Below are 71,806 nucleotides of genomic sequence, written 5' to 3'. Positions count from 1 at the left end.
CACGTCTGGACGATAGCCTTCAATAGAAAGATCTTGAAAAATCTCTCTTGCATTTTTTAATCTTCCACTTTTGCACAGACCATCTATAAGTATGTTGTACATACATATATCTGGGTGAATGCCTTGATCTTTAATCATGTTGAACAAAACAAGTGCTTTGTCAACATGATGGTTTTTGCATAAAGCATCAAGAAAGGAATTGTATGTGATTATATCAGCAAGTTGACCTTTATCATGCATCTCAACAAGAAGCTTGGAAGCACAAGATATTCTCCCTGATTTGCATAAGCCATCAATAAGAATACTAAAAGTTATAGTATTTGGAACCAAGTGGTTGCAACGCATTTCTTCAAAGAGACTCAAGGCGTCATCAACCATTTTATTTTTGCAAAAACCATTAATCAAGATATTATAACTTTGAACATCAAGTGACACTCCTCTTTGGGCCATTGTGTTGAATACAAATTTTGCCTTATTTACCTCATTAACCAAACAATAGCCATCTATTAAGCTATTATAAGTAACCACATCTGGTTTCACACAATCTTTTGTCATTACAGCCAACACACTCTTAGCATCTTTGATATTTCCTTCCTTGCAAAACCCATCAATCAAAGTACTATAGGTACAAACATTTGGATTAGTGTTTTCCCGCATCATATGATTTAGTATATAAATGGCTTCCTTAAGTTGACCAGCAAGGCACAATCCATAAATCAGAGTAGTGTAAGTGATAACATTGGGAGAAATTCCCTTAGCAAGCATTTCAGAGAATAAATGGAAAGCATCACTTACAAGTGTATCCTTGCACAAGCTATCAATAATTGCGCTGTACATGATGACATTAGGAACAATCCCATGCCGTGGGATCTTTCTCAACACTTGAATAGCAGCTGATGTTTGTCCGGTCTTACAGAGCCCATTGATCAACGTCCCATAAGTGACTTCATTAAACTGAAATCCTTGAGCCAGCATTGTGTCATGAAAGTGTAGTGCTTTTTCAACCTTACCACTGAGACAGAGACCTTTAATGAGTGTATTCAATGTTATGATATCAGGTTGATAATCCATCCTGAAAATCTTGGCCAACACAGAGAGAGCGAGAGTGATCCGACCCATGCCGCAGCAACAATTGATTAGGATATTCAAAGTAAATAAATTGGGAGCGATTCCCCTGGCTTGCAATTGCTGAAAAAGGGAAATGGCGGTGGGGAAATGGTTGGTCTTGGCAAGAGATCCCAAAATCTTGGTGAATTGGATGATGGATGGAGGGCGACGCATACAGAGCATGCGAGTGAAGGAATCAACAGCATCGTCAACTTCACGAAGGGATGGAGGCTCAGAATGAAAGTGAAGGCTTGTCCATGAACAGGAACAGGAAGGAGGGAGAGTAGAGAGTGGAACAAAATTAGGGATTTGACGAACAGAATACCTAAACCTTGTTGCATACAACATTGTTGATTCCTTCTGAATTCTGAATTCTGAATTCTGAATAACAGCCGCCTCCCAACTCGGAAATTTCCTATTGCGTTACATGTCTAGATTTTTATTACTTTTTATAAACTTTTTCTTTTTACATAATTAATTTTTATAAGGTAAAAATTTAGCTGCTTTCTCTGAAATAAATAACATAATAATTGAGAGTTGTTAAATAATTTAATTGATTAAATTTTTTTTAATAATTTTTAATTATTAATTTTATAAACTTGCTCACACATAAATAAACAACCACTTGAGAAATCAATACCCAATTACATATTTAACACAGACGAAATCAATATCCGATTACATATTTGACATAGACGAGTGCTATAGTGTAGAACGAGTATTCTTTGTATATATGTAGATGTCATTTTTCAAGATACAAGAGTGGTATAATGTTATGTATGAAACGTGACGGGAGACAATCACAAGAATTATGGGACCCAATACAATTTAGAATAGCAGTATTATAGATAATGATATCGCTTTGCTTTAGTGCTAAGAAATATTATCAAAAGAGATATTATCAGTAGATAGTTAGTAAAATAATTAAAGAGGGATTATAGTTTGGTAATTTTTGGAAGAGGATTAACTAATGTTTTTTTAAAATGTTATTATGTTTTGGGCCTAGACTTTATTAAAATAAACAGAAATAGTGGCTTAGTCTATAAAAAAATTAAGAAAAATCATCTAACAAAAATAGAAATTAGGGATAGTCTCTCTAACAATATCAGAATCATTATCATTTTATTCAAATTTTACGTTAGATTCAATTCAATTCTGAGCAATATATTTAGATTTTCTATTTAAAAAACCAAAATTTCAAATTTAATAATTTTGCATTCTGCCATAAATAATAATGATAAATTGTATTACTCAAATAGTAGTAGTTTATTTCCCTATTTTACACCTTTCTTAATTTCACATAATCTAAAATATATTTGAACAAATCCATAATATCTCCCAAAAAATTATTATTTATGTCTATCATTAAATATGACTAATACAATGTTTATCCCAATTAACTAATCCAATTAAATTTAATCATATCGACTAAAAAAACGTTTACACCATAAACTATTTACATATCATTAACAAATACACAATCAAATAAAAAGCAAAATCCTAACAATACAATCTCAATTTTCAACTACAAAAACATATCTCATCAAGCCAGCCTTACTTTTCTTCTATTAGAAAAATTATTATCGGACACTACAAATATTGTCAAATGCCTTCAACTGGTGATTTTGCAAGTTCATGACAACAAAGAAAACCCTTACTTAAACAACTACGAGTACAATTTTGTCATTGAATTTTTCGAAAATTCTTACAACGTATTACATGAATGTGGGGTTATTTCATCTTTATTTTAAAAACCAGCCACATATGTTACTAACAATTTCAATTCATTAGAACTAATGTCGTCACGACTTCTTCATCCTCCGTGACATCTTATTACCAACATTAGGAACTAATGCGAAAAGAAATTTACGAACAATGTTACAATCTAACATTTCTACATCTAATTATAACTCAACTTAAAAGTAAAAAAAAAATGTCAACTATATATTTTTATTGTCTCAACTGTATAAGTACCACTTGCGAATATATTTCACATTATTTTTGTTTCTCTTTTATGCATAATTTTCTTTGTCTAAAAAATTGTTAACCACTTGTCCTTAACGTATTTGTATTTTTCATCATCTTACTTGTTTAGTTGTTTTCACTTTTTTAGGGGTGTTCACACGGATAAGGATAATTCGATTGTTTCTAAATTCAATGGGTAATCGATCCAACACCCCTCAAAACAAGTAAGACGATGAGAAATGCAAATACATTAAGGGCAAACGATTGATCAAATAATGAAAAAGTGAAGTGAATAGAAACCTTTCTCTTCTTTTCTCTCTCCAAAATATTTTTCTAGGTTTTTTTTTCTTTTCTTTTTACTTCGTTGGCAGTATCGAGCCGACCAAAATATATTCTATTATTTATGACACAAGTGTTAAAAATAATTGTACTTTCATTTTTTCATAATTTTGTAAATCCAAAATTTATTAGCTAATTCTCAAACAGCACTTGTCAAATTTAGTTGGTTAGACTGATTTATACTTTTTAAATCTAATTTAATTTAAAAAAGTTTAACTCTTAACACTCGAACTAAAATACATCGTGTTGTCGTATTTCATTCCTTTTAAAAATGTGTCTTACTTAGTATACCGAGTTAAAAACAGAGAAAGAAAAAAAAAAGCTATTTAGTGAAGTTTGTTTGTCATTCATATATGCATTTTAATAACATTTATAACTATTTAAATCTCAATGGCCAACTAAGCGATCATGGACGAAATTAAGTAGATACAAATTCTTACAAGAATCCAAAAATGCAAAATGTAGAGGTTGAATATTTAACTGGAACACAAGCAGGGACGGACCCAAGCATAGCAATGAGGGGGCACTTGCCCCCACGGTGTTATTAATTTTTGTTTTAAAAATATAGTTATATATAATATGCCCTCACTTTAAATTTTAAATGACTCCACTACAAATAAAATAAATTAAATTAGCTAAAATTTTAAATTTATTTTTTTATTTTTCTATCATTTTGATTATTATTTAATCTAATCAAATTTAATTATTATACCGTTACTCCTTTATTCTCTTAAACTCTTTTTTTATTTTTATATTTTCAACCTTCTTTTTCTATTCCTTATTTAGTGGTCATCTTCTTTTTATCAAAAAATAAATTTTAAATTCTCCAATTTTTTTATATAACTCTCCATGACTCTATGTATCTTTCAGTTTTATTATTTCTCTTTTTTATATTTTTAATTATAATTTTTAATTCAAACAATTATAGTTTAGGTATTAATTTAATATTTTATTTTTTTCGTGACTTTATATTTTATTTTATTCTCGATCTATTCATCCTTATTACTTTTTTTTTATCTTTTATTCTATTATATGTACCTATGTTGCATATAAAATTTTAAAATAAACTGATTAATTTACCAATTTAAATTTTTTTATTTTTAAAAATAATGATAAAAATATTTTAATTACAATATATAACTAAACAGATGTATAAAATTTTTCATCTAACATTATATTAAAATTAAATTAAAAAATATATAACAAATTTAATTATTTTAAAAAGAAATAAAAAAATTATAAATTATATTTCCATTATTTTATATAAACATACTTTTATATAAAGATTTAATTTTTCTAGTATTTATATATAATTCTAATTTCAAATTATAAATACTAATGTATCATTAAGCGTTAATATGCCAGTTAATTGACTTAATTCAGTCTTTTTTTATTAACTGTGTATAAAAAAATTAGTTAGAATAATAAGTTATCTATAGTTTAATAAAAATATTTTAATTTTAAGTTTTAGAAATAAAAAAATATTTTTTTATAAATTATATATAATGAATAGTATTTTAAGAATAAAAGTATTCCCTAACTCTTTTTAATTTTTATATCTCCGTATAATTAATAATATTTAACAAAACTTATTTAATATATATATATTTTTGCCCCCACTCCTAAAATTTTCTGGGTCCGTCACTGAACACAAGAATTAACATGGAAGCAGAATATAATGCAAACAAATATATATTAGTAAAATTTAAGTACTATATATGGCTAACAAGAAATCTTGAAGTGTTCAGATAAGACCACCAAAGAAAAGAAGACTACAAAAAAATAGTTACTCCAACAAACAAGGGCACATTATTAACTAGATCATTAGCAAGTCCCAGTCCAATAATTAACTCGTTTAATTACAGTTAACACATTCTTTCAATAATCTAGTTTAGGTGTAGAAACTATAAGTGGAGGCATCAGCAGCAATGTTCCTCAAGCCCCCTATGGTTGATGCCATCATAATGCACACTCCAACGTATATTGAAACCTGAAAATACAATTGTGGGTCAACTCTGATCATAATTCATAAGCATTTATATTTTGATGTATTTTCAAAAGTGAACTTGCTACTGTAAATCGATAATTACCCAATTGATGAACCAATTCATGCTAAATCTCTTCGGCTTCTTGATTATTAGCCACATTATACTAGGAAGCTGAAACAATAGATAGAGGAGATTATTCATGTTATAGACTCTGAATGATACTTATCAGTCGTGTTTGGATTCCCTCTTTTCAGATAGAAATATATAAATTGAAGATATATAGACAAAAAAAGAATATTTTATGACCCTACTTTTAAAACAAGAATGTCTAGTCATTAAACAAATTAACACAAAATTTAAAGGCGTTTTTTTTAATATGTTGTTTGAATTTTTTTTATCATTGTTTCATAAATTTTAAAAATTATTTTTTTTATGTTGAATTTTAGAGATTACAAAAATATGCATAGGCAGGACAGGTACCTACAAAAAAAGGTTAGAGTGCAAGATTTATTATGTGCAGTTTTTTTTTTTTTTTATAAATCTAAGTAGAGTGAAATAAAATTATAGAAAAGTATAGGTAAACAATGAAAATACTAAACAATGTGAACAATAAATATATCAGATGTTCATTTCATTAGATGTACGGATAGTTATTCTAATATTAAGATTTAGTTAAATAATTTAGAAGTGTAGTGTATTTTTATTTAATTAGTAGTTGTTCATATTATTCAACAAAGTCATTGGTTATTTAGCATAACCCTAAAATTAAATAGAGTAAAAATCTGCCTCAACCTAAGGATTGATGAAACATAGCCTTTCAAACAACATCAAAGATTAGTGATTTGATACAAATTCTAAAGCTTGCTAGGAAAAGTAGGCCTTACAAAATATGAAGTTGGAGCAAAACCAAATCCACCAAAAAACCCGAGAAGATCACCAAAGAAAGGGAAGGTAACACCAACGAACAATGTAGCAGCTGTGAAATTTTAAACTTAATTATGATGGCATGAAGATTTTTCATGGGAGGAAAAAACCTTCTATGTCTTACACTGTTTTTTACAACTATGATATAATAAAATACAATCATACTAGATATATATTAAAATTAGTCATTAAAACCAGCTATTAGTATAAAATACACATTAAAATACAAAAATACATATTAAAAAATTTAAACAACACATGTATTTGTATACTAATACATAATAGCTGAGTTTGGTATACAAACAGCATTTTTAAATAAAATAAAAAATAAAATTATAAAACTTGTTAGCTACTAAATATAAAATGATTTATCATATGATATTTAAAATTTCTATAAATTGGAAGACATAACTTTGATCCTTATTACTATCATACTACTAAATAAAAGTTAAATTCTAGCATAAAGATGATAGCTAGACTAGTGTATTGTTGACACTTCAAATACAAAAGATACTCTTGACTAAGGAGTGCAGTATGTAAATGTGAAATCTTTCTATAATAGTTGAAAATGTAGAAAAAGATAGTTCAATTATAGGGAGGATAGCGAATATCTTACCTACATAAGTAGTTCTAGCAACAAGTCTGAGTGCTAGTCCAGGAGGGAAATTAAATTTTTTTGTCATCATCCTCTCAATCAAGTCGAAAATAGGCATAGCATAAATCTGTAATCCATAATTTTCCCCATTAATCAGGTCAGAAACAGTAATAACATATATAGGTGGTAGCATATCTTTGTGTTTGTTGAACCTCCATGACTGATGAGTGGAGAGAAAGATAAAGACTTAAACAGAGATGCTCCCTCCAATCCAAAATTTTACTTGATCAAAATAATTGTTATCACTAAAAACTCTACTAAATGAAGGAAAGAGAATAAGCAAAAAGAGAGAGTTATAGAAAGAGAATTAACAAAAATAATTATATATACTCATCTAAATTTATCCAACATTCTTAAGATGTTTTTATTTATTTTTTAAATTATCTTTATATGTATGATGTACGTATTAAAATTAGAGAATTATTTGGAATCGAAGGAAAAAGGAAATATATTTTGAAAATAATAATACTACATAGCCAACAAATATATATTATCATTTTGAGTTAGCACCTGATAATGAGTAATAATTTACACTCATATTTACAGAAATTTACGCATATAAAAATATAATTTATACATATGAATTAATACAATTTGTATTTATATTTATGAGAATTTACACATAAATTTCTAAAATTTATTTATCGAAGATAATTTGATATTTGTGTTGGCCAAATATTGACCAAAATTACTAAAAAGTATTGTTCCAAGAATTTTTAATGCTAGAGAATAAAGTAAAAAAGTAATTAAGCTAACTATTGTACTAAATTGGTTTCGAAATTTCAATTATTGAATCAAGTTGGTCTCCAAATTAATATATTCATTAACTAAAGAGATTTTATTTTATTCTAACATTTGGGAACATGCATACCTGGTAGCTACCAACAACATGAATGAATACCATCAAGTTAGCAGAGGCAATAAGCCAAGCAGGTCTTTCAAGAGCCATAAGAACATTATCTTGAACATCTCTCCCAAAAGCCCAATATCCAATAAGTGCAACAGGGAAATAGCAAATGGCATTGATGAAATAAGCACCAATAGCACCTTTCCACATTGGAATCTTTGAGGGCTTCTCAGGAGTTGATGGAATTGTGGCCTGAATCTCAAGGGCCACTGCATGGCCTGCAAATGCAAATGAGATTTCACCTAATGCGTTGAACACCCTGAACATTAGGTCCATTCTGCTCGTTTTCTTGTATTCATAGCTAACGTTTTCAATCCGTCCTCTGCCCAAGCATGCCACCCAAGAGATTGTTGAATAACTGAAAATCAATGCAACCAAAACCACCATCATCATGTGATATAATATAATATATAATATATAATATATTTTAATTTCAATTGCAATGTATCATGTGATATGTTAAATTTTGTCAGATTAGTAATTAGTAACAATATATAATAGAGATAGAACAAGTAGAGGAGAAAGAGATGAAAAAGGAAAGAGGGAGTAATTTTGGAAGAAAAATTTTTAACTCAATTGCAATAAAAAAGTACTGTGTGATATATTTTAGTTATAAAATTAGTAATATATAATGGATAAACTTTTGGTTAAATTGTATTAAATTCTTCCTTTTTTATATTTATTATCTTATTTTTGTTATTTAAAAAAATAATGTATGAATAATACTTTTAAAGTAAAACATCCTAAAAAAAGGAGAAAAAATTGGTATTTTCATGAAAAATGTTTAATATATATATATATATATATTTAAATTTGAAATGTATATCTTATCCAATTCGATTCAAAATTAGCGGGTCTACTCTAAAGGTAAAAATTATATATATTTACTTTAATCGAATTCGGCTTTTTTATTGTGGATCTATCGAAATTCTGACCAAATACAATTTTTGAACACCTTAATTCAAGAATAAATAAACAAAAATGCAGAAAGAAGAAAAAATACCCAAAAGTTAGAAAATTGTCCAATACGGCATTCCAAAAATTATTTTGACAAGGCAAAATGGTTGTTCTAATTATAGATGCAGTGATGGTGGTTCAGACAAAGACAACCTAAAAATAATTTCTTGAGCTATTGCATCAAGATTACAAAATACATGTGGCTGCAATTTTAGTTAGACCAACAGAAAATTAGATCAGAGAATGACAATTTTGACTTATCAAAATAATTTTTAGAGTGTATTGAATTATTTTAACATCTTTTGGGATCTCCTCTTTGTCATCTTTATAATCTTTCATGCATAATTTTGTTTATGTTTAACACTATACTTCAAATTTGTCTTTTATTTTTCTTACTTTAGCTATTCATCAGGATTTGAGCATTTAATAACTAATACTTCCGAATTCTCCAAAATAACGAAGAGGTTATAAAATTTCAGCTTTAATTGCTTGTCTTTGTTTTACTGTATTATTTGCAATTCTTCATCTCAAAATTTGGGGAAGAAAATACGTATCTAGTTAGTAAATGAATGGTAATCAAATACAAATAGAAATTCTCCAAAATAAATAAATAAATAGATCGAACAGGCATAAAAATCTGTGTTCTTGAAATGTTGGTTTGTTCTCATAGTTGTAAAGGGTGCTCGCGGATCGTATCTATTTTTTCTCTCCTTTTCAATTTAGAAAGAAACAAAAGGACACCTAGTTGTACCTATTAAGAAAAGAATGGATGATTTTTCATGCCAATCAAAGTTGTATAATTTAATAATTTTCAACTAAAATCAGATTAACTTTCAGCTAACTAGTTTTGGTTACGGCCAATACATGCATGTGTGAACTTCATTCTTTACTAGAACGGCAAGCAGTGAGATTAGAAGGAAAACAAGATAATGATTATATGATTATTGTGAAATATTTTATTTTAATTAACTGGTAATTAAACACATGTTCAAGCATAGAATCTTTCCCAAAAGCAGGATATTGTGTGCCGACAACTTTGTTTAAAAAGCCACAGAGGCTTCTGCTTTTCGACAAACAAAACTGCAATTATTTTATTTATTTCGTATATATTCAGATCTTTCTGCGTAAAGTAAACCTATATATGAAATTCAGCAACTTTGGGACAGGACTTTTCGCTTTCCTCACAGGTTTTTGGGAAGCATTCCAAAATATATCTTTTCGGGACTCTTCCATTCTTTATTTGGTGATTGTTAAGGTGCCTATAAATATTTGTCTAATTTTTTAAAAAGGTTAAAAATTGATATTTTATTTTAAAAATATAAAAATAAATAATTATTAAATATTTAAAATTTAGTATAATAAATAAATTAGGTAAAAGTTAGGCATTATTCTATAGGTACTATAAAATTCACCTCTTTATTTTGGATTTGGATCTTCTAAAGTTTGAATTTTATTTTAGAGAGTAAAGTGTGATCTCTTACCATTAATTTTATAGGTGGGACTAAAAGTAAATATAAAAAAAACTATTCAATAGTAAAAAATTACACTTTACTCTCTAAAATGAAATTCAAACTTTAGAAGATCCAAATCTCTTTATTTTATGGATAGTTAAGTTTTAGACTACTAGACTAAATAGCTCGCCAAACACTCAGAGATGACAAATATATACTACTCCCTTCATCTCATATTTTTTTTTCCAAAAGTTTTATTTGAAATTTTTAATATCAACAAAATATTAATTAGCATTTTCAAAGAGGAAAAATGAATCATGTGGGCCGTTTTATCAATTTTTCAATAGGGTGAACTGTAAAAGTATACTTGAAAGATTTCAGTATAGATAAAAGTAATTTAAAAAAAACGAAATGATAAAATTTCCAAAATATAATATTATCTTGATATATATATGTATAAAGAGGATTTTAGGGATTAAATTTTAATGTATCTTTTACATATATAATTAGAAAAGTGAGACCTCATCTGAAAAATTTGGAAATTTTATACCAAGTAATTTTTTGGGATTTTTGTTTTATGAATGACCAAAAATTTTTAAAAAGGATCTATAGATAAATCATTTTTTGGATTTTTTCATACAATTTTTAAAGAATTATCTTAATATTTTTACAAAAATTCAAATCAAATGCACAATTAGTTTTTCAAATAGAAAAATTATTTTTGCTCATAAAAAATAATTTTGTTATTTTTGTTAAATTAATACTATATATTTTGACATTTTTGTTATTTAATTTTCCTTTTTTGCTATTGTTTTCGTCAAAATTAAATCTTTTGGGTGTTTCTCTTTGTAATTAATAACATTTTTATATTAATATACTTTCTTAAATAAAATAATAAATTATTATCAATTTAATTTTTATTTATTATTGTTTTATATTTAGTACTCAGTAAAATTAGTTGGAAAAAGTTGATTTGTAAAATAGAGTAAATCGTCAATTTTGTGATTTATAAGAAAGAGCACAACAAGCCAAACAGATAAAAAAAAATAGGTAAGAAGGTCCAAAGTATAGTTCCTAAAACAAATTTCTCCAATTTTCTTTCTATATAATAAGTGCATAGTTATATATTGTCATATTGAGAATAACAAGTATAAATTAAATAAACATTTAATAAAAAAAAATTTGTGTCATTGAAAAATAGTTTTATACAAATATTACTAAATAAAATTTATTTGCTATTTTATTTTAGTTAACACGCGTTTTTCTTAGACAAATCAAATAATAGTTTTCTGACCGGTGTGATACACGGAGTTAAATTAATTTGAATGGAAAAAGTCACTTAAAAATATAAAAAATATTATCTATACTAATGAATAAATTTATATCATACAGTTACTGTTTATTTTTTAAATAATAAACATAAAATAATGTAGTGAATAAACCATTTTTCAAATCTAGTTATCCTATACATTTATCTAATACATATTTTTAGATATAAAGTAAATGGATTAACAGATGAATTGAAAGACAAAAAAGATATTGCATTAACTAATAACTATTGAAGAGCAACTCTTTCTTAATTACTGAATTAATGAAAAATATAATATTTTTAACTTGAATATCTAAATGATTCTATTTGTTAATTTAATTCAAAAAAATTTCAAGAATTTCTTTGTAACGGATACAACTTATTATTATTATTATTATTATTATTATTATTATTATTATTATTATTATTATTATTATTATTATTGAGTTAACCAATTAATTCACATTTATTTATAAAAATTTATAATAAATAATAATTAATAAAAAATTAATCAATAATTAATAATTATACCTTGTTATATATGGAAATGGTAGTTGCTCATAGTCAATACCAAAAAATGGTTACTCAAGTAAGAATTGATTTCTTACTTGGCAGACTACTAAGATTTAGCTAATTTTTGTTTTAAAAATATATGTTAAAATTAAAGATACAAAATTTGTTATTAAAAATAAAAAATTAAAATTTTAATATATTTATTTTATATTTATTAAAATAATAAATATTTAAAAAATTTTATTACTAATAATCTTATTACATACTTTTAGAATATATATTAACCAAACACTTTTAAAAAATATATATATTTTTTAATTTTTTTTGTCTACCATTTGTGATTTGTTTTTTTAAATTCTCTGTCATTTAGTTACATTTAATTTTTCTTTAACGTTTTCATCTGTGTTAAAATTATTCTTGAATATTAATTTATACAAAATATTATGAACAAAATTAAAAACTTTTAAGAATAATTTTGGCACAAATTAAAAATATCAATGATAAAATTGAATAATTCAAAAAGTTAGAAAAAAATTGAATAAAATTAAACTTATAAATATTTAAAAAGAAAATCGTAAATGTGACGGACAAAAAATATATTTTTATTTTTATTTTTTTTTAATTTTTTAAACAAGTAGCAATGGAGAAGAAAAGAATGTTTTTAATATTGAAGAAAAGTTTACCTTAGTGACATGACAGCTGCAGCCAAGGAAACAGCAGCAACAGAATTGAAATTAGGAAGCTGAGAGAGAAAGAAATGGATGGCACCAAAGATGAGAATCCAATATGACTGCTTGAGCTGTGTGCAATTGGTGCATGCAATCTCCATGAACTTCTTCAGGCACTTCCCTCCAGTCACCATGTAAACAATATCACACCCAACTTGAACTATCAGTTGCTGTGGCAGCACAATCCATGGTCCTAGTTTTGGTCCGAAAGCATGTCTCCCAAGATCGATATATCGGTCGAACCGGGTCCCCGGAACACACTCATGCAGTTGGATTAGTTGCCACATTGAGTTTAAAGTCAGGAGCCATGATAACAACAACATTAAAGTCCCTGGAACCCTGCACAGACAAGAATTAGAAAAACCAAAGGAAGCTAAGTTTTCATTTTTAGATGAGCTTAGTGACGGATCCAAAAAATTTCTAATATAGAATAATGGGCATACGTATAATAAGAAAATTTACATTATTTTTGTCTTATTTTGGGCCAGTTATAAAGGAGAGTTTGGAACAACAGTTCAATTATCTCGGGATAATCTCAAGATTAAGGTTTCAAATCATAAAAATAATTATTAAAGAAAAAGTCTAGGGGCTAGTAATTTTATTACATTTTGGCCAGCATGTAACCAACAGAAAAAGGTGAACCATTGGATGAAATCTCACACCAATCTCACATCATCAAATTATCATTGATGGCTAGTTGATGGCTACCAATCACAAATGTTGTCGACCCCTAGCATTGCTCATTATTAAATTTTATATATATATATTGGATACAATTCTTTATTAATGTGGAATGTTTATGCATTAGAATGTTTTTAGGACAATTATAATAATTAAAGAATGCAAAATTCCATAATATTATAAGTTATGACTTTTCCCTAGTATAAATAGCTAGTGTAATGATTAAAGGAAGTAAACTGTGAAGAATAGCTTCTAGCAGTTTAGTTTTGAGGTATTTTAGTACTGTAAGTCTGTAACCAATTTTGCTTTTTCAATTGTGTAATTCCGTAGTAATCTAGTTCTTACAAGTTAATATTCTAGGATTTAATATCTGAGTTACAACACAAAAGATATAAAGTCCTAATATTAAGGAATACGGATGAAACTTTTCGTGAAAAAGTTGGTAAATTGACACGAAAAGTCTAATCACCTTTGAGTAAAAACACAAAAAAAAAAAAAAGTTTACCATCCTAAATATGCCATGGCATAGGGCAGACTAAGAACACCAGCACCTATCATGGCTGTCACAGTGTGGAAGGTTGAGTACCACCATTTGGCCCTTCTTTGGGGGCCATTCTCCACCCATTTTTGCTCAGATTGAACTTCCTGCAAAGCGTAGAAAAGAGTAAGAAATTGTGGAGAAGCATTTAAGGTGATTGAAGAAGTTGTTGTTACCTTAGAAGGGGAAGAAGCAGAGATCATTTTGTTGTCCCCTTTACAAAGCAGAGCAAAGCGAGAGAAAGAGGAGTGTTGTTATAGTTAGTGAGAAGTTTGCATCATGATTTATTTATTTATATGTGGCGGTTTGATTTATGCCTTACGTTTCTTCGTGTAATAATAATGTACATATGTATGTGTACCCTACATTTAGTGCATATTGTTGACTTGTTTTTTTATGCTCAATAGGAGCTTGACTAATAATATGGAATCTCAGTTGAATGAACTAGTCATGGTGCCACATCAAATCCCTCTAGATCTATGTGGCAATATTTGGTAAACCCACTAATGCATGCACAAAACACTATCTCTTCTCAAAATTTGTTTAATTAATTAATAAAGTCTAATATTTACAAATAAATGTAAAGCTATTTCGATTATATATATTATTTATAACATTTGATTCCAGGTGGTGATAGGTAGTTATTTCATTTTTTTACATGAATTTATATATATGTGATTGATTTTTAATGCTTATGTAATATAATTGTTTTTATTTTTATTTTAAGTGTATTCTTTAATTTTTGGATGTTATCAAAATGAAAAATATTATTTTTATTTTTTTATAAAATTTTCAAAATAAAAATAAACTAATTTATGTTATTTATTCCATCTTCAGTATCTTCTAATATTTTATTTTGCATCTAGTCCAAAATCCTGACCACCTACATTGTAGGAGACTTAGCTTGTAGAAAAATTTTCTTGCTTTATGTGTTTCTTTTTTTTAAAAGATAACATAGAGAATCATTTGTTTGGAGAGGAATATCACTTTAATTAGTATTTCATCATTTAATTTTATTGTGCTGTTGGGGGAACCATACAAGCTTCTTAATTACTTTATAAGTGGGGTAAGTGAAGGGGCTGCTAAGAGAGTTTACTTAACTACATGCATAATAAAAGTAACCAAATTAAATACTCTCATATACTCTTTTCTTTTTTTAATTTATATTATATATTAAGAGAAGTAGTAATAAAAAATGTTAGCAGTGTAAAATAAACTCTTACAATTTAGTGTCAAAATTATAAATAATTTTTTTTATAATCCATTATTAGGTGTAAATATTAGCTACAAGAATATATCAAATGAGTGATAAACAGATAATTAGAAAAAGAAAAACATTTTAAAAGACTTTAAATCAGTTAACTAAAAGATATTTAAGAATAAATATAAGGTTAAATTAAACATAATTTATTATGATAAAGCATAATAACGTCGTGATAATGTCATTTGATAAATATAAGGACCACATAGTAAGTAAGATTAAAAAATAAGATTGGAAAAAGCAATGGTGAGTAAAAGTTTTTAATAGCTATTATATCTAAATTCCCTTGTTAGTTAGTGCTTAGCAGTAGAGTAGTAGGGATAATAATGTGATGGGGATAATGGGATTGGTTTTTGTTTAATTTGTGGAATTGGGCATTGATGTGAAACGTTTTGTTGGCGAGGGCAAGGGATCTACCCTCTAATCATTACCCTTATTGACTATGGCTGGCTGGGAGTTCATGTTGTAGTTGGTGGAGAGGAATGAAGAGTGAAGAACGAGGAAAAGAGAAATTGCACCCCAGTAGTAGTTTTTAATATAGGTTTAATTACTCAGTTGGTCCCTATAGTTTAACGAATTTTTCAATTAAGTCCCTACACTTTTTTTCCTTTCAATTGGGTCCCTGCCCCCAATTTTTTTTTTCAATTAGGTCCCTATTAACGGTAAACGTTACAAAAAACGTTAAGATTGAGTGATTTGACCATTATAACCCTCACTTATCCCTTACAAATGAAGGATACTCAGTAGGGATCTGAGGATCTGAGTTCTAACTCTCTTCTTCTCGCCTCTTCCTCAAACTTCTGCTTCTCTCTTTGCAACCCTTACCCTTACTATGTCAATACTCATAGATCAGAGTCAGTTATCTTCAGGAGTCTGTAGTTCCAGAACCCTCATCAGGAAGAGACATCTTTGTTTTTGTGGTGAGACAGTTGCTGTGATGTCTTCTTCGGCAGTAGCAAGCCATGGAAGAAGGTATGTTGGTTGTGGGAGAATGCCAAAATGCAAGTTCTTCGAGTGGATTGATGATGAAGAAGATGAGAAGAGCGGATGGTTGAAGCAAAAGGAAAGGAGGGTCCGGTGCTTTTGTGGAGACACTCTGATTCTTCGAAGTTCAAGTACATCAAAAAATCCAAACAGAAGATTCATTTCTTGCCCTAATAGGAGATGCAAATTTTTTGAGTGGGTTGATGGGAAAGAAAAAAAGATATCTGGAGAAGATGCAGTGAACAGTTCACAGCAAGTACTTGGAAGGGTTAGAGAATTGGAGGCACAAGAAAAGAAGATAGACAGATTAAGTGTGGATCTAGAAAGATTAATTGCAGAGGTTGGAGAAGTAGATGCATGGGTAGGAAGGTTATGTGCTGAGCTGAGTTCAGTGGAGGAGCAACTTGCTAAGATGGAAGATAGTATGAAAAAGCAATACAAGATGCTAGTTATGCTGGGCTTGATATTAGGTGTTTTGATTGTTGCAGTGTTATATGTAAAGATGTAGAAAGCATGGTTGTTATGATAATGTAATAGTCTATATAAGACAATAGTGCACTGTTTAGCATGGGTTCAATGAGTTATATGAAATGTTTAATTTTTGTAAATGAAAGGTGTTCCTTTGCTATTTAATATGCATACAAGTATGATACTGAGAAAAAAGTAGGTAAAACAAAAGATACACTGAATTATAATAGATAGTTAGATACCATTGTTTTGTACATTATATAATGTAGGACACCTAGATAGCAACAAAATAAATGTGACACCCACTCAAAATAGTTTTCTACCAACATAACAAAAGTGGTCCACAACACATAACAACAGTGGTCCAAACAATAAAGAAACCAGAGTCACAGGTGAACACAAATCCTACATAACACAAGAGATATCAAAAAGAAACCCTAAACTCTATTCAGCCTCAATCAAGTGTAAGGTCAACATGTTCAGGCGGCTGATTTGTTGGCTTCCTAACTCCAATCTTCAGTCTTCCACTTCTTCTGACACCAAAGATTTTGGTCTTGGGCAAAGGTTGAGATGCTGGTGCAGTGGACAGTGATGCAGGTGTAGGCAAAGTGGTGGGCAGTGATGCGGGTGTGGGTAAGGTGGTAGGCTGTGATGGTGGTGCATGGGTGTTTGTAGGCTGTGAGGGTGGGACAGGGGTGTGTGGTGGCTGGGATGTGGGTGCAGGGGTGTGTGGTGGCTGGGATGTGGGTGCAGGGGTGTTTGAAGGCCTTGGTGCTGTTGCAGTCATGGGTGCAGCCCTCCCTCTACCCCTTCCTCTGGCCATCCCTCCTGGTGATCTTCCTCTGCCTTTAACCATCCCTGCTGCTGCTCTTCCTCTGCCTCTCCCTTTAACCATCCTGGATCTAGCAGTTGCAGCAGCTGCAGATCCATTTGTTTCATCAGTAGCAGCAGGTTCATTAGCAGCAGAGTCAACTCCTCCAGTTCCAGTTGCAGCATCAGATCCTTGTGTGCCATCAGGAGCTACAAGATGAAATAGCAGTTAATAATAGTTCATCAACAATTGAACAAAATAAGTTGGCAAACAATACCTGTCACTATAGGGTTTGGACAGAGTCTCCTATTGTGTCCGTATTGGCCACAATTACTGCAGGTAACAGAAGTTCCAGATCTTCTATACTTTGTCTGTGATCTGTTTTCATCGGGTTCCCTTATCCTAACCATCCTTGGCCTTCCTGGTTTAACTCTAAAAATTGGAGGGATGATGGTATCGCATTGTATCTTTGGCCACAAATTTTCTCCATTGATTGGTGATATTGATTGCCCATATGTAGCAAGGTATGCTGCCTTGCTGTAATAGTTACTACAATAATCTTCCGGGTTGTCACCCTTTTCAAAGATAGCACAGCAAGCATGGGGACACGGCATACCACACAAACCCCAGAACCTACAACTACACCTTCCAGCCATCAAATCAACCACAAACCTTTCCATGATCATCCTGTTCTTATGGTGGACTTCATACTTCAGGTCTCCTGCCCATTTAGCTTGCCACTCCATAGCTCTAACCGCGATGATATCTAGCCGTTTCTTGGGTTTTGGCAAAAATGTACCCTCATACCTCTCTGCCTTCTTCTTTTTCTCTGCAAACCTTGTCATCAAATAGCACCTAATCCATTCAAACATTGTCAAAATTGGCTTGTCTCTTGCCTCTAGGATTCTTCCATTGAATGCCTCGGAGATGTTGTTTATCAGCATGTCACTCTTGGCCAGAAATGTAAAGTGACTCTTTGTCCATAATTTTGGATCCAGAGCAAACAACTTCTCATAACAGTCTCTGTTGAGCTCCTTTAGTTGATTCATCCTTCTTTCCCATTCTTCCACGTAGGTAGCTTTGGCAATAGACAAAATTAGGTCCCTTAGTATAGTACCACCCCCATATGCTTTCTTACAGTTGGCATATAAATGTCTCAGACAAAGCCTATGCTCCAGTGTTGGCAATGCCTCTTGAAAGATTTGCATCAGCCCCTGTTTTATTGATTCAGTCCAGAACACAATATACACAATATAGTCAGGTAAATGTTCACTAACATATCAAATATTCAACATTAATGTTCAAAAGCTTAGCCATTGCATCTAAACATAGCATCACTAACATGTCAAGCTTATGTTCACAATATTAGATTATATAAATTTTATATTTACATATACAAACTTATCAAGTGCATATATGATTATATACATACATATCAGATTAATATTCACAAGCCTCCAGTTGCATATATCATCATAAACATGGCATTCTTATTTCCCAACTTTTTAACTTAAAATTGACAACTAACTAATTGATTTCATTCAAACTAATTACATTCGCTGATTCACTATACTGAACTAATTAATAATCAAATTATATGTGTTAATGCATATATGACTTAATGAATAGAGAATATAGAGTAATATATATACTGTATTTATAGATTAAGAATATAACTTACTATTCAATTATAAATAATGCGTAGAAAAAGCTAACAGAAAAAAAAGGGGGATCATAGTAATTATGTTAGATCAAACTCTACAAATTTCATATATCATCATAAACATGGCAGACTTATATTCACAAACTTATATTCACAAACTGATATCAGTTGCATATATCATCATAAACATGGCATTCTTATATTTAAATAAAATTAGTTGCAAAAAATTAAAGTGATACCTTTTGTTGGTCACTCATGAAAACCCATTTTCTTGATTCTCCAATGTCATTTAACAGCAGCTCTAAGAACCACCCCCAACTGTCCTTAGTCTCTGCCTCTACCGCAGCTACGGCAATGGGAAAGTAATTGTCATTTGGATCTCTGCCAACAGCAACTAGCAGCTGCTGACCATGGTCGCCCTTCAAGTGACATCCATCCACGCCAATAATAGGTCTACACCCCGCCAAGAAGCCTTTCTTGACTGCATCAAGGCACATGTACATTCTCATAAATCGGGGCTGGTGCGTAAGAGAAGGCCTATCAACCAATATGGTCAGACTAGATCCTGGATTTGCCCTAAGTATCTCTGCACAGTAATCCCTTAGTTTAGCATACTGTTGGATTGCCCGCCCATGTACCTCTTCTCTTGCCTTCCTCCTTGCCCAGTAAGCCTTACCAACACTGATATTGGCCATGTATTTGTCTTGTATAGTCTGAATAACTGTCGCAAGCTTCATCTCTTCCCCTCTACTGATGTTGTTGGCAATCTTCTTTGAGATCCAACTACTTGATGCAAGTCTTCCGCTATAGTTCCTTCCACATGTATGCTTTCCATTCAACGTCTTGATCCGGAAACAGTCAGAACCCCCCACCTTACTCGCAAAACAAACCCACTTGCACTTTCCCTTTCTTCCTTTGCAAACAACTCTACACCTCACCTTATCATTTTTTCGAAACCTAATGTCCCTACCATTCAATAGGGCATGCTCCTTAACAGCCTCTTTGAATTGACTAAGTGATTTAAATTCCAGCCCCACCTGAAATTCATACTCTCTGTTCATCTCTGCCTCATTGTACTTAGGGAACCTCCTCTTTTTTATCATATCATCAGAGTCCCCCTCATAACTATCTATGTCATCAGTCTCATATCCATCAGATAAGCCCCCAACTTGCTCATCACCCTCCCTTAAACCTTCATCACCTTCAGCTGTTCCAGCTGCTGCAGTTCTCTCATCATTTAGTGGGCCAGTAAATCCCCCAAATGCATTTGATGGTGGATCATTATCCTCCACCTCAAACCCAAACTGATCATCATGGTCACCATCATCAGCACTATCATCAAATACCTCTTCTTCAGTAGAAGGCTCTGACTCAGCATCCACTTCAACCTCTAGCAACCCATCATCATTAGCACTGTCCTCACCTTCCTCTGGCACATAATCAGCATCAGTTGAAGTGATCTGAATCCCATTACTTTCTCTGGCTCCATCGACAACATATACCTCGCAATGTTTGCAGGAATTTGACACCAGTGACCTAGCCATTCTCATCGCATCCCCATCGGACTTCAACTCTCTAAGACCTGACTTCAAATCCATCCCAGGTTCCTTGTACCAGACCCTAGCAAAACCCTTATACCCTAGTTGCTTTAGCTGACTAACAATCTCTTGCAATGACCATTCATCAACCTCAAAATGTAAATCCTCCACAACCATTCCTCCTAAATACTCTAATCGTTGTCCACTGTCAATAAATTTGCCACCATGGTGGATTTCGATACTGAAATCTAAATCACCCATAACTGCATATCAAAAAAAAAATGCCATAAATCCCTCTTCAAACACTTCGAGAAACACAAGGAAGCTCTAATAAACAGAATGACAAACTTTCACAGGAGAAAAGAACAAAAAACCTTCAACCAGTGAAACGTTGAGCGGTGTCTTACCTAGAGGAAGAAGCAACGCCTACGACGACGGCAGTGCTATCGGAGATGCCAAACCCTCCCGCAATATTCCAGTGGGATTAATCTCTGCAGCTGAGCGAGTTGGGAAGCAAGGCATGCACACGAGTTTCTTCTCTAAGTTTGGGAGAAGAGACCGAACAGTTTCCAAGAGGGTAAAATGGTATTTCACAAAAATATGAGTGAAAGAGCATTAGGGATTTCACATAAAGTTAGGGAATCTTTCACTTAGGAACGGAATATTCCGTTAAATCTAACACTTTGGTCACGGTAGGGACCTAATTGAAAAAAAAAATTGGGGGCAGGGACCCAATTGAAAGGAAAAAAAGTGTAGGGACCTAATTGAAAAATTCGCTAAACTATAGGGACCAACAGAGTAATTAAACCTTTAATATATGGCTGCTATGGCTAGGAGTCCCATGTTTAGCATATACCCAAAAAATAACAAAAAACAAAGTTCTAAAATATTATCTTCATCTTTTTTCGTATTTATTTTCTTTTTATCATTAATGCAGCTTACTTACCCCTTTTCCTTAATTCTAAGTTTCTAACCATTTTATTTCCCAAATAAGCTATGATGTGTTCTCTTTTTCATTTGATTCTTTTTCGTTGAAAGTGAAATTATTACTGATAAGTGGCAACCAAGGAATCTATTTTATTTCTAAGAAAAAGGTAAGAAACAGAGGACCGTGAAATAAGCATGAATTGAAGATGGTCGGTTGCTCACAGCTGATGCATACTTGTCTATGGAGCGGACCGACTCATTAACTGCAAATGGCCACTAACTTCTAGAACTTTCAAGTTTCAACTGTTAATAAATTGTTAATCCCTCCTGTAATAATAATAATAATAATAATAATGGTTTAACTATAACTAGGAGGTGAAAATAGATCGAGCCGAACTGAGTTTTAACTTTGACGAGTTTAACTTAGATTGTAAGCAGATGGCTCAAGTTTAGGTTTGTTATTTTTTATAGACTTTTTTTTAGACTCGAGTCTAACATGTATAAAACCCAAAAAACCCATAAACTTATTTGAAAAGTATGTTTCGTGAATTATAACTCAAAATAATAAACTTAAAAAATTTTAAATTGATATTATTAAATGCATTTTAAAATTTATAATTCATAATTTGTAAAGCATAATTCATTTATATATCAATTGCTGATTATAACCACACTTAAAATTTATAAACTTTTTCTTTAAACAAAGAAAAAGGTTACAATTTTACCTAATCTTGACCATTAATTGTTTTTAATTTTATTTTGCATTTAATATAAGTGAATAGTTGAAAGTCTAAATTAAGAATAATTTATTGTTAAAAAAAAATTATTTTGACAAGCTGATCCAACCAGCTTAATAGACTTTTTTTTAACTTATAAATTGACATTTTTAACTAATAGGCTTTACAAAAAGCTCAGACTTGTCATGTTTAATAAAATGAGTGGAGTTTAAAATAAGACAAACCATCAGCTCTATCGAGTAGCTTGGCCCACTTCCAATTCTAACTATAACATGTGTTTTACATATGATAAAGTTACTAAATAAAACATTTATAGAAAAGATATAAAATTTAAGTTTTCAAAATATATTGTGTATTTACTAAAATAAAATATTTAAAAATTTTATTAATTGCAACCTTAACTCGTGTCTTTTAGATAAATGTTAGATAAAAAATATTAATATCTCTCTCTTAGAGTGGCGAAACTTGAAACAAAATTTTGAAGGGGTCAGATAAAAAATAATTGTCAAGATATTTTTGATATGGACCCTATTTAAAATAAACTTGTCTAACCTTATCTTTTTGGTTTGGGTGATATTGTCAAATTTAAAACCGTTTTTTAGGGTCTCATTCCAAAAATTAAGGTCAATTCAAACTCATAAGATATAACTTTTTGAACTTTTGAAGGTTGTATTTCACTTTCTTCGTGATTCATTAAAGTTGAAGAACTATTGTAAAAGTTATATGTTCTCCTTCTTAAATATTAGTCTTCATCTTAAAAAATGCATCAATTCTTTGATTTTTTTATTATTATTTTATATAAAAATTTGAATATATATCCTGTAAAATATATAAAGAAGAAGTTAGAAGGACAAATATTAAAATTTATAATATTTATTAATTTTTTTAGTAATTTATACAAATACAATAATATTAATACTTATTGAATATTCTGTTATTTTTATCATATAAAAAATTAAATTAAATAAATAATAAAATATAAAATAATATTAAATTAAATAAAAAATATCTAATTTTTTATATTTAAACTTAAAGATAGAGGGAGTGTTGCTTATTAAACTTATTGGATACTTTAAGTCATAGTAAAGTATTTAAACCAATTGAACTATTTTTTTATCTTTTGAAAAAATACTACTAATTTTTTTATAAAAAATTTGGAAAAGTCATAGCCCCGCTTGTCTGAATTAAGCTCCGTTCTTGCGAGTCTCTTAAGATCAGAGATAGTTTTTGAGAAAATTTCTATTTTAATAATTTAAGATTTGGTATTTTCGTGACACTTTTTAAAATAATAACAAGAGTTAAAGATAGCCAACGTATAAATGAGTTGAATACTCGATAACTAATTCAAATCGGTTAAAGAATAATGTTACAGAATTAGCAAAATTTATTTTTTTAATCAACAGTTAATTAATAATATTTAAAAATATAGACTAAAAATATAAAAATAAATTGTTAGACTAAAATTGTATATACTAAATTGCTAACTAATGTAGTAATGTTGGCTAACATAAAAAAGAAAATACTTGCACTTGAGTTTTTCTCATAGTTAAATTGTCAATTCTTTGTTCTAGATATATGCAAATATTTAAACTCAATACACTAGAGAGAGAGTCACCCAAAAAAAAAAATACATTAGAGAGAAAAAGAGAGTTAACATGAATAGTTTTCAACCGAAAATGATATTAAAATTAACGTAATTATGTAAAAAATTAATTTGTTATCAATAAAAGAAAATTTGTAATAAATTATAGAATGAAAACAAAGTTTCTTTTGTATTCCTATTTAGACGTGAGAGAAAAAATAAACCAAGAAATAATCATTGAAAATAGGAGTTATATCTTGGTATCTTGCTGAAGGATTAGGGTGTGTTTGGTAAATTTGTTTGAAAAGAAAAAATACGTTTAAATTTTTTAAAAGTTTTAGTTTTTTATTTGGCTAATTTTTGGTTTGACAAAAATAGAAGTGATTTTGTATTTAAAATCACGTTTATCAAAAGTAACAATTTCTAATTCCTGCGTTTCACTAACGGGCTTTTAACCATTTATCCTAAACATTTATTTTTTCTTTACCAATTTTATCCTATAGATATGTTATTATATTATTTATGGAATTGGCCTTTTTATTATTTCTCTTTATATGAACTTTTTTTTATTATTTATTATTTTTATTTTTTATTAAATTTTTATTTGACATTGTACATTCTTATAATGGTGATTTTTATATATTATATTTATTATTATTTTTTATGATATGATTTATTGATTCCATTAGGTAAAGTAAATTAAACAAAAAGTTAACGATAAATAATAATAATAATAATAATAATAATAATAATAATAATAATAATAATAATAAACTAAAAAATACTAAAAAAGAGTACTAAGAGAACTAAAAATATACTATATAAAATACATCATCAAGAATTTTTAGATTTATTTCCATTATTATGAAGATAAATATTTAATTTTATTATTTTTAATTTTATTTTGTTAATTTTTATATGTTATTTTTATTTAAAATAATATATATTAATTTTATTATAAAATTAATTAATAAAATTATTTAAATATCTAAATTAAAATAATAAGAAAATATAAAAAATTATTTAAATTGATATTTATTTTAATAATTTTTTATCTAAAAGTGATTTTGAGTCATATAATCTAAACCATATTTATTTTACTATAATTCATTTTGATATAAAATGGCCAAACATAAATCACTTTAATACAACATGTTTGACCAACACCACATTATTCATAGACCAATTCAAATGAAAGAACATCAAAGGGGAAGGCACCCATGAAGTAGTCAAAGTGGCTCACAAAAGCTTTAACAATAAGAGACATGATCCCTTGAAATTCACTAGCAAAGTCCTAAATAAGCGTCATAACTTTCTTTCTAGACCAAGAATCAGCTGAGTTGAATTGTGCTTAAGCACTTGCAATTAATGAACACACAAACTACGTTTCATAATATATATTGATGTAACTATGCAGAATAATATCCTCCAATACTTGTGTTGTGACCACCATTACTCGGAAATTTAGAGGCTTGCAGAAGTGATTTTGATGTTTTGTTTATCTTTTCGATATAATTCTGTATTATGTATCTATTTACTGATGAATAATTTTTGAATAACCTGAATCTAAATAAAATTTTCTGATTATTGAATAATTGTTGGGGTTTTAGATATTCATAAGTTCACGTGAAAAAAGTAGGCTCAAATTACCTGAATTGAATATATATATTGTTTATGTTTATTTCTCTTGTTATATTGTAGCAATATGCATTCCTTTGTTTACAAGCCTTTCCTCAGATTAAAACAATCAGCAAAAGCTTTCATATCTTCCAATTGAAGAATGTCACGGTTAAGTACTTTTTTCTTCTTTAACGTCTTTGTTGGAAATTAAAATCGTTTTCAATTTTTTTTTTATTAAAATCATCTTCAATGTTATAAAACGTTATAAAATCATTTTTTACTTTACTTTTATTTTTTTGACCAACTTACTCTTAAAATTAATAAAAATAATATTAAAAAACAAAAATAACTTTCCCAACCCCGTCCTGTCTCAGTATTTTTTCGTTCTTTCCTCCTATTTGCTTTATTCTATCTTTCCTCTTACCTCTCTCTTCGGAACCCTCCTCTCAATAGCAACTCCAATTCTTCTTTCCTCTCTTTTAGTTTCTCTAATCCCTTAACAACTTGTACTTTCTCCACCATCTTTAGTTCAATTGCTACTGTGACAACTTTGCACTCTTTTCTTGGATTAGGTACTGTGTCACTAGGAAGAATGTTAAGAGATCTCTCAAATATTTGCTTACTCAACTGATCCACTTGTACGTCTAAATTCCAAAATGAAGCTCCAGCCTCCTGCATAAAACTGTGAGTGCTTTTGGAGAGTTCAGCAACTATAGAGGCTAAGTCAAGAGTACTCTGAAACTGGGTGAACATCTGTTGTAGTTGAGAGACTTGAAATTGATAGTTGTTGGGATTAAAACTGCCCTAAGAATTATTGAAGTTTGGTTGCCTTTGAGATTGGTCTCTCCACCCAAAATTTGGGTGATTCTTCCATCCCTGATTAGATGTCTTAGCATAGGGATTATTATTGGGAGACAGTCATAAGTCTCACCTTGAGGGAGACCACCACTCTTGTCATGGGAAGTGTCCTGAGTATTGACAGTTGAGACTTGCATTCCATTCAAGTGTTATGTAATTGCACTGATTTGCTGAGACATAGCCTTATTCTAAACAAGAATAGCATCCAGTGTATCTAACTCCATGACTCCCTTCTTCACAGAGGTTCTCTCAGAAGAGTATAAATATTGGTTATTAACAACCATTTTAATTAACTCCATGGCCTCATTAGAGGTCTTCTTCATGTGGAGTGACCCTCATGCAAAATTATCAGAAGACATTTTTTCCGTCTCAGAGACTTCATCATAGAATATCTGCACTTGGATCTAGTCTGAGAACATCACAAGAGGACACTTCCTGAGCATCTGCTTGTATCTTTTCCAAACTTCATAGAGAGACTCTCCCTCTCTCTTCCTGAAGGTCTGAACATCCGTCCTCAACTTAATCAGCTTCTAAGGAGGAAAGAACTTGGTCAGAAACGTATTGACCACCTTGTTCCAAGTGTCCAAGCTCTCTTTGGGTTGAGAATCAAGACACTGCTTTGCTCTATCACTCACAGCAAATGGAAAGAGAAGTAGCTTGTAGACATTGGGATTCACCACATTTGTCTTTATAGTATCACAGATCTGCAAGAAATTAGATATGAACAAGTTGGGATCTTCCTGCAGAAGACCGTGAAACTGGCAGTTTTGCTGTACTAGAAAGATCAACTGAGACTTCAGCTCAAAGTTGTTTGCAGCAACAAGGGGCACAACAATGCTATTCTCATAGAAATCTAGATTAGGAGCAGTATAAGAGCCAAAAGTCCTCCTAGGTTGCCCATTTGCGTTTAGATTAATAACATTGGCATTGATTGCATTGTTGTTAGGGTTACCCTTCATGGTGAACTCTTCAACTTCTTCCTGAGAGTTATCCCTGAGACTTTCAGTAGCTCTATAAGCTACAGCCTGTTGTAAACGTCTTCTTGCAGTCCTCCCAATCTCAGGGTCAAAATCAAAAAGGGGTTCTTTATTTCTGTTTCTGCTCACAAATAGACAAAAAAAATGAAAATCTCTACGTCAAAGTGCGAAGAATTTCTAGTAAGGCATCTTGTGTAAAAGAAATAAAACAAAATAACACAAGCAATTAATCTAAAAATTTTGAAAATACATAAGAAAAAGTAAACAACACTTTCGAAAAATTTAAAAAGAAAAATTTCTACGGGGACACCAAACTTAATTTTTGAAATTAATGAAAAACAAACTGAACCTAATTCAAAGATTAAAAGAAATGTAGACAAATAAAACTAAAGAAAAACACCTAATCTAAGTAATCAAACAACAATCAGTTATTAATCACAGTCAATCTCTGGCAACAGTGCCAAAAATTTGGTGCAGAATTTCTAGATCCACAAACTAACTAGTAAGTGCACCAAGTCGTGCCAAGTAATACCTCGGGTGAGTGATGGTTGATCCCAAGAGGATTGATAGATTGAGCAACAATGGTCGAATGATTTCTTAGTCAAGTAAACAGAAAGTGATATTTTAAGGGTTCAAAAAGCATTAAATAGTAGTTCAAAGAGTAGAAAATGCAAACAGTGAGAGTGGCATGAGATATATGAGAGAAAGCAGTTAAAGTATCGAAGATGTTTACTTTTCCGGATTAAGTTTTCTTACCAACTATTTTAATCATGCAAGATTCATTCATGACAAACTATCAGTGACTAAACCCTAATGTATTAGTGATTTAGTCTCCTCTAACCTAGTTAACCGCCAATGTCTTGGTCACTTAGTTTCGATTAGAGGGTTAAGTTCAATTCTAGTTTATGACCACAAAATCCTAACTACCCAAAGCTAAGAGGATTATATGTCATGTATCCCGATTAGTTCAAGTAATTAACGATTTAAGAGGAATTTACTTTCAAGCTGTTGTTCAAGTGAGATATCTCTTCCAAAAATCACAAGAACGCATATAGAATAAGGGTTATTCTTCCGATCTACCCAGATTCATAAAATGAAGAACGAAAGTAATCCTTGAAATTGAATCAATACATTAATCAAAATAGAAGAGTAATAGTCTCAATCGATATAAATAAATAGAGCTCCTAACTTTAACCAAGGAGGTTTAATGACTCAAGTTTCAGAGAGAAAACTAGGATTCAAAAATTGTGAAAATGCTGAAGTCAGAAGATCTTTCGAAGGGTGAATCTTTTTCCTTTTATATCTAACCTAATTTAATTTGAAACTAAAATAAAATAATAAATTCTAAAGTTAAGAGATTTTGTTTATAAATTAATTAAAATAAAATAAAATGGAGTAATTAAAAGTTATATCCAACTAAAGATGCTCTTTTGACGAGGTTGTGATCCGGATTGCCTAGCACTAAATGCCAGGTTTGACGTTTAGCGCCCTTGAGGGCAGAAACTCCTCTTGCGTTGCTGAGTTGCTATTGCTAAATGCCATCTTAGTATTTAGCGCCGTAGTAGACAGCTCTAATTCTTCTCTTTTTTGCGCAAAACTCTACCAAACTGATCCGAACTTCACCTAAAATAATTAAAATATTAAAACAACTCAAAGTAGTATTCAAGGAGGATTTTAATATTAAAATATACTTAAACTCAATAAGTTCTAATTTAAAATAGACAGAAAATAAGGGAAAGATGCTCACGCATCATAGAACCAAAATTTTCTAATAGTAGTATATCTAAATTTAATAGTTGATAGAATCCATATTTAAAATAGAAAATCAAACTAGAATCCTAAACCTAGAACTTAAAAGAAATAGGAGCAGAACCCAGAACACAGAATTTAATAGAAACAGAAACAGAAGCCAGAAGAAGACGTCGAAGTAAAAGCCAAAAGAAGAAGTAGAAACTTGAAGCAGACTGGTGACGACGAACCTTAACAAACACTTGAACAATGGCAATGAATAGAGATGAGGAGGATAAGATTAGAGCAAGGAACATCGGTGATAAGGCGAGCGGTAGAGAATTAGAAAAGAGGAGCAGATGGACCGAGGAAGAGAGGACTGGACAGTCTGGTGACACAGAGGAGAGTAAGGAGGTGAGGCGAGTCGATAACCTCTAATGTGGTGGCAAGGTTGAACAATAAGATGGAAGAGCCAATGTAAAGATGAGAAGAGGGAATGTGGATTAGGATTTTGAGTGAATGAGTATTAAAAAAAGATTATATATTTTTATTTATAATTTTTAATTTAATTTTGGATCTCTGAATAAAAATGTAAAGTTCGTGCTTCGATCCTATTTGACTGTGGATTAGATCCAATCCAATGATCCTGTTAGATAATATTCGCAAATTGCATATCAGATATGAATAAATTAAATACTGTGGATCTGTGATTGGAAATCGAAACATGATCACCTCTACCATCATTGTTATAGATTTCTCATTTGATGTGTGAATTTAAAGATTTTTTAAATAGTACTTTAAATTTAAGAGAAATATCGTTTGCATTCTTTTTTGTGTACACTTTTTTATAATATAAAAGACAAATCATTTATATTTTCTTCAGTTTTTTCAATCAGATAATTTATCGCTATGACTAAAAAGTGCCGAAGAAAAGTTATACAAAAATAGTGAAGATAACATTCCTTTACATTTAAAGGATGAGTCAAAAGGACATCTTCTATCAAAGAATAAAGTTATTGGAGTCTATATACCATGATTTGTGAGTTTTTGTAGGTGCAAGTTAAATGATATATAACTAGAATAGCTTCATAGATTTTTTTACGTGCATATATAATTTAAGAAAATTCAAAATTTATGATTTTTTGTACAAGATATATCACTATAGAAATATTGCTAGTGGTGTATCCTCTCTAATTCTTAAAAGCTAATGAGGCATTGGATATTCAATTAAAAGACTGAGGTTATAGTATTATATTATGCTAACATGATATTCTCTTATATAGTTATATGTAAAAAAGTATGGATATGAATTTTTATATAGAGAAATGAAAGAAATATATTCTTTTATCCACTAATATGAGTTTTACAATTTATAAATTGAATATATACAGTAATTTTATGTCATGATACAAACACAATGAGATATATCTACAATTTTATATAACCACACACATTATCTATAAAGTTTGGTTTTTGAACTCTGCCTTCTCACTAAGATCTTGGAATTCATCTACAAGATTTTGAAGTCTTGCAACAAATTCTATTAAAAGTGAAGCAAATGTCGCTAATGACAAGGAACTGGCACTTTCATGTACTTTGAGTTCAGGCTCACTAATTTCTCCTTGAAGTGTTAGATGTGGCCGAGACCAGTATCTATTTAGTGATGTTGTACTTTGTGAAACGCTTGAAGAGTCTTGAACTAATGAGGGTTCAATGTTACTATTTGAATTATCATCTCCATTTTCATTATTAATCAAATTGATCAAATATTCCTTATTTTCATAGACTTTCATATCTATTGAATTATCAAGAGTTTCATTTTCTTTATTATTCTTTCTTGTCATTTTCCAGCTATCATAGTTGACTAAAAGAAATGATTGTTGGTCAATCTTCGTTTGTAGTTGGATAGCAGCTTCATGTACATCAAAGAGTATGTCTGCATTGCTTAGCTTTTCCATCTTTTGAACTTTACTTCCAAGTTGACGCAATACTTTGGCTCCTTCATTACCAACCTTTTGAAGTTCATTACTGAACACCATCCTCTTTTCAGCAGGGGCCTATATTACAAAAACAAGTTATGAGCTATAAATCATGAACATAGTTACAAATATAATATCATACAATAATGAATCCAAAGTCAAGGAATAGTTAAACAGTATGAAATAATAATATTTGAATATAATATTTTATTATTCTTAATTCACCTGTATTTCTGAAAGGATACATCCATGCATTGCCATGACCATGAAAGCACAATGCCTCAGGGCTCCACTCACATTAACATAACTTCTCCAAGGATAGTTAAACTTGTAATATGGACCATGAGGTGGCTCCCATAATGCAAAATCTAACTGCATAATTATAGAAAAAGAAGGTAGCAAGAGTTAAAGATTTCACTTATAGAACTTTCAAATTCATATTATAAAATTATATTTTCTAAAAGGTTAAATTGGCAGGTAGAGAGCTATGGGCATCAAAATAGTTATATCTAATACAATACCAGTGTTTCCTCCTGATTTGATGATTGTACTGCTGCTCTATAACCTCTGTAAAGTGGATCATCCGATGCTTGATAAATAAGAATTTTTGAAGGGACCCTTTGATATTCAACACATTGAAGGTAACCATTAACACAACCTAGACAAAGTTACAACGAAATAACTAGCTAAGACTGGAAATAACAATGCCAAATCGAATACAAGAATTTGAAGTAAGAAATATAAATAAGGATAAATTTGGAGAAGAAGCGTGAAAAGAAAATTTGACTACACCTTCTAAAGATGCTGCAACTCCGTTAAAGTTTTTTACCACTAAGTCATGTAAATCCTCTCCTGACCAAATTGGATATATAAAGATATTTACTAATAAAGCTGTGCCAGCTCCAACAGCTATAAGAATAAGCCTATAATAAAATGTCGTTAAAAAATCTTTACTATCTGCCACTAATACAATACAAAATGTCAACATGAACACACGAAATCCATATTCATATGGCTTCATGTTTGGGTGTTGCTTCACATAACTTGCTAAAAACCCTGCACACAAGAAAAACAAAATCACCAATCCTTAATTTTCTTTCTTAAAATAAATATTTAGATTATTTTACAAGATGTCTTATACTTATTCGGTACACAGAGTTATGGATAATTAATCATTTAATGAGCTAATAATATAACTTCACTTGAAAAAGTACAGTTATTGTTAGCAATCAATATGTACATACATCTCATTGAAACACTTGTGAAAATAGTGAATGAATTATTGCCAATAAAATGAAAGATCAAATGGAAAAGAAGATTTCAACCTGCAATAAATATACTAGATACAATAGCAATCTCCCGAAACTTTCCAGCTAACATGGATAACTCTCCAATAACCAAAGCAAGTCCTCCTGCTAAAGTTGTTCCCAAAGTGCGATTTAACCCTTTACTAAGGGTTGCACCTAAGCTCGAATTACCAAAACATGAAATAAATAAATCAGTTACATAAAAGGTGAAAATTCTTCATCAACTATATCAGCAAAAAGTGAAAAAATAAAATAGATTCCTAAAGTGTACATATATGATCATTTCCATCAAGTAACATAGATAAAAAATATACTAATTTTAATATTATATAATATTTATATTTGGTGTGAAAATCTAAGAACAAAAGAAAAAGCTAACAAAAACGAAAACAAAGAGCGAGCACACGGTTTCTCTGTGGACCTCAATCATCTTGTAAGACTGACACTGATATATTTGGGTCACCAATCTTGTTGAGGTTAACAACTCCATTGTAGTAATATATTTTGGATGCTTTCAAATAGTTCAAGATGCCATACATGGGAGATTCTTCGCTAGCCGCATCATCTTGTGTAAAAATAATTTCTTTTTTGAAGACTCTATCAAAAGAAATACACCACACACATACAAAGAAGAGGATAAGATGTTCTTACATGATGGCAATATAATGTAGCCACTCCTTAAATAAGTTTGATTAGAAGGAGGAAAGATTCCTTGAATGTATAAAAATCTTCTGGCCTCAGAGATTTCAAAGAGTCAATATCTTTAACCACCCTTTAAACATCCTCCTTGAATACTACTATGATAAGAGCACTACATGTCTATTTTGGAAGTTGGGGCAAGTGTTGCTCCTTCATAACATCCAAATTACCACCCTCCACACCACAAAAGAGCTTTTGAAAGAATCTCTTTACATCTACAGTTATATTTTGTTGCTTTGTAATCTATCTCCCATCTCCCAATAACAAACTATGAACTTTGTTACTCTTTAAAACTATTCCTAAGGTTCATGTTGAAGAATTTTGTTTAAACTTTTGGAACCAGAAAATTTTTTCTTAAAAGAGAAGACTAGTATCACTTTGAAGCTCTTACTTAATTATATATAGAAAGAAAGCATTAACCGTCATGCAACCCCACTTTTGGGTCCTAACACGCACTAAGCACGTTATACATTGCCTAGGAGCATGACGTATAAATATTGTAATTGACGACTACCTACTTATGACCTTGCTTATCTTCCACGTAAATGACTTAAAATTGGAAACTATTCAATATGAACACAAGAAACTTTGCTAATTGCTCCTCTGACATTCCAAGATATTTCTTGAAAAAGGCAGAAATCAACCCATCCTTTCATGATTAAACTCAGATTCAATAACAACCTAATTAGTATCATTGAGATCTCTATCTCTTATGCTTCCATTTGGATGGAGAGGATATCTTTGTCATTGGTGATATATCTATTATTGATAATAGTCTTTTCTATTAGCTAGATGTTCATTGTCTACTTTTGGTATGCTGCCGTCGTTAATTGACTCGCTTTACTCTTCTTTCTCTCATAAGAAACCTAGAATTGCAACAAAGTGGCCCTTGGTTCAACATTCAATTCCAAAATTTGATATCACATTAGCCCACCTTGTTGTATCACTTTATCATGAACGAACAGAATCTTTCACCTCATTCTTTCCTTTCCATCCCTAGATGAATGATCCCTGTCACCAAGTCATTCCTACCAAGTAATCATCCTTATCATTATTTATTTTCTATCTATTTCTATTATATAAAGGGGATATCATAATAGTTTGGTGTCTAAATTTCTTTCTTAGAATATCTTTAATTATATATAATTCATAAAAAAATATTTATTTTGTTATTTTTCATGACTTAAATTCAAGACTTTTTAGCTAAGTTATAAATAATTTGTCATCTTAACTAATTCTATATTTATTAATTTTTAGCACGTATTTAATATATGAAAAATAGATCAATAGACATATTGTGTCTATTGGTATACTAGTAAAAAATAAATGCAACTATTATTGAATTCTTATAACTAAATATATAAAGCATTTTATTTTTTGTAACAATTTTAATAAATATGAACCACGTATTAAATTTCCCTAGTGCTTTTTCAATAATAAAAATTCGCTGTCAATGAACAATGATTCTCTAACTACGTGACAAAATCAATTAAGGAAGAAGGTGTTTGCATGTCAATGAATATGCTTTCAAACTTGGGTGAAGGAAAATAAAAAGAAAAAGGAAAAAGAAACATAAACTTAAAGGATTATTAGAATATCGCTAAAGGTAGAGGAAAAGAAAAAAGAAAGAAAAATTCAAAATAATACCTACGCTAAATTCAAAGACCACAATAACAGTGAGGATGGCCCAGATTGAATACTTGTTGAGTTGTTCTTGTTCAACATATATAAAGAGCGAAACGAGGGCCAAGGAGAGCCCTGATTTGATTGCAAACATCAGTTTTCTAAAGCCAGAACGATCCATTGGGTGAAGGTGCAACCAAAATTCACGGAACCCATTTTTTATCCTTTGCATTCGAGTACAGCGTATTTCATCATCATCATTTTTGTTGCCATTAAAATCAGTGTAGTTTCTCTGCGGGAGAAGACTCTCCTTGCTGGTTCCAACCCTCGCATCCATTTGAATGGATTCTAATAACCACAAAGACTCTTATGCCATTTTTGCGTCCAACATAATTACATGAAGAAAATGTTTAGGGGAGGTGATTATGATGGGTTACTTTTCTCCGCTTGAGGGCTTTGTTTTTCTCTTTTATTCAATAGGGGGAAGAGTGAATGATAACAAGGAAAAAGGAAAGAAAAAAATTGTAAAGGAGAAGAAAATGCGCCAAAGAAGATAAAAGGAGCGATTGAGAAACGTAGAGTAGAAAACATATTGAGGCTTGTTTGTTAAGCTTTTTATTTTAAGAATTTTACTCTTTTCTGTTTTTTTTTTCTCTTAAGAAATTAATTGCTGAATTTTATCTTAATCTAATTAACATGAAGTATATACTGTTTTTAGTTTAATTTTTTTGATAATTTATTTTTTAAAAGTAAGATATATAAACATAACAACAAGTAACCGTTATTATGTATTAAATGTTAAAATATGAATTTGCAATAAAAATGAAATCTAAGAATGACTTGTCCAGTTTAAATAACCAACTTAATTAAGCTTTTTTTGATAAAATAACTTAAATAATAAACGATTCTATTAAAATTAACTTATAAATAAGTTATTTTATATTTGAATTTTTAACTCTAAAAGTACTTATTTTATAGAAATGTGATGAAAAAATAAAAATATTATGAGAAAATTTATTTTTTTAATTTATTTATAAACTCCTAAATAACTTCTTAAAAAATTATAATTTAATTTTAAAAATTACACCAAATATTAATACTACTATTTTTCATAAGTCAAAATTAAAAAAAAAATTTACTTCTAAAGTTTACAAAAGACCCTTGGTAAGGTTAGACTCTGTTGTGGCTCACTCGAAATGAGGGTAACAACCACATCCACGCTACTTTGGGTGAACCGTTCGTTGGTGAAGTACTTGAAGTCTGAATCGTGAATTTACTCAGTTAAGCCACTCGATGCCCCACCTTACTTACTCTCAAACTATGACCACAACGACGTCGTCTCCACCACTTCTGTGCTCCTTCCTTGCATCGAAACAATTGCTCCTAAAACCTTCACTCTCTCTTCCCCAATCTCCCAAATCAAAACCGCTCTTCAACTCTTTCTCCGCAAAACCACCTGTCCCCAAAGCGAGAAGCACCAATTCGAGGACCGTTTTGTGCTTCGCGGGTCGCCGAAAACCGGTTGAGTTAGCCGAAGCCTCGCCGGAGGCAGGTAGCGATGGTAATTTCAGGAGAATATTTCAAATAGCATTGTGGGTTGCAGAGGCCGTCTACATTTTGTGGCTCTTCTTGCTTCCTTATGCCCCTGTGTGTACACCTTTTGATTTTTTCCGCATTTATCTTCCGGTATCAATTAAGTGAAAAAATTTAGAGACTAAAATCGCTCTTTGCCATGTTTCCTTGAACTTATTACCTGTTTTAAATTGTCACTGCTTTTAAATTATTTATCACTATATTTCCGTTTTGACATGGTGACATTTTTTTTTTTGGAATTTTTGGTTCACTGCTAACTTGGATGCATTCTCCTTTAGGATTAGTAGGGAACCATGGAATAGGAAAAGTAAAACAAAAGCTAATTTACAAAATTGTATCTTTAGATTAATGATAGTAGTATTCGAAGAGCATTTGATAAAGATAGAGTAAATGACTTGTACGGAATAAGTGTATAATCAATAGAGAGATAATTGATGTTATTATGGAAGAGTCAACTTTTGAAAATATATTTTTGAAATTCATTTTCAGACTTTACGAAATTATGATGCTTGGCATGAATGTTCTGTTAGTTGGTGAGTGAACACTTTAAAGCTTATTACATCAAATGTGTTTTGCACATTCTAGTCACAATTGTAACATTGTAGGCTCTGCTGGATGTTCAATGATCTGGATGTTCAATGATGTTATATGGTATATATGTTTGGTTCAATATAGAGGGAAAGAATGCTGACCTTTTGGGCAATGATCTCTGATGATTAATACTTAATCATAATAATAACTACAAAAATATTTTGTCACTAGATGGGGTTGCATATATTAATTAAATTATTTTTAAGCAACAGGTTAAAAATATTATGGAATTAGAGAAAAGAAGTGTATGATTGTATCAAAAAGTTGCTCATATCATCCCAGGATGCTTACTCTGCTCTGGTGGGAAAGTAAATGATTTAACCTGTTGTATTATGCGTGATTATTGTTCCTGAAAATTTTATATTGGTGAGATTGATTTGACTTGCAAATCTAAAATTTGACATGCATTGCAACAGGGAGATCCTGTATGGGCAATCAGTTCTGAAACAGTTAACAGTCTTGTGGGTCTTTCGCTCAATTTCTTTTTCATCCTGCCTTTTATGAACTTTGGTATGTTGACTTAATAACTGCTGCCGATTACACTCATAAATGATGAATGAGTTGTAGCTTGTTCTTTCTTGATGAATCTTCATGCAGCTTCTAGACTCAAGAATTGCATTGTCAGATGATGATAACTAATATTCCGGGTTTTTTTATTTATTTTATTTTTTATTTCACAGTTAGGTTGTAGCATTGATAGTTATAATGATCAAAAGCACTCTTGTATCAATGACAGTTGTAATGATAAAAAACAGAGGTAGCCACCAAGGCCAATAGCAGTCATAGATATGGGGTTCCCCAACAAAACACAAAAATCTAACTTTGGAACTTTGACATAATCACCAGAAATACTTTCACAATTTTTATAGTTCCATTGCTGATTATTGAAATGGATCCTTTTTTACTTTGTTTATATTGTGGATATTTGGATTACAGCAGCTTTGTGCTACAATGTAGCCTCAGTTGGTTTTGATAAGATTTATTCTCTGAATCCTTTTCTCCGTTCCTTTATATGGTCATTCCTGTTGCCATGCCACTACACAACAGGCTTATTAATATATATGCTCCTGTAAAATTTTCTACGAGAAATATTGTATAGTATATTATTCTGTTTATAGGTCCATGCATGAGTGACCTTATACTTCGTTGAGGTTTGTGTTCTGGTAAGTTTACTAAACCAAATAAAATCATACTGGTATCTTTCCCCTAATTGCAGTTTCTGTGTTCAACTTGATCAATAATATTAATTGGTCTAGTCATATTTCCTTGATATGTAAGGTTATTTAATACAAAGGCAAAGGCAACATGTGGAACTTGCAGCCTGATATTTAAAAATAAGTTTGGGAACATATACTGTATGCATTTTTTTTTTATCCTTTCTCTTTAATGATTTGTTCACACGACATTCTGGCAGAGTAGTTGGCATTCATCTGATTGAGGCCCCAGTTCTTCATCCCGTAAGCATTATTGAACAACGTACATATTATTGGATCCAAATTTACATTATTTGATTTGAAAGTCTCCATGATGTTCAGAATTTTCTTGCTTCAGATGGCTGAAGGCCTGTTCAACTTTGTGATTGCCTGGACGTTTATGTTTGCCCCAGTGCTGTACACAGATTGTAGGAGAGATAGATACAAGGGTTCTTTAGATGTACTCTGGGGCCTTCAAATGTTCCTCACAAACAGTAAGTTTCATTCGACTCTCTTTACGTGACATGCATTTTTGTTATCTTGTTCTGATTATTTGCTAAATTCAGAACAGAAAGGAGTGATGAATAGTCTGGTCACGCTCAGTGTCAATATTCTCTATGATCATATACTCACCACAAGTATATTCTCTCTGTAGAAGCAAACTAGTGAAATATAGTTAAATTGCTTCACAGTTGTCCCTGTTTCATATACTTAAGAAAGTAATGCTCTTCATATAATTGGCTGACAGGATTAAATGCAAGAATTCAATTCAATTTTCTTTTACCTTATTAAAAGGTGTAACTGCAATCCTACTCAATTGGTCAGCGGTCAAATGCCAGCTGTGGCATTTGATCCGCAATTTCTTTGGGTAAGACAGTTCACCAACCAACAGAGTCTTTAATTACTTCTGTATTATTTCCACCACTTCTCCACTAATGTTTAACACGGTTACCGAAGTTACAACTCTTGCCATCACTATTCATAAGCAGTACAAGAATTTTCTGGTTCATAGTGATTAGGGAAACTCAGCGCTGGTAATGTTGGGGGTTTGACTAGACAAAAGGGTGGCTGTCCGCCAATTGAGGTCCCTATATGTTTGAAGAATTTAATTACAATCTACCGACAGTGTTAAAAGAATGATTTATGCTGTTGACCAATTAGATACTTGCATTTATATGAACTTTGAGATAGTGAATGGTTTAGTTAAACACTTTTTTCTGTTGTCAATTCGTGATTGGAGAATTGGATGTATATGTAAAATTTTTCTCTATGTGCAAGTTTCTGTTTAAACTTTAAACTATGTTTTATTCCCAAGTTATTTTTCCTTTTTGTTCAATTAATTGAGTTTCTTTACGTATTCATGATGGCAGCATTCTTGATCCCATATATGGCAATCCGATTGAACAATGCTGACGATGTCAGTGGTCCAAGCAAAAGGTCGGAACTAGGTTCCTTGATGACCAATGGTGCCTCATATGTTGGACTCATTGGTGGGATTACATGTATCGTGTCTATATTGTGGGCTCTATATGGCAGAACAGATGCAAATTTTGGTGGCATAGCAGATAGATGGGAATTCCTGGTCGGTTTCTTCGGATCAGAAAGGTTGGCTTATGCCTTCATATGGGACATATGTCTTTACATGATTTTCCAGCCATGGTTACTTGGAGACAACCTCCAGAATGTTCAGGAAGACAAGGTTGTCTTGGTAAATTATCTTAGGTATATACCCGTGGTTGGTATAATTGCTTATCTCCTTTGCTTGGAGCCCAAAAAAGTTTAAGTGTTTAATCAGTTTATCTTGCATGGAGAGCTTCTCAGCCGAAGGAGTCTTACTTGAACATTTTTACAAGTGTTATTGATTACAAAATATGCAAATCAAGTGCACTTTTGTCAGTTCCTTCTTGTGGATATTTGTAATCTCTTGAAATTTTAGGCAACTTTATTGGAGCAATAAGATGTAGCTTTATGGACCTAAGCCTTCACTTGCTGGCTCACCTGAGCAAACACAACTTTTGCTACCTCTTTTTTGATCCCTTTCGTCGATAGAATTTCTTCAAAACTTGAAACGTTTCGTAGACGTTAGAACCCAGGTGAATTGTATAAGAATGATTAGCATCTTCCAATAAAGTTATTTGAACCCCCATTTTCTCAGAGCAAGGAGCTCTCCCCCATTTTGCTATAAGACCCAAAAATTTATGGCTTGCTTTCATTTTGGGTGTGTTAAAGGTTAAAGCTCAAGTGCAGCGCCCTTTCCTACTTATATACAATAATAACAAACAATAAAACCAATTTCAACAGCTCACTTGGCTTCCTTCCACGCATCTCATTATATTTTATTGTGATGCATCACAAAATACCCATAGTCGTCCGTGAGATTTGCATAAATACTCAATGTAATTCTCAAGATCCCGATTTTCACATTTTAGTCTTCCAGATAGAGTTCCGAGCACTCAAAGTGGTCCCTAGATATATTTCTGGTTATGAGTCATCACCGAAGCGCTAACGTGGCCTCTGTTTGTCACACTGGAGGGGTCCAACTGCTATCTGAGCTAGCCAATTTTCAATTTGTACCCACGTTGGTCCTTCCCTTTATATCTAATCCTAAATCTCCAAATTTTTGTAAATTTCATCTCTTCTTGTTCATCGCACTCTCCTCAGTCTACAGCAATCAATTTCCATTGCCGAATTGGAGAATGTGGTGAACGGCAATGAAGCTTTGATGGCAAGAATGTCTGATAAGGATAGCATTGATTCTATGATGTTGGGTTGGTCGTTTGATGAAGTAGACGAGGATATAGTTGATTCCCATATGGAAACAGCATGCTAATCTGAAGCAGTTACAGATCGAGGGTTACAGGGATACAAGATTTCCAGATTGGGTGGGACATTCTTCCTACCACAACATCACCAAAATATCACTGGATCGTTGCAGGAGTTGCTGTATGCTTCCTTCACTTGGACAGTTGCCCTCTTTAAAGCACCTATCAATTTCATATTTTGCAAGTCTGGCAACTGTGGGTGCTGAGTTTTACTTTGACCAGAACGGTGAATCTTGTTTGGAGACACCACCATTCCCAATGATTGAAACTCTTTCGATTCACTCAATGTGGTGCTGAAAGGAGTGGCTTTCATTGGAGTTAAGCTTTCCATAAGGAAGTGTCCGATGTTGAGAGGAGATTTGCCAAATCGACTTACATCTTTGCAGGAGTGCGATGAGCTGAGTTGTTGTGTTCCAAGGGCTCCTGAGATTTCCACTCTTTCAATTTCAGGAAAGCATCTAGTGGGATCCATGGTGGAGGCCATTACGAACACGCAACTGAGTTGCCTCACTTCTTTAAGCTTCTCAAATTGTTCCTCCCAGATATGGTTTCCAGTGAGTGCTATTCCCCCATCACTACAACAGTTGAGGATGGAGGGTTGTAGAGAATTAGAAATTCAAATGAATGGCCAACACTACTCACTTCAGGAACTATACATATGTAGCAGCTGTGATTCACTTGCATCCTTCTCCTTGTTGGATTCCTTTCCGAAACTCGTGCGTCCTCAAATCAACAACTATGGAAACATGGAGTCTATTGTGGTGTCACGTTCTCTTTCATGTCTCATTTTTTATATATCGACAATTGTGGGAGTTTGAAATCTGTGGCAATGCTATGGATGGCAGCACCTCAACTTGAACAATTCTCATTAGTGGCTTGTCCAGAGATTGATTTGTCTGATACAGGGCATCCACACCGTAGCCTTAGATTTCTTGAAACAGCAACATCGAGAAATTGGTGAGCTCTGCAGCATTCATGCATACAAAAATTTGGAGATTTAGGGTTAGATATAAAGGGAGGGACCAACTTGGGTACAAATTGAAAATTGGCTAGCTCAGATAGTTGTTGAACTCCTCCAGCGTGGTAAACTGCCACGTCAGTGTTACGCTGATGACTCATAACCAGAAATATGTCTAGGGACCACTTTTAGCATTTTGAGTTCTATCTAGAGGACTAAAATAGGAAAATCGAGATCTTGAGAATTACATTGAGTATTTACGCGAATCTCAGGGACGACTATAGGTATTTACTCCAACGTCGTATCTATTCGTATATTTTAACCATAAAAGTTGTAAAGTGTCTGTGAGTTGGAAGAATAAACTTCCATTTTGACTTTTAAAAATTTTAATTTTGGATAAAGTAACTTTTAAAAAAATTGGCATTTTGTTTATGAAGATAATTTCAATTTGAGAAAATGCATCAAATATAGCTACATATTTTGATGCAATTTTTAAAAATTTGCTTGGAAAAATTTGATTTTTTTCATCTTCCAAATTTGTTGCCTAGAGAATTTATTTTAGTAATTTTTATTGTGAATGGAAAAAATTAAAAAAAATATATAGTTTTTTTCAAGTATTTATCTCGTAAATAATTTTTCAAGTAATTTTATAAAAAAATGGATCAAAGGTATGAAATATTTTACACTTATAAAAACAGAGCATTTTATTAAATTGATATTTAGAGGATCAAGATTTTTTTTAAATAATTATTTCATAAAAAATTAAATCTTTTAAGATGCATAATAGTTACTCGGTTTGGAATTTCATATTAGAATGGAAACATGGAAGAGTGTAACTTCTAAGATTCCCAAATTAAGAAATTTGAAGTTTTAAACAATAAAAAGAAATAGACGACTGAAAATTTTATCTAAGCTAAAAATAATTGTGAATTGTAGCTAGAAACGTAAAACGATGTCGTAAAGACGTAAACAACCATCTTCACAAGTCTCCAGTATACTTGCCAGGCAATCCTCACTTGACACTGAAACAGGAGAAAAGGGAGTTCCGTAAATTTTCCCGCCCATTTTTCATACTCCAAACAATGGCTCCAAAATCGGATAGCGCGGAAGGTAAATCCATCACCGTCGCCGCCACTTCCTCCACCCTTGCTCTCTTTGATTGTTAGATTCAGATTGAAGCTCTCTATTCTCTGTTTTCCCCTTTCTGTTAGCAGCTTTTGCTTTAGCGATTTCCTTTTCTGAACTGAACATTTCATCTATTTTATTTATTTATTTGTGCTTTCGTTTAATTCGCAGCGATCGTGTTGAACTTCGTGAATGAGGTAACCTATGTTGTAGTCATATACTTTTGATGCTAAATGGTTGTTTGCGCTTGTTCTTCACAAGTAATGTCTTCTTCGAACAGTAGCGTTCATGAATCGTCCTCACTTTCTTTTTAATCAATTTCTATTATTATTCTTTTGCCAGTTTAGTTTCTATGCGTTAAAAAAATTAGCATACGGTTATGAACTATATACTTTTGCTTATATTGATAAGTGTCTTTGGTGAAATTCATTGAGGTTTCCATATTTTGCTTATGGTCTTTTCAGCTTCTTTGCCACCAAAGTAATTGAAAACAGCACACTTTTCTGAACTGAATAATTTAACTTATGTTGATTTGGGTCTTTGGAAAATTCGTTTATTTTCTGGGGTTTTTTTTTTTCACTTTGTTTTCTCAGCAAAATAGGCCTTTAAATGCTCAAAATGTGGCGGATGCTCTGCAAAAGTTCAACCTCAAGAAGGCAGCCATACAGAAAGCACTGGACAATCTTGCTGATGGTGGCCGTATTTCTTTCAAGGAGTATGGCAAGCAGAAGATATACCTTGCCCGGCAGGATCAGTTCAACATTCTGAACAGTGAAGAGCTTAACCAGATGAAAGAACAGAATGCCAAACTGCAAAAGCAGCTTGAAGAACAGAAAAAGAATGTTAATGAGGTTGAAGCAGGTACACTGAATTATGTGATCATCAAACCACCGCATTAATTAATGTTATCAAAAAACTTGTTGTTGATAGTTTTCATCAATTTGAGATTTCAAAAAAGCTCCTTTTGAATCCTGAAATTTATGAATGTAACTTGTAACTGCAGAGATTAAATCATTGCAGTCAAATTTAACACTGGAACAGATCTGTGGTAGAGAAGCAGATCTGAGGATGGAGGTAGCTAGTGTGCATGTTTAGTGCTGAATTTCATTGTTGATAAAAGAATTTGCAATTGTGCAGATTTTGACTAAGATTGTTTCCATCTCTGGCTTCTGCTTCAGGTTCAAGAAATGGAGAACAAGTTGACCAAGCTACGTGGAGGTGTTACCCTGGTGAGTCCTGAAGAACGCATGGCTGTGGAGACCATGTTATCAGAGAAAATAAGTCAGTGGAGAAAGCGTAAAAGAATGTTCAAGGATATATGGGACACTCTTACTGAGAATTCACCTAAGGATCCCAAGGAATTAAGGGTATTGTTTTGGGTCATCATGATCACGGATTTTGTTTTATTTTATATATCTGTTCTAATACTGATGCATGTTTGTACTTGGCAGGAGGAGCTTGGAATAGAATATGATGAAGATGTTGGAGTGAGTTTGCAATCATACAGTGACCTTATCCAACAAGGAAAGAAAAGGCCAAGGGGTTACTGATATATTTATAGGGACGGAGTCTCAGATGTCTGCTCTTCCTAATCAACAATTAGGTGTGTATATTCCTTGGGGTTCTGACCTTCCTGAACATGTTTGAAAATTATATTCCCTATGTAATTGTTTTACAATTCAGACCTAGTTGTTGCCTTTGTTCCCTAGTGAATTTACAAGCATGACTCACTGCAATGTTATTGTTTATATCTTTTTAGGCATTGACATTAGTTGCATTGGACAGAAATATAGCATGATTCACTAATGTACATGTTTCAAGGTCATATCAAATTATCAATATGAAGCATTTTCCTACTTGATTTCAGCATCATTTCTGCTGATGAATCACTAGTGACATCTAACAGATTCCAAGAATAACTCTTAAGCACGATGTTAAGATTCTTACAATTGCTTTGCCATGTATGACAGATTCAGTTTAAATTGAACAATTCTAAGCTAGAAAATACCATTTTTTTTGTTTACCCAAACGGTATTCCCATAATGGTTAACAATGAGTTTAATCTATATTAACTTGACATAGCCCATACAATATCAATTATGAATGGCAAACTCAGTTAGAAGTCTCTTAAGATCATCTGTTTTTCTTTTCTGCCATCATATGTATTATCAAATATCATTCTGTTTCTTATGCAAATGTCCACAGGGTGCCTATTTCTATGACACTGTTGCAACAACTGCAGATGATTTCATTCATTTTTATTCCACCTAAATAAATTAATTTTACAAGTTACAACACTGCAAATCCAAAACAATATCTTGATAATAAAAAAATAAAAAAATATTGAATCCATAATTACACGCTTAGATAAGCTACTAGCAAAACTCACATCCAAAATGCAGTATGGAAAGCAACATACATTTATTTTCAATAGCAACCTGTACTTGTCTACTCATCTAGTCCTCACAGAAATTGGCCTCTTCTCCAAATCCAACTGAGGTCCACTTTGCATCTTGGTTCTTGTCACTTCTTTATTAGATTCATGTTTCTGAGAGCCTGATCCAACTGCCTTACCCTTAGTATATTTTGGAGAAATCGGCATAGAATATTGATTTATGTTCATTTTATTATTGGTATCGTCATCACTTTCATCAAAAACTACTTCCTTATTTAAAGTATCAGCCTCAATTTCTGCATCAACTGACACCTTCAAAATCTCATCAATTGAATTGGAACCTAAACTGTCTTTTGGTTTCTCTAACCTGTTTATATTCTTGTTATCTCCTAGAGTTTCATTAAAGATTTCTGTCTCTTCCAGTTGAGGTTTATGTCCATGAAAAAATTTTCTCGGTTTGGGGCTTGAAGTGTTATGATCATCAGGATCATGGGGTTCAGATCGGGAGAGTTCCACAGCTGCCCTTGCGGCAGCTGCTGCAAATGCTGCTGACTCAAAAGCTGCTTGTGCTGCATCAGCTACATCCTTGTACTTTTTCCTTGCCTTAAATGAATCGGATAACTCCTCATCTTTTCCTCTGTTAGGGAAATTATGAAAAATCTCTTCCCCTATCCCTTGCTTGTTCTGGTTTTGATTTTCCGCATTGAATTGCTCCTGCATATATCCCATCAGATACCATTATTTGCTGTCTAGAAAAAACTATATTGCTTCCTTTGGTTTTATATTTACCTCAACCGAAACAGAGGAAAATTCTTCAAGTTGCAGAATAATATTGTTCTCAGAAGCAATTTCTTTGAGTTGCTTCATTCTGCTTTCCAAGCTTGGCATCCTTGTTGACAGCTTTTGTACCATCTATAAGTAGCCACATAAAAAATGATGAATACAGAAAAGAAAAATTACTCAAAAAAACTAGTGCGATTTATTAGCACAGCCATAACAAAATAATGGGAAGATGACAATCTGAGACTTGTTAAAATAACTGATTATCATATAAGATACGTACCTGAGGATGGACTCCACAATTGTTCCTTAACTCAATAGCCCGTGAAGCAAACTCTTTGCCAAACCGAGATGTCAAAACTGCACGAATCTCTTGTATCTCTGGAAAATCTCCACACCTTGAAGCCGCATAGAGTAAGCCGGATGCTGCCTCCTTCAGTTCCTCAGGGCATTCCCTATAAAAAGAACAAAACACAGCTCGTGAATTTAATAAGTAAAAAAAAAAAAATTCATCAAGTAAAATTGCAAATTATGAAGTGTAGAGCAATAAATTTAACCTCTCTTGTTCAATGAGATGGATCCTTTCGATCACAAGGTTGCAATATCCTTCAATCTTGTCGTACACATCCAACATATTTTGCTCCTTGATAACATGCTCAACCTATGAGAAGAAAAATGATCAAAGTATGACTTTTATAAAACAAATAATAATATTATACATGTAAACTTACTCGAAGCAAAGCTCGTTCATGGTGGTCGAGTTGGAGGAGTTGAAGGACATCGCAACGGGCTTGTTTAAGGCGAACCTGGCGCTGGTTCTTGAGTACAGCAATGCGTGAAATGGCTAACGTTATGATAGGCCTGAACTTTGCAGCCTTGAAAGTTCTTCCAAGCAGAGCATCGAGCTTCTTACCCATCTTACAGTAGAGGAGGAGCGGAGTAAATAATTTCAACTATGGCAGGCACCAACCTCTGGAAACACGCAAACTTGAGGGCGTTCATTCCAGTTATAGAGAATGGATCTTTTAAACGCTAGTTTAAGAATGAACCAGAGGACCAGTTGGCAAGTAACTAATTCGTCATTCAATTATTTATTTATTTATTTATATTTATTTTGTGTTGCATGCATAACTTTACTTATTTATTTATTAGAGGTGAGGTAAAAGTGTAAAACCGTAAAACCTTAAATGCTTTCATCATATTCTTAATATGCTCATCGATATTATTATTATTATTATTATTATTATTATTATTATTATTATTATTATTATTATTATTATACCTAAAAAATGGTACTTACTTACTAAAAAAATAAAAAATTAATATTTAATTTAAAAGATATAAAAATAAATAATTTTTAAAAAATAAAAATTTATTACAAAAGATAAATTAAATAAAATTTAAACACCAACTTAGAGAGACCATAAAATTGATGTTATTATTGTCTATTTTCTATGTTTTAGATATTATTTAATGAAAAATGCTACAAAAACGGAAGAATTTGTTAATTTTGATTAATAATTAATTATTAATATTTAAAAGTGTGAATTAAAAATATATTGTTAAATTATTAAAATAATAAAATTAAATTAATAGTTAAAAATAATAGTAAAAAATAATAAATTATCATAATATTTTGATACTTTTTATTTGTAATTTGATTATGAGAAATACATACTTATTTCTCATTGGTAAGGCCAATTACCGGATTAATGAGTTTTGGGTTTTATAAAATTGAAAAGTTGAACTTTCATGTTATATACATGGAAAAAATCAGGCAATTTACCATATATGTAAAATAGATGTTAAAATATAAAATATATATAATTTTTTTAAATGTATATTTTTTATTTTTTGAATGAAATATTTTTCACAACACTTGGGGAATGTGTTGTTTAGTTTTTCACATTTCATTTTAAATATGTTTAATAAAAATATTACGGATATAAAAAATTAGTCATTAATTAGTCATCATATATTTATATATATGTATTATTTATTTTTATGTATATTTTAAATTTTAATATATATTTTATATAAATTACTAATTTGGTGGTCAATTTTTTGTGTACCCATATATAGTTGTAATTTTAAACTTTAGAATTTTTCGGAAAGAAATTTAGAAACAAAAATAAAAGACAAAACGAAATTTTATTATTTTTCATTTTTATCTTCACAAAATTTAAAACTAAAATATTAAAAATAAAAACAAAACATTTTTCAAGTTTTCAACAATGCTTTATCCTTTAGTGTGACTCATATTTCAAGTTTTCAACAACTAAGCGTGTTTTATAAGTGATACCCCGTACCACATTAATACCACAAAACCTATTGATAGCCAATTCGTATATTTAGTAGTTCTCGTAATGTCCTAAAAATACAAATAAATTTATATTTAAAATTGAGTAAATGTTCAAGTCAAATTAGTTATTTAAATTTTTATTTAATTAAATTAATGTCCAAAATTTTACAAATCAATCAATTTTTTCTCTGTCCGATTTTTTTTTTTTTGTTTAAACTCTATTTTTTCACTCATTTATAGATATTTTCTTTCGGGTTGTAGCAATTTTGAGCTCCCTACTCAACACTCTATAGCCAATAAAATCCCAACTCCTTTTTTTTTGTGCGCAAATAAGTCTCTATATTATATCATTTTATTATACTGAGTTAAGCATAATGGAATACATTCAAAATTTCGAAATGGTTCATTTTGCTATTATGGTCATTTGGGCTTTCTTAGCAGAGAAGAAAGGAAGTATTGGGAACAATGGAACCAAGAGGGAACCTGCTCTAGATGGCTATTACGCGGTTGGTAACATTTCGAGGAAAAGAACATGAAGTGTGGCGTCTGAGTCGCCATGCACCTTCAAAGAAGGTTCTGTTCATAATATGAACGAGTTGAATTAAGAAAGGAACGAGGGACATAAATGAAAAAGCAAATCCTTTGTTTAACAAGTAATCATCGTTTTGGTACGACTATTTCATGAGAGGCATCAGACGCAAACCCCGCACAGTTATAGGTCCACGTCCATTTCATTATGCGTAAGCACGATACTTAAGTTCAACAATTATTGTTGAGCCCCAAAAACACCAAAGTTCGACAATTATTGCTACTTTTATTCTTTTAAACTTGTTTCTTTTTTCTTAATATATGATTTTTGTCTTTATCAACATGTTATATCTTGATTTTAAGTTTTATAAACAAAAAGATTTGTGTTTGGTCCCTTGTTCTTATATAGTATTAACAAGTTTTAAAGTAAGTTTCGTAAAACTTATCAGTAAGTTAAAAAAAAAAAAAAGCTGAACACAATAAAAATAGAAAAAAATTAACAAAATAAGAAGATAAAAACAACAACAAAGACAAAACTTATTTTATTGTCATCCCTAACATTGTCATCAACAATAAAAGAGATCCACACCACTTCATTTTTTATTAAATTTAAAATAGTTTCATGATTATTTTCTCTAAACCTATTTCTTCGTTCTGAAAAATCATTCTATTACTTTCTTGAGACATTTTAAATAATCGTAAAGAAACACATCAACTATTTCTTATGTTTTTTCTTTCTATTATGAATTTCTGTCCAACTGTCAAAATGTTCTTTTAACGTGACTAGAATGAACCATAGCCTGCCAAAATCAGATAACCATGCAGATCACACCTGTCAAGTAAATTTACAGCAAAAAAAATAAGTGGTGAATATATTCAACATCTATTTCACATAATACACAGATATTATCATCCTGGTTAACAACTCCTAGTCTACTCAATCTTTTCTTGGTATTCACTCTGTTTATCAAAACAAGCCAAATAAACAATTCCACCTTTGGTGGAACTAAGCTTTTTCAAACAGTTCTAGTAAAACTGTAACTTGTTACAATCTCGCCGGAAGTGTTTCTGTCTATAACACCTACACAAAAGAGTTAGTAGAAAAACATCTTCTATGTCAAACTTTCACACAACTCTATTCTTTCTGCCATATGTTAATTTAATCGGCCTTAAAATATCATGTAACTGATTCACTAGGTCTAACTTTCATTGGTATAACTCTCGCCTCTGTTGGAAGTTTCAAATCCAATCTAATCAATCCCAAAATTCACAATCCCCTATAACAGGCCCTCTTTGTTTTGAAACTGAGAAGAGTATCGAGAAGCAAGCTTTTAAAGACCCACATTGTAGCCAGACATCCTCCCAAAATTGAGTCATTCTTCTATCAGCTATCTCCATACACTGACCAGTAAGGATCTTGTTCCTCACATGTTTTTCGTTAATCTATAGCTGGCAAATATCCTTTCATAGACTGACTCTGGTAGGTAACTGGTAAATATCACACATTTTTTTGTGATTTTTAGGTCTGCAATATCTTGCTTTCTGTTTTTGCTTTGCCAATCTCCTTTTTTGAGAATTTTTTTTATTCTGCGGTTAGAGAATTGCCATGATGTCATCTTCTTCATTGTACAATATTGAACTTGATGCCACTGCTAAATCCTATATTTTTCTATTTTCAAGCATCTACTCCTCTAATTTAAAAACCTGACTATCTTTGGTACCCTCGCTCCCTTCTTTGGTACCATCTGCTCCTCTAATTCCCATTGTCATCTTAATCACGTGTAGAGACCACACCATTTTCCTTCGTTAATGTTCTTCCACCTTGATCTGTTTCTTCTTCATCAACACAAACCCTTGTAACGGGTTCCATGCTATAACCATCTGCAACCTCAGCCCCATCATCCGTATTATCATCAATGCTGTCTACATCCTCATCAGCACTACTTCCATCAAGTCCACCCTTCGTTGCTTTCACTATCGCCATTAAGTGTATTCCAACTTAGTTCTCTGTCTCCATAACCCCTTCATTATCACATTCTATCGCAGGCGACGTCAGTGCACATCTCTTTCTCGGCCACATTGAATTCCAGTTGCCATGGCTAACCCATTGCCCCCTTCGTCAAGATGACTTCCTTCTCCATGGACCAATAAAGCACCGTCATCTCCTCCATGCATTAGGGCTGTGCAAAAAAAAAAATCCAAATTTTGGATTTAAACCTAATCCAAACGAAACCATTTGAAAAAATCAGTTTTAAATAAAAAATCTAAACCAAATTGTATATATTCTATAGTTTGGTTTTTTTTATTCCAAACCATTTAAAAATCTCAGATCCAGATCCAGATCCAAATTAAGATCCAAAATAAAAAAATCCTAATTTCCTATGAAACATGGACACTTTGCTAAGTTGCTGTGTCTGCGTGTCAGACACATTTTGGATACAAAACTCTTTGACACTCGTCCGACATGTGTGTCTACTGTGTCCAATCGTGTTTTAATAAAAAAATAATCATTCTTCTCTGGACATGCTTGGACACACCTAAATACTATCACGTGTCAGCGTGGCCAGTCTTATTATTAACATATATTCTTGAAATAAATTTAGAAATAGTATATATTATTATTTATTAAAACAAAAATATTTTAAATACTTTATATAATTAAAATAAGACACTAAAATTAATTTATGTTTTAATATCAATAAAATATCAAAATATCATTATTTAAAAAATACTTTATATTTTATATATATGCGTGTCCTCGTGTCTTATAAGATTTTAAAATTCATGTGTCAACATGTCTTGTGTCATGTCGTGTCGTGTCCCGTATCCGTGTATCATAGCTAATGTGAGACTCTGGTTCATACATAGGAAGCTGAACACTTGGTCTTTCCCTCCTCCTTCTTGGTCTCGCCTTCTTCCTTCTTCAACGTGTTATCTCCGCCGCCGGTGTTTGTTGTCACCGCCACAGCTGGCCCAGAAGCAGGAAGATTGAAGCTGCGACGGTGTGTCCCCTTCCTCATCTCTAAAGGTGCATCCCCTTTCTCTCCCAGAGCTTGAAGCTGCGATGGTGTGTCTCTTTCCTCTCCTAGAGCTTGAAGCTACAACGGTGCGTCCCATTCCTCATCTTCGACGGTGCGTCATCCCCTTCCTCTCCCAGAGGTTGAAGCTATGAGTTCTACTGTCTGCCATTCTGTGAGCTCTGTCGTCACCTTGTCATCGTCTTCTGCCTCCAGCTCCATCCCTTCCGAAGTTTAGGTATATTGCTAGGTGTCTTTTTATTTGGATTTTTTTTGTTTTTTTTGTTTTAGTTTTAGTTTTAGATGTGAGTTTGCAATTTTTTTTCACTGGATTATTTTAGTGAAATTTGCATTTGTTCTAAATCAATTTTATTTTTTGGGTGAGTTTTCTTATCACTATTAGAGACGGAATTTGAATTGAGAATTTGAGATATGGATATTGTACGCACCTAAACATTATTGAGTTTAATTTAATTTGACTCTTCATTTTCTGAATATAGCTTTTATTCTGTTCTCTAAAGTACTGGTTGGTTGAGATGGTAAACAATAATCTTGAACATGAATAGAAGTACAAATTTAAATTCTAGTAAAGCATTTCTGGTAATATTGCTTAAAATGTCTTATGTAATATTGCTTAATCTTAGAGGATTTTAGAACCTACTAATAATCATAACAATGTGATAAACACCTAATGATATTATTAAGAAGTGGAAATATTAGCCAAATGATTTTGATAAGAAGTTCTGATGCAAAAAAAGATATTAGACATATGAAACTAACCAATGAAATAAATAATGCAAACAAAATGAATGGCATATTTCTATAATATCATACCCTGTTTTAATTAGTGATTAATTATTGCATAATGCAGACAAATGATAATTGACATTTACAAAATAAATCCACATGGTTTATCTTTTCATCGGAGTTAAACTAATGGACTAGGAAATTAAATTTAACCCCTAAGGAAAAAACATTTTATTGTTTTTCACCTGAACAACAGTTGTAAAAGAAAATTTATACTAATGAGTGATTAGTATTCCAATATTAATATTGTCTCTATATTATATGTAGAGCAAAATGACTAATAATAATAATATTGAGGCAGCAGGAATATTCGATCCACTAGTACTCAATCATTTTTTTCACCATCAAATGTTTGTAAAAATTAGTCAGTTATTTGGGATCATTTTAAAGTAGAGAAAACTACTGAGAAAAAGACTAAATGAAAATATTGTGGTAGTTTAATATGGGAATGAAACCAGCTCAATAGGTAGTCATTTGAGAAGATGTAAACAAAATCCTAACAATAATTCAAACAAAAAAGAAAAACAACTACACCGACTATAGATGAGTATGGTATTTTAAATTCACCTACTGCTCTCAAATTTGACCAAAAGAAGGCTTGAAGGGAACTTGTAAAAATATTTATTGGGGAAGAGCTACCATTTCGCTTTGTTGAGAGCCTGAAATTCTAAAAATTTGTGCATGCCCTACAAACAAGATTCAAAGTTCTTTCACGAACTACATTAGCACGTGACGTTGGAGCTTTTTATGCTAAACAATAGATGAAGTTGCAAGATTTTCTCTCGACAAATTATAGTAGAGTATGTCTAACAACTAACACTTGGACTTCAATTCAAAATTTTACTTATATGAGTTTGACAGCACACTTTGTAAATTTGGAATGGAAATTACATAAAAAATACTTAATTTTTGCCAAGTGACAAGTCATTTAGGAGAGACCATAAGAGAGACATTTGAATCTTATTTAAGTAACTGGAATTTGAATCAGGTATTTAGTGTGACAGTTGATAATGTATCGTCTAATAATGTTGTAATTAAATATCTGAAGCAGCGATTAGGTTCTTGGAATAGCATTCTTTTGAATGGTAAATTTATTCACATGAGGTGTTGTGCACATATTCTAAACTTAATTATAAAAGAAGGGTTGAAAGAGATTGATGAATCAGTCTTGAGAATTTGTAGTACAGTAAAATATGTCAGATCTTTTTATCTAAAGCAACTAGGTTTCAAAAGTGTGTTGAAATAGAAAAAATTTAGTATAAGGGCTTGCCTTATATGGATGTTGAGACTAGGTAGAACTCTACCTTTCAAATGTTAGTGGTAGCTTTGAAGCATTGTAAAGCATTTGAGTTACTTGCATTGAAAGACAACATGTATACATGAGAGATGAGTGGAGGAAAAAGGGGAGATGTAACTTCTGATTTAGACTGGGAGTACTTTTAGTACGATTATGAGGTGTTAAAAGTAAGGGTATTACATTATGGTATTAGAGCAGTTCATCCTTATTAGAGCCTTTGGAATGGACTGACTATGCTTCATTGCATACTCTGAGTGTTTGTCATGTTGTAGGTCTTGTCCGGATAACAAGAATTAGAGCTTTATGCACATGACTGCCTATTGATTAACGATGTTAGCTTACCATTGCATATCTGATGATGTTAAGTCTGGCCAACTTAATGTTGATGGTTTATGTTACGAAAAAGTTAACGAGTTATCATAGGTGAAATAGAAGAAATAAGTAACGCATATCCAACACTTTGGGGACATTAGGAGTTACTTCTCGAGGTTATTATGTTATGTGTCTTGAAATTTTGTTGATGACATGTGACTTATTCTTTCATGGTGTACCTTGGAGTCCTTGTTTGAGATTTCTTTTTTAGAAAGTAGTTTGATTATTTTCCAACCCTATCCCTTGTAAGTGCATTCTCGTTTGATCCTTACTGCTTATGTTTACTTAAATTCCTTGGGGCATCTGTCTTTGTCTATTTGAACTCTTCTCGATTCATGTACTCTTTGATGTAATTTTAAAATTTTTTGATGCATTAAAAAGGTCTTTGAAATCTTTAAGAAATTGCTATTGATTGGGTTGTCCTTCTTTATAAGTTTTGTATTTCTTTGGATTAGTTGAGAACTTGTTTGATTTATCATGCCTTGTGAATTCTGTTCAAACTCCTTGATTTAAATTTTTCTCAAAATGTGAATGAATTTCCTTCCTTGCATCTCTCAATCTTCTTGAATATCCTTAGAAGGTTGCAATTTCAAGAATACACTTGGAATTTTGGTTTTAAACCTTTTTAAAGAACTTTTGGATTAACTTTGAAGAAATTTTAAGTCCATCTTCTCTTGCTTGATTGTATCCATAGCCATTCTTTAAATTTGATGAAGATGTTTTGAATTTAGCATGCCCTTATTCATATGAATTTTTGAAAGCTTATGTAATTTGAGACCTTGCCTCAATTTCTCCTTCTTGAACAAAATTTGAATTCCTTTCAACTTTACCGCAAGTTTCACTACATACTTCTAATTAACTAAATACTTAAGTACTTTTTGAGATTTTTTGAGAAATTACTTTTGGTCCTTAGCCCAATTAAATTTCATCTTTTAAACTTCATATATTCTATCTTTACCTTAGAAATAGTTTTGACGTAAAACAATTTGATTTTTCTTCCGACCTTATTACAATTTTATGCATATCTTTGTTTGGTTATATACTTAAACATACTCTGATATTCTTGAAGAAAGATTTTATTTCTATTCTAAATAACCTTCATTTTACAAACATCACGTAACTTATTTCAACCTGAATATGTTTCGAAGTAACTAAACATCTATACTTTTGTTAATTCCTTTAAAAGTTATTTCATATCTTCTCTTTTTACAAAGTAAGATGATCTTCCTCTTAAGTTTATCTATTCTTTGTAGATATTTCATTCGATTGCGCTCCTAAATATTCTCTTGAAATTTTGCAAACGACGTCCTTGACTTTGGTCACTCTCTTCTTGTGAATCTTGTACTTTGATTCAGCTTGAATTCAATTCTAACAAATGCATAGTTTTCCTCTCATTATCTCCATTGAAGTTCTTTAAACTCTCAATACATCCGTCTCTTATTTGTAAATTATTGTTTGAATCTTTCAGAACGTCTATCCTTGTCATTATACTTCTCTTCATGAATCCTGTATTCTTTGACATAATATTGAAATTATTTTGGTACGACACCGATCATTGAATCTTTGAAAATATTAAGTGCTCCTTTTAATTAGGCAGTATTGGCTTATGCGTTCTAATCGTGTCGTGCAATTTGATGTGTTGTTATTCCTTTTTCTTTTCTTGAGATCTAATTTAAATTTCTTTGCTTCACAATCTGTACCTTACGTATATCTTGATCTGCTTACACTTCCGACTATGTTAAGACTCTTACAACACAGTTACTGATCTCATATTCTTCCACGAGTTATAAACCCTTGTGATAATTTGAATTTGATTCGCTATGATGCGTTACTATTAGCTTTTATCATTTCTCTTCTATAAAATCTCATACTTTCGACTGAACTTGAATCTGTTTTAAACTAATGCGCTATTTTTCTTCTTATTGACTCTATCGGATTTCTTTGAATTCAAGGGTTATCCTCGAAGTTTCCAATTGTTCCTTTTTGGCAAACTTCATTACTTGTGCATCTTTGTTTACCTGCAATTTCATTCATTCTTTTACGTCCTTATGAGTCCTTCCTTTCTAAAATCTTGTGTCTTTCTGAGTAAACTCAAGAATTGTTTTAGTGTCATGTGTGACCTTTAGATATAGCAAGTGATACATTAGTTCTTCGGACACGGTTAGTGGGTGCGGAAGGTGAAGCTGGTAAGTGTGCGATGCCACAGAATATTGTGGAGCTTTGTTTTACGTGAAAGAGTTTTATTGATATTAGGCTTGTGATTGGTTGTGGGTTTGCGAAATGATTGATAAGGTTGAGAAATTTTGGATGATCCTTTGAGAAAGTACAGTTGAAAATTGTGATGGTGAACTATGTTAAAGCCCTTGATGTTGACACCATGTAACCTCTTTGTTTTGAGCTTATCTTATAACTTTTGCTTTACACCACACTCTTCTCTTATATCTAATTCTTATAGCTTATCCATTATATAAAAATTTATATATATGCCAAAACTTCTTACTTTTCTAAACTATTCAAAAGTAAAGTATTAAAGCTATGTAATATCTTGTATATTACTTTAATTTTCGAGGACGAAAATTTTTATAAGGTGAGTAAAATGTAAGATTCAGAATTTTCGTAAAAATCTTATTAAGAGTTCATTTCAATTTATTTATTCATTAAAGACTTTATTTTTAGAAATTATTTTATTAAAAGTAATTAAATCAAATTTTGATAATTAAACTAAAAATTTAACTTAATCTTATCATTATTGAATAATTTTCTATATCTAAATTATAAAACTTAGCAGTTGTAAAAGAATAATAATTTTATATAATTGAGTTTAAATAAATGAAATTTTAGAATTTAACACTTTAATTTTTATAAACAAAGAAAACTAATTATATTATCTTTAATTTTAAATTAGAATACTTGATTAAAAATTAATTAGCAAATTGATAATTAAATAATATTTTTAAAGTAATTTTAAGGGATTAAATTAGATTTCAAATTAACACAATATACCCTAATTTTATTAAAATTACCAAACTCCAATTTAACGCAAAATCCCTAAATCAAACCCTAATCCTAACTAAACAAAACCCAAATTTTACCCTAACCCTTAACCACACTCACCGCCACTCACCCTACCCCCATCCCCAAACTCAACAGCATGTGAAAACCAAAGAAAGAACGAAAAGAGGAGAGGGAGAAACGGAGAACCAGAAGAGGAAGGATGACAGGGGAAGAGAGAGGACGGCGCCGATGGGCATCACTGACCCCGCACCGTCGTGTCACCAGTGAATGAGAGAGGGAGACGCAAAGGGAACCGCAACGTTGAGGAGGGAGGATGATGACACTGTCTCGCCATCAGTGCCGTGCACGTCGTTGCCGTGTGAAGCCGCAAGCCTCCTCACAGTCACTGTTGTGGGTCATTGCTGCTCACCTCCGTTGCCCCTAGAGCCTTTCCGTCGTCGAAGATAGGCCAGTCGAGAGTGTTTGCGAAGAAAGAGACTGACGAAAGAGGTTGATGATGATGGTTATATTATTAATGACATGATTTGTGATGAAAGAGACATGATTGAGAATGATGTGGATATTGATGAATTATGATTGAAATATTCATATGGCTTATTTATTTGTATTATCTGAGACACGAATTTTCCTGTCTAGACGCAGTGGCTTACCACCACTTGCTCCAGGTTGAGACTCGATATTCTGTTTACCTTCTGTTGCAAGATGTGACCGGGTACTTTAACTCTCCGGGTTCCCCATGGGCATGTATATATATACATATATATTAATTTGAGCTTGGGATTTTTCCCATGGAATATTATATTTGAGCTTGGAGTTTGATTCCATGAATATTATTTTTTGAGTTTGGGGATGCGCGCAGAGGGACTATCCAATGGTTAGCTACCACGACGTGTCAGGTTGGCTATATAACCGATAGATGAGACTCATCAGTCATAGGACATACATGCATCATATGTATTTGTATGTTTTGATTGAGTGTGCTTTTGTTTTGGTTTGCTCAATTGCTTAGCCATGTTTATCTGCTACTTGTTTTACTTGCTGTACCTAAATCTTGCCTGTGTATTTTTTGTTTGCCTTGTATGTGTATGTTTATCTGAGAGACCCTCTTTGGTGGAGGCGTGATGAGGGTGGTTTCTGGTATGTGGTAATGAAGGTTGAGGCACGATGGACTAGGTGTTGCCTTATTATTCTATTTTATGTATCGGTTGGATAGAAGTGAGCAATGTAAGTTGGGTAAGAAGCTTTTAGGCACGCCTTTGGTCCTATTTATTTCTTTAAATCACTCATCTTACTGATTTGTAAACTAAAGGAGTTTTTTATGATTTTTTTTAAAGTAGGTTTTTTCACAAAGCTTTCCAAAAGGTTATTTTAAGGATAATTTTTTTTATAATGAAATGAATTCTATTTGCAAGTATTTTCTTGCTTTGTTGGTATTTTCTTCCCTGCTGAGAACTTGCGAGGACAATGTTCTCACCCCTACAGAATTTCTCTTTCAATGACAGGTTTAGGAAGCTTTGGCGCAAAGCTGCGACCGATCTACAAGCTATATATATGCTGTATTTTCTGTGTGTTTGTTTAATTGATATTTTACACCTCATCAATTGTCATTTTGAGATTTTAGAAAGGCGGGACTTGTAGTTGAGAAATTTTGAACAAGTTTGTATTTATTTTTATGTGGATATAATTATGTGATTAAGTGAATTAAAGTGAAGACATTTCATTTTATTAACTAAGGATTTCGTTTATATTCACGAAGGCTCAATATTAAATAATTATAATTTGAAATTAACGGATTAGAGATAAGTAATGCCTGAACTTTTAGTACGATCACAAGGTGTTAAAAATAAGAATGTTACACGTATGAGATACATATACAGCAAGATATGAGATCCTTGTTCCAATAAAATACAGAATGTAGGAACTACTCAAATATGTGTTTATTAGTCTGGTATGAGATATAAAAAGAATAACTTAGATTACTCTAAGGTAAGTAGCTTATATAGAAAAATGAAAAAAATAAAAAAAATAAAAATTAAATAACTTATAATGAACACTTGTAGAAAATATTAAGTAATACATTCATTTTTTTAGGGTCCCTTAACTTGTATATATAATGTGAGAAAGTGTCTTAATAATGTTAGAAACATTTTCTTCTTTCACTATGTGCTTGATTCCTTAAAATAATGCAAGATGTACACATCCATTTTCTTTTGTACAATGCTTTTAACATAAATGAAGTAACGCTTTATACTTGTTGTAGTAAAATGAGAAAAGTTTGTTTTCAAATAGTTTGAATTGATACATATTCACATTTTGGAACCAAGAGATATTCATTACTTTTGAATGCTTATCTAAGGTCTTGTAAGTAAGATAGTGAACTCGTCACTTTTATTTCGACTCAGAAAACTAGTGTAGAATCATAATTCGTAGAATTGTAAGATAAAACGTAAATATGACTCGTTAATTTAAAATATTTATAAAAAGTTAACAATTATATATATATATATATATTTCAATTTATCACAAAGCATTAGAAGTAGAAAGAGGGTAGAACATTGAAAACAGTGTCAGCATATATAAATTATGCACATAAACTTAACATTATATGCTTTATTAAATCGTAAGTGAAAATAAATATAAATATATCAACAAAATAAAAGTTCACTCTAATAGATAATGTTTATAACATAAGAACAGTAACACAAGAAAAATCCAAAGGCACACGTAGTCAAGAAAAGCAAAATAGAAATAGAGCAACTAAATGGCAACTAAATGGCAGGACCAGCACAACAGGAAACTGGCAAGGCTTAGTGGCAAGTCTTATATATGATTTTAATTTGTAATAAATGACTTAAATAACACTTCTTCTAATGTTTTATAAATTGAGCATAAGAGAAATAATAAAATTTTTAAATTATAAAGAAATCGATTAAATAAAAATTTTTAAATTAAAGTATCCTTGTTTGCTATTAAACTTAAATTGAATAGTTAAATTATTCAATTATTCTTAAAAATATAACTTAATCTCTTAGCTATATATAAAGTTAGCTATAAAGGTAACATAACATAGTCGATTATTATTTTCAATAAAAAATAAACATGCTTAAATCAAACATTTCTGTTTGTACTACTTTAAATACATCGATTCAGTATCATGAGGCCTAAATTAAATGCTAGTTGTTTTTGAATAAAATTCACATGTAAAAATAAATAAATATATAATTGATGAAGAAAAACAACTTAAACATTAGTAGAAAACAAGTTATTTCAGTTGAGGTATTTTAGAATCCTTTTTTGTGTCTTAAAATTCTTAAGTGGCAAAGATTTAAAGCTTAATTCTCACTTTGTCACCTAATATGACAAGTGAAGTAGCTAACTACTTCATAAATTCTTTGAAAGACTTCGATAGATTATATGAAAATAAAAATAGGCACTTTTTTCTATATCCATGATTTTTTTTCTTTCTTTTTTCTTAAATAAAAGTACATATATATTACACAACGTTTTTCTAGCACAAATAAGCCAAGTAGCTAGTTCAAGTTATTTCAAATTCATGACACAAATTTGTTATTTATTACTTAATACATTTGCCGTATATATATATAGAAATAAGCCAAGTAGCTAGTTCAAGTTATTTCAAATTCATGACACAAATTTGTTATTTATTACTTAATACATTTGCCGTATATATATATATATATATATATATATATATATATATATATATATATATATATATATATATATATATATATATATATATATATATATATATATATATATCATGTCTTCGACCCAAAGTCTTGAACAAATGAGCCTATACTTACTGCTGGTTATTGATGAACATGATGATTATTAATTATTTTGTTCTTATTCTATCCTATAAAATCTTGTGAACACAATTATTACTTTTGATTCTGACATCATTGAGTACTGATTTTTCTTGGAGCTGGCGTGAGAAGTATTTTTTGTAGTAATCTGCTACGCTGATTCCCCTAAACAATGCAGGTCTTTCGGAGATAACCAAACTTTCTATTGGGCTTATAATTTTGTTCATTTGAGGTTTGTGAAATGCAGCAATGGAAATTCTTTCTTTCTGTGAGTTAATTGTCACACGGTGTTCAATGCTCCGATAAATTCCATTGGTCAGTATCTGCAATAAAATCATAATTAGAGAAGACAAAAAAATTTCTCAAAGAAAAATATTTTAAAGGTTTACATAGTGGGCTAATTTTTTTGGTAATGGAGAGTTGGTGTATTTTTTATGGATATGGAGATAATTATTTTTTTTAAATTAAAAACTACAAATCGGATGCTCAAATTTGGGTAATGGTAGAAAACTGAGCCTCAGTTTTAGGTAGAGATAGAAAACGAAGGGTAAGTTTTGAGAAAAAACAAAAAAAAATCAAAATACCTCAAATCGGAAGGTCTGATTTACATGTTTCAAAAAATTTTTAATGTTAAAGTACAAATCTAAGGGTCTGATTTGTAAATTAAAAAAAAAATTAAAACCACAAATTTGAGGGTCAGATTTGTGATCATCTATACAAAAAAAAACACACACCAACTCTCCATATTATTTAAAAACACTACCATAATCACAATAATAAAAATAAAAAGTGTTACATAGTGTACTAATAAGACACTTTTGAGATTCCAAAAAGTGCAAATATAATATTTTTGTTAACTTTAAAATGATCAGTGTCGAGTATGTTGAAAGATTTTAAGGATTTCACTAATATATAAACAATTAAACATTCACTAGTGTCCTTAGGTATTCATGTTGGATCGAGTTGATTCGAGTTGATTGATATAAAATAAAAACATGTCACACATAGACTACAATTGTTGATGGCTAGGTGACAATGACTAAAGATATATATATATTCTATGGATTCAAGTTATTTGTTTCAATTTAAACCAAAAAGAGACACTTTTAAGCTTGTGATCCACTCTCTAAATTGATAAAGTTATTCTATCTATTTTTATGACTTATTGTTGTTAATTTTCTCCAAATCTTTAGTGCACATTAACTTTTATGTTGTGATTATTTTCTTATAATATGTTATTTGTTGTTCTTCATGTAGCTTACCATGAGAAAAAAAAATATTTTTTTCAAATTACCTCCAATATGTCTCCAACATTAATAATGAATGCATTAGAGACCGGTGTAATAGGCATCCACATTCCATCTTTTCTTATTTGAAGGCCATCTACTTCATTTGCTTGGAGAAGGATGGTAAGGGAACCAGCATCAGAATGAGGCTTCAGTCCAATTACATTTTCTGGTTGGGGACATGGAGGATAATAATTCAATCTCATTGATTGACTTACATCTTCAAATAGTTTTAACAATTCATTTGGTTTAGTTTTGAGAGCCATTTCCATATGCCCAATGATTGCCATGAAAAGTTTTCCGAGTTGCAAGGAATAACTATCAAGATTGTCTCTGCATTGATACAAGAGATGTTAGAGTTTCCTAGTTGCATTTATTATCACATAATGTGATTTTATAATGATGAATACTTTACTTCATTTGATGAGTTCTACAAAAAAAAATTATTAATGGGCAATTTTTCATACACCATAAAAGTAGAAAGACACAAATACAACAATAGATACAAAGCACATGCTGAAAATTTATCTGGTTATTTATAATTACATATTATGAAATACCATATAGTTTGATGACTGATATGAAATTAATAATATGAAAATTTATGTAGTTTAAGCCATCTCGTTAAGTATGGACTTATTATATATGTCTAGATATCATATGGCCTGGTTATTATGAATTAATTTAATGATGAGTTAAAATAGAAATTAGGGTTACATAATAGAGTTATAGTCCCAAAAGTAAGTGTATGCCTCATATTTTCTAATATAGTGAAGCAACCGCATGGAACACCTTCATTGCCCCATTCAAATAAGAGTACTTGATATATTTGATCTCAAAATTCTTATTTTTTTTGAAAATGTAAATAGTTATAAATTTTGGAAGAATTAAAAAATTAGTTATTACGATGAAGGAGAGTAAGACTTTTATAATAGCTCCATTCTAATCTTAGGAACATCACTCCACCTTTTACTATAATATCCTCACTATGTGGCCTATAATACTTAAGTCACAGTAGATTGATAGCAAAAAGTGGCGTGGCATTGGCGCTTCATTGGCATGTCCCTAGCGTGTGGTTGGCGTGCCAAAATCACACGCCCCCAAGCTCAGAAGTTGGTGTGGCATTGGCGCTTCATTGGCGTGTCTTTGGCATGTGGTTGGCGTGCCAAAACCACACGCCCTCAAGCTTCAGCCCTTGGCGTGTCATGGGTGTGCCTAGGAAGTGGCACGCTGGGCCAACTTCCCAAAAGATGCCTCAAAGAGCAAAAGTTGGTGTGGCAAGGGCGTGTCTCTGGTGTGGGAAGAGAGACACGCCCTCAAAGCTTCATTCTTCTCCAAGTGGGCATGGGAGCTGGCGTGTCTCAGAAGTGGCACGCTGGGCCAACTTCCCAGGGAGCATAATACCACCCTTGGCGTGCACTATGGCGTGTGGTTGACGTGTCAACCACCACACACCCTCACAACTTGGAACAATTACATAATGGGCATGCCAAGGGCGTGGCACGCTGAACTACCTTCACAAAACCTTCAATATTTGGTGTGCCACCAAAGTGGCACTTGCATGACACGCCATTCAATCTCAAGGCAATTTACCATCTTGGGCTCACAATCTTTGAAGAAAGAAGACTCGACTACAAGCAAGAGGACCATAAGTTGGATAGAATTGTAATTGTAGTGATTTGAATTGGATCTGGAGTGGCATTTTGGGAGTTGAGAGTAGTATATAACCCCATTTTGCACTCTTTTTTTGTATTTTTCACTTTTGATTCTTCTCTGAAAGTCATGAGTGGCTAATTCTCAGTCATTGGGGTTAAGAGCTCTATTATAATTTGATGGATCAATAGTAATTTTATTTTTATCTTTAATTATTCTTTTATTACTTCTTTAGGGAGAATATTCGTTATTTATCGCAATGATTCAATTATCTTGAGAAAGAAATTGAATCTAACTGAATTCTATGAGGAATTGAGAAAGGAATCATAGAATTAATGTTTGAAGTTCTTCTTCACAATTGATGTGAATTTGGATTTGAGATTGATATGTGGCATATAATCAATCTATGATTTCATGAAATTTTGTGGCTCTAAATTAGAGACCAACCTTCAGCTCTTCTCATGATCAATTAGATCAAAAAATTGGCAATTCATCAAGTTAAAAGAAATCAAATCACCAAGAGATTGGAGTTTGATTACTTATGATTTGCCAAGAGATCAAGAATTAAATGATTGAAGTAGAGATGAAACCCATTTTGATTAAGAGAATTCAATATCTCTAAACCCCAAGATCCCCCTCTCATCCTCTTAATTCCCCTTCTTTGCTTTCATTTACTTAATGCTCTTTTACATTGTTGTGTTTATAATCTTGCAATTTACTATTCCTCCAATTTAGATTTTCAGCTTTTATATTTTGTCATTTTTACTTTCTAGTCTTTTAATTTCCAGCAATCTATCTTTTCAATCATTTACTTTCTGCTTTTTACATTCAAAGTCATTTACAGCTTTTGATTACTTTTCCTTCAAGTCATTTTACATTTCATGCTTATTTCATTACTTGTCCATCATCAAACTATGAATTGTCTAACCAGATTTCTCAATCAATCATTATTTGCTTAATTCTTTAATCCTCGTGGGATCGACACTCACTCACCGTGAATTTTATTATTTGATACGATCCGGTGCACTTGCCAGTAGTTCTACATAATAGTGAATTATTTGTCAATTCCGTATCAGCAACCTTTGGAAATTCCGCAATGAAAATGGGAAAGCGTCGTAATGGACTTTGTGTTTGGATTGTCGAAGATTTGGGCAGGATTTGATACAGTTTGGGTGATTGTGAATCGGTTAACGAAGTCAACTCACTTCTTGCCCGTCCGAATGAATTATACTTTGGAGGAGCTGCTACGCTTGTACATTAAGGAGATTGTAAGGTTGCATGGTGTCCCTAACACCATAGTTTCTGACAGAGATCCTCGTTTCATTTCGAGATTTTGAGAAACTTTTCAGAGAGTATTCGAAACTCAATTGAGCTTAAGCACTGCGTACCATTCTTAAATCGATGGTCAATTGGAGAGGATGATACAAACCCTAGAAAATATGCTGAGGGCTTGTGTGCTGGATTATCTACTTAGGAAGATTCAACTTTTTTCTTATGTCTAGAGGAAACTTATCTCGACAATGGAGGCATTCATCTATCTCAACAAAAGTTTGTTATGACACAACCAGACAGAGTTTCTCAATTCATACAGGATCTTACTTTAAATCATTGGAAGGTTGTAAAGCATATCCTAAGGTACTTGGTTGGCATCATGGAATTACATTTTCTAAACGCACTAACTTTAGATTATCTGGTTTTGCTGATGTAGATTGGACAAGTGATCCAAATGATCGTCGCTTCATTACTAGCTACTATGTGTATATGGGGAGTAACTTGATTTTGTGGAAATGTCACAAGCAAACCAAAGTGAGTCATAGCGGTACAAAGGCAGAGTATCGAGCTTTATTAGCTTCAGTTCAATTTGGCACTTTGAGCGAGTTTCAATCTCTTAGTCTATAAATGGTAAACAGTCGACAACTCTAGGTGGTGCATATCCCGGCAAGAGACCAAATCGATATGCCTTAACTAAACCTTAATCATTCAATATGTTCAACATCCTTCAAGACAAACTTAGGGTCAGTCCTAATCTTCCCCTAAGAATGAAGAGGGGTTTATGAAAAGTGTACAAAGTGATAAAGGGTAGAGATATGGGAAACAGAGGGAGAGTTAGTTATTTTTCCTCCAAATTCTGTTACCTTTCTCTCTCTATTCTCTCAGGCTATTAGTGTATAAATACCATAATTCTCTCTCAATGTACTGGTACAATAACAAGCTTAATATCATTCATACGTTTAATCACAAACACTACTATTCTTTCATCTTCTTCATAGTGATAAATATAATATTTGTTCTTGGCATTTTGATTTGTGAAGTTTGGAAATTGTAGCTTCGTTAGTCCTGGGGTTGAATCAGTTTGAGTTTATTTGTCTTTATTTTGGTAATATTGGCTATTGATATAGTAAAAATGTCTTGATTCAAATTCTCTTTTTCAAGACATATAAAACCTACATTTATCAATTCAGTTTTAACTTTTAAGTCCTTCACCCGTATTTTAGTGTTAAAAATTAATATATATATATATATATATATATATATATATATATATATATATATATATATAGTGCATGTTTGGGCGCTATTATTTTGTTAAAAAAAGATTTTTTTTCAATAAAAAAAGATCTTTTTTTATTTTTTAACGTATTTGGCAAATTTCTAGTAGTAAAAGTAAAATCACTAGTAAAATAAAAAAAAAAAAGATTTTTTTTGAGAATGTGTAATTTATATTTTTTTAAAAGATATTTTTTCTTTAAAAAAAAGATGCTTTTTCATGTAATAAATAAACAAAAAAGTACTTTTATATTGTTATACCCAAACATAATTGATAGATAAAAAGACATTTTTACATGAGATATCCAAACATAAAATTACTTTTACTTCTCTATAAGATCTTTTAAAAAAAGATAACTCGAAAAAAGATTTTTTCTTAGAAGCTCACCCAAATAAGCACAATAAAAAATGTGCCGTAGCAAACACTTGCAAAGAAAAGTAAGACCTGAATGGTTGAGGAATATTGAGAAACAAGTTGAGATCCCTTGCATACGATGGAAGTGTGTTAATGATGAAAAGATCTGCCCATTCTAATTTTTGTTTCTCAGACACCACAAACAATTGACCAAACCCTTCTATGTCGCCAGGTTTTTGCCATAATTTCTTTTTCTCTTCTATTGGAAGATTGAAGAAGTCTTGAAAGCCTAACTTCACACTTTCAATCAACGAAGGGTCGACTCCATGATTAATCAACTGCAGTTAATTATGGCATTATAAAATTTATAAAGCAATAATATGTCTCACCAACCATAATCACAACTTATCATATTTTTATTTTTAGGGAATTAGGTATGTATTTTATGTGAAGTACTAAATTTAATACTCTTTTAATTTTGTTTCACTTCCAAATCTTTAATCCAAGACCCCTGATTAAGAAAAGTTAATATATACGCATAATATTTATCTTAAAATTTTAAATTTAAGCTACACTATATGAAGAAAATAAATATTGTAAAGTCAAAGTATATATGCAAAACATATCGATCTAGCTATTTGTAATATTAACTAGTTATTATATGATTATTTTTCATAAATAAAATATTGTTATATGTCATCAACAGTATAATTATTTTCTTAGTAAACTGCCTTTAAGTTGGTAACATTTACCCAAAAAAATTGATGATTCATTGAAAGGCTTCCTTGCAATAATCAAATATCTATCTAATTTATTATTTACAACACTTAGTTATTTCTTTAATAAAATTAGGTCATGCCACAGTTTTAAATGACGTGATTTGTTACTGTAGTACCTGTAATAATAATTAAACTCAAAAGCACTTGCATGATTGAAACTGATCACATCTCTTCTTTTAGGCCATTATAGTCATGCTGAGATAGTGTTCGTTTATTTTTGTATTCTAAATGTTTCTAATGTATTTTATATTTTTATAGTTAAAATTTCTACTATACTAATAAGAAGAAAAGACAAATAAGCCTCTGATCTTTTAATTTTTAGATATTTAAATTTTTTAAAATTTAAAAATATCTTTAAATTTTTAACATTTTTAAAATATAGATATATTAATCCCTCATGTTTATTTGGATATGTCAAACTTAATGAAAAAATTAAATATGACTCCCGTTATACTAATCTAGTTGATATGGATGCACATGTAAAAGTAATTTTAAAATTGGACAAATTAAACTTAAAAATCAATATGTCCAAATTTTAAAAAGGTTAAGAACTTAAATATATTTTTAAATTCTCAAAAACTTAAATGTCCACGAATTAAAAAGTCAGAATCGATTTATTCTTTTCTCTACTAATAATTACACCCAAATTCTTAAAAAATCAGTTAGCAAAAGGTCTTTAACCTAGTGAAATTAAATTTGGAACCTGGAAAAATCTCCATTCTTTGCATGCGTGGTCCAACTTGTGAAGCTCAAATGCATCTTCAGATAGCAGCTTGTTTAAGTCGATGATAGGGACTTGTAGAAAAGAAGATGTCTTAGGTATTATAAGAGTGTCTTGTTTTGGAACAAGATAGCGATCAGGAACTTGGGTGATGGATTGCTTTGCTAGCTCCTGAACAGAAGGCACTAATAGAGAGCTCCCAATCTTGGACATTATTTTTTTCTTTAATTTATGCACCTATTAGCTAGCTTGATCAGAAAAGATTCGATTCAACAGAAGAAAAGATCGATTGATATTATAAATGAAATAATTTTACCTTTTCTGATAGCAACTAAGAGCGTATACTTTTGAAGTGAAGAAGTTGCAACTGAGAAACGGCCAAACGGATGAAGGCAATAAAATTTGCTGCTGATTATTGGACCAACGTTCTGCCTAAATAAATCTGGTAAAGATATATGTGGGACTGGCATCCATATAAAATTATAAATTGGCACTAGATATTTTTTTTAAAATGTTGTGTCGTACTGTCATAACTTGTCACCAACGATGGATGAGTTAGATTGATATATGGATAAGGAAATTCGCTCGTGCTTATTTCATTTGTCGGCATTAAATATTGTCATTTTGTGTTACAGATAGTGGACACGCGTGGAGGAACAGGTAGCGTCCGTACGTAGCGCAACAAGTCTCGTTTGGTAGGATCATGGTTAGTCGCTAATTTTAATATATACATAATATAATTTTTTTTGAATAAAAAAAATCGTGATGCAAATGGAGGTCCTGATCCATTGGATAATTCAGGCCAAAAATAAGGAAGTTATAAGGGTGATATTCTTTTTGGTGTTTGCTATCGTGTTTAAAAAGTGTTGTCTAATTATTAAAATAGGTAAAATAATTAATTTTAAATTTAAAAGTATAAAAATTAAAGTTTTAAATATTTTAAAATTACTATAAAAAATAATTTAGACAAAAATTAAGTACCAAACAAAAGGCACCATAAGATTGTCATTTTTTTTTTGTAGAAATGAATCACAAAATTCTATAGAGGAACAAAGGAAGCGCTGGAATTGTAGTGACCCAAATGAATAGAAAAAAAAAAAGAAAAATAAGGGAACACAGTAACACACGTTCATGGTAATAGTATTAGAATTAGAATTAGAAGATAAATATGTAAAATTGAATGTGCTTTGTGATATGATTTTGTAGGATTAGGATTATATAAATATCTTTAGGAAATAAAAAATAATTTAAATATCTTTAGAATTAGATTATAACTAACTGCTTTATTATTTAGCATGATTAACTAATGTATAGAATTTATTAAAAATATATCTTAGAATTAAATAATAAATGAAGTTATTTTATTTATTAATTTATGAGAAAAAAATTTATCTGCAAGATGTTTAAATTACATTCTTCTCTATTTTATTTTTAAAATGTACACTTTTTTATATACAAGAGTTAAATAACATATACTTTAATCTATTTGACTACAATACTTTTAATAATTATTATTATAATTATATATTAGTAATAAAAATATAAAATATATATTTATTATTAATATAATAAATAGAAATTATTTTTAATATTTTAATTTGTTACAAAAAAAATTAAATTTAAATTTTTTATATATTTCATAATTAATGATAAAATAAAAAAATAAATAAAATATATAATAATAAATGTATTTCATGTTATTAATTTTACTACTATAATAATATTAATAATATAATATATATATTAGTATTGACGTAAGAAATTTTAATATTTTATTAATGATAAAATATATAAAAAAAGTTTGAATTAAATATTTTATAACAAGTTAAAATATTAAAGATAAATAAAAATTGTTACAATAATAATAAGTATATATTATGTATTATTATTTCTATTTTTAAAATATTAATATAATTATGACTAATTTATATGTAAAAACAATTATAAATGAGTATTTTAATTAAATAGATTATTTAACTCTTACAATAAAAAATTGTACGTTTTATAAATAAAAAAGTATTATTTTTCTCCTTTTCGCTTTTTAAGAGAGCCTTTTTTCTAATTATTTTTTGAAAAAAAATGGGTTAATTCATGCACTTTGATTTTCAGCTAGTCATTTTGGTGATTTTTTGGGCCTATTTTTTATTTTTTATTATCCTTGGCCAACTTCACATGAGCCATCAACTTTCAGTCCATTATCCAACAATTCATAATTTGTGATTAACTTATATTTAATCATTCTCCATCAAACAATCAAAACGGAAGCAACGAAACCACAACACAAATCCATTACCCCCTATTAACCTCAGTGTGGCCGAGGCATTGTACCAATGGCCAATATATTGGCCTCATAGCAGGTTTAAAACCTCAGCATCATAAAATCTCCCGATAGATAATTAATTGCTTACACAAGACAAAATAATTGAGGGGTTTACGACGCTTAAATTGGTGTTTAACTCAAATATGGTATGTGTTCAAAAATATTTTAATTTTGGCATTACGATATAAGAAATGAACAAACTATAAAAAGATTGGTTAGAGACGTAAAGTTGTCATGTTCTTCTTATTTCGAGTTTTGAATGTTTTGAATTTGCTATTCTCATAATTGGAGTGAGTTATAAATCACATTAATTAATTGTTATTTAAATTTTATTTTTTAAAATTATAAAATTAATAATTATTAATTACTTGTGTATCTATACTTTTTTTTTTTAGAATAGTGCATATTTCTCAAAATTATGACGTGCAGGAATAGAGCTAGACAAAATATAAGAGAGGACAAAAAATATTTATATAATAAAATAAAATTAAAATAAAATTTTAAGGGGATTAAATTAAAATTTATATATCATTTACATGTAAAAAAAATTAGGGGGTCATTGCCCCCTTTACCAATATATGGCTTCGTCCCTGATGACGTGATACGTGATTATGAGATTATGAGATTTTTTTTTTAAGTATAATTGATAAGATATTGAGAATTTTTCTTATCATAAAATTATCTTTTCATGAGGTA

The 71,806-nt window shown here is 31.0% G+C and overlaps 7 protein-coding genes across 18 annotated transcripts in view; 2 read left to right on the top strand and 5 right to left on the bottom strand.

Moving 5' to 3' along the window:
* The window catches only part of LOC112802668 (uncharacterized), an 8,172-nt gene extending 6,613 nt beyond the window's left edge, over nt 1-1,559 (bottom strand). For 10 of the 11 annotated variants that reach the window (XM_072237813.1, XM_029298553.2, XM_072237815.1 and 7 more), the window contains exon 1: nt 1-1,539. This exon is cut by the window's left edge. In XM_072237813.1, the coding sequence (XP_072093914.1) occupies nt 1-1,455 (1,455 nt within the window). In that variant the 5' untranslated portion in view covers nt 1,456-1,539. The other variant, XM_072237812.1, reaches the window with a different exon arrangement.
* A 3,528-nt stretch (nt 1,560-5,087) lies between these two features.
* LOC112802666 (lysine histidine transporter-like 6) lies at nt 5,088-14,450 on the bottom strand. Its single transcript, XM_025845981.3, has 8 exons — nt 14,239-14,450; nt 14,030-14,169; nt 12,799-13,182; nt 7,850-8,243; nt 6,940-7,045; nt 6,284-6,375; nt 5,502-5,570; nt 5,088-5,401 (listed from the first exon to the last, which is right to left on the bottom strand). The coding sequence occupies exons 1-8, from the start codon at nt 14,263-14,265 to the stop codon at nt 5,303-5,305; spliced, it is 1,311 nt and encodes a 436-aa protein (XP_025701766.1). The 5' UTR covers nt 14,266-14,450; the 3' UTR covers nt 5,088-5,302.
* Nucleotides 14,451-30,542: 16,092 nt separating this feature from the next.
* On the bottom strand, nt 30,543-35,305 carry LOC112802665 (aluminum-activated malate transporter 4-like). Its single transcript, XM_025845980.2, has 6 exons — nt 34,849-35,305; nt 32,521-32,658; nt 31,988-32,251; nt 31,717-31,853; nt 31,421-31,567; nt 30,543-31,273 (listed from the first exon to the last, which is right to left on the bottom strand). Exons 1-6 carry the CDS (start codon nt 35,159-35,161, stop codon nt 30,674-30,676), a joined length of 1,599 nt encoding a protein of 532 aa, XP_025701765.1. The 5' UTR covers nt 35,162-35,305; the 3' UTR covers nt 30,543-30,673.
* A 696-nt stretch (nt 35,306-36,001) lies between these two features.
* Nucleotides 36,002-40,179, top strand: LOC112802664 (uncharacterized). The gene is made up of 5 exons (XM_025845979.3): nt 36,002-36,471; nt 37,425-37,518; nt 38,428-38,465; nt 38,560-38,695; nt 39,572-40,179. The coding sequence occupies exons 1-5, from the start codon at nt 36,118-36,120 to the stop codon at nt 39,982-39,984; spliced, it is 1,035 nt and encodes a 344-aa protein (XP_025701764.1). The 5' UTR covers nt 36,002-36,117; the 3' UTR covers nt 39,985-40,179.
* Nucleotides 40,180-42,923: 2,744 nt separating this feature from the next.
* On the top strand, nt 42,924-44,972 carry LOC112802663 (homologous-pairing protein 2 homolog). Its single transcript, XM_025845977.3, has 6 exons — nt 42,924-43,091; nt 43,278-43,303; nt 43,700-43,967; nt 44,110-44,180; nt 44,285-44,473; nt 44,558-44,972. Exons 1-6 carry the CDS (start codon nt 43,064-43,066, stop codon nt 44,654-44,656), a joined length of 681 nt encoding a protein of 226 aa, XP_025701762.1. The 5' UTR covers nt 42,924-43,063; the 3' UTR covers nt 44,657-44,972.
* Nucleotides 44,973-45,349: 377 nt separating this feature from the next.
* LOC112802662 (uncharacterized) lies at nt 45,350-47,397 on the bottom strand. The gene is made up of 5 exons (XM_025845976.3): nt 47,013-47,397; nt 46,839-46,942; nt 46,565-46,736; nt 46,291-46,413; nt 45,350-46,215 (listed from the first exon to the last, which is right to left on the bottom strand). Exons 1-5 carry the CDS (start codon nt 47,196-47,198, stop codon nt 45,559-45,561), a joined length of 1,242 nt encoding a protein of 413 aa, XP_025701761.1. The 5' UTR covers nt 47,199-47,397; the 3' UTR covers nt 45,350-45,558.
* Nucleotides 47,398-61,303: 13,906 nt separating this feature from the next.
* On the bottom strand, nt 61,304-69,329 carry LOC112802661 (protein SRG1). Of its 2 annotated transcripts, none has more exons than XM_025845975.3 (5): nt 69,107-69,329; nt 68,773-69,027; nt 67,381-67,628; nt 62,744-63,068; nt 61,304-61,772 (listed from the first exon to the last, which is right to left on the bottom strand). In XM_025845975.3, exons 2-5 carry the CDS (start codon nt 69,001-69,003, stop codon nt 61,500-61,502), a joined length of 1,077 nt encoding a protein of 358 aa, XP_025701760.1. In that variant the 5' UTR covers nt 69,004-69,027; nt 69,107-69,329; the 3' UTR covers nt 61,304-61,499. The 2 variants fall into 2 exon arrangements, with proteins under 2 accessions (XP_025701760.1, XP_072093912.1); XM_072237811.1 differs by having other exon boundaries at nt 61,371-61,772; nt 67,324-67,628; nt 69,107-69,293.
* Between the last annotated feature and the right edge of the window lie 2,477 nt (nt 69,330-71,806).

The sequence above is a fragment of the Arachis hypogaea genome, chromosome 5 (assembly GCF_003086295.3).
Source record: "Arachis hypogaea cultivar Tifrunner chromosome 5, arahy.Tifrunner.gnm2.J5K5, whole genome shotgun sequence".
Lineage (NCBI taxonomy): Eukaryota > Viridiplantae > Streptophyta > Magnoliopsida > Fabales > Fabaceae > Arachis > Arachis hypogaea.
Note: the sequence above shows the minus strand (reverse complement) of the source record. Positions and strands in the feature narration are given on the sequence as shown.

Excerpts from the sequence above, each read along its gene's own strand:
- LOC112802666 (XM_025845981.3), bottom strand. The coding sequence starts at position 14,265 with ATGATCTCTGCTTCTTCCCCTTCTAAG. Across the intron at positions 8,244-12,798 it reads GCAGCTGTCATGTCACTAAG|TTATTCAACAATCTCTTGGG; the intron begins GTAAACTTTTCT and ends ATTGATTTTCAG. Across the intron at positions 6,376-6,939 it reads TGCTAGAACTACTTATGTAG|CTGCTACATTGTTCGTTGGT; the intron begins GTAAGATATTCG and ends AAAATTTCACAG.
- LOC112802665 (XM_025845980.2), bottom strand. The coding sequence starts at position 35,161 with ATGGATGCGAGGGTTGGAACCAGCAAGGAGAGTCTTCTCCCGCAGAGA. Across the intron at positions 32,252-32,520 it reads ATCTAGTATATTTATTGCAG|GGTTTTTAGCAAGTTATGTG; the intron begins GTTGAAATCTTC and ends TCTTGTGTGCAG. Across the intron at positions 31,854-31,987 it reads AGTTGCAGCATCTTTAGAAG|GTTGTGTTAATGGTTACCTT; the intron begins GTGTAGTCAAAT and ends AACTTTGTCTAG.
- LOC112802664 (XM_025845979.3), top strand. The coding sequence starts at position 36,118 with ATGCCCCACCTTACTTACTCTCAAACTATGACCACAACGACGTCGTCT. Across the intron at positions 37,519-38,427 it reads CCTGCCTTTTATGAACTTTG|TTGGCATTCATCTGATTGAG; the intron begins GTATGTTGACTT and ends CTGGCAGAGTAG. Across the intron at positions 38,696-39,571 it reads TCAAATGTTCCTCACAAACA|CATTCTTGATCCCATATATG; the intron begins GTAAGTTTCATT and ends TCATGATGGCAG.
- LOC112802663 (XM_025845977.3), top strand. The coding sequence starts at position 43,064 with ATGGCTCCAAAATCGGATAGCGCGGAAG. Across the intron at positions 43,968-44,109 it reads TGTTAATGAGGTTGAAGCAG|AGATTAAATCATTGCAGTCA; the intron begins GTACACTGAATT and ends TTGTAACTGCAG. Across the intron at positions 44,474-44,557 it reads AGGATCCCAAGGAATTAAGG|GAGGAGCTTGGAATAGAATA; the intron begins GTATTGTTTTGG and ends TGTACTTGGCAG.
- LOC112802662 (XM_025845976.3), bottom strand. The coding sequence starts at position 47,198 with ATGGGTAAGAAGCTCGATGCTCTGCTTGGAAGAACTTTCAAGGCTGCA. Across the intron at positions 46,943-47,012 it reads ATGAACGAGCTTTGCTTCGA|GTTGAGCATGTTATCAAGGA; the intron begins GTAAGTTTACAT and ends TTCTTCTCATAG. Across the intron at positions 46,414-46,564 it reads ATTGTGGAGTCCATCCTCAG|ATGGTACAAAAGCTGTCAAC; the intron begins GTACGTATCTTA and ends GGCTACTTATAG.
- LOC112802661 (XM_072237811.1), bottom strand. The coding sequence starts at position 69,003 with ATGTCCAAGATTGGGAGCTCTCTATTAGTGCCTTCTGTTCAGGAGCTA. Across the intron at positions 67,629-68,772 it reads AAGAATGGAGATTTTTCCAG|TTGATTAATCATGGAGTCGA; the intron begins GTTCCAAATTTA and ends AATTAACTGCAG. Across the intron at positions 63,069-67,323 it reads TTTTTATTGTGCTTATTTGG|AGACAATCTTGATAGTTATT; the intron begins GTGAGCTTCTAA and ends GTATCAATGCAG.